At 46.0% G+C, this 71,853-nt stretch overlaps 1 protein-coding gene across 1 annotated transcript; it reads right to left on the bottom strand.

The window, feature by feature from the left end:
* Positions 1 to 30,090: 30,090 nt before the first annotated feature.
* EPAS1 (endothelial PAS domain protein 1) lies at positions 30,091 to 67,265 on the bottom strand. Its single transcript, XM_049785031.1, has 16 exons — positions 67,225 to 67,265; positions 66,950 to 67,140; positions 59,316 to 59,467; positions 58,902 to 58,986; positions 55,326 to 55,444; positions 55,039 to 55,241; positions 45,293 to 45,399; positions 37,638 to 37,785; positions 37,175 to 37,392; positions 36,060 to 36,250; positions 35,227 to 35,337; positions 33,201 to 33,688; positions 32,644 to 32,770; positions 32,448 to 32,559; positions 32,073 to 32,249; positions 30,091 to 30,982 (listed from the first exon to the last, which is right to left on the bottom strand). The coding sequence occupies exons 1-16, from the start codon at positions 67,263 to 67,265 to the stop codon at positions 30,831 to 30,833; spliced, it is 2,622 nt and encodes an 873-aa protein (XP_049640988.1). The 3' UTR covers positions 30,091 to 30,830.
* Positions 67,266 to 71,853: the final 4,588 nt, after the last annotated feature.

The following is a 71,853-nucleotide window of genomic DNA, read 5'->3' as shown; positions in this document are numbered from 1 at the left end:
TGTCACTGTTTTGAATGATAATAAAACTTGCCAGGAAATTTCAAAAACGTAATATAACTTGTCAAATTATAGATTTGGCAAGAGCAATGTTTTTTCTTGATTTTATCATTTTATAAATTAAGAACTTTAAAACAGACTTTCTAATGCCCTTTTAATGTAATTTATATTTGCCTGTTTTTCTTTCCCTTGTTTAAATTAAGGTATTATAGTGTTTAGTAGCATTATATTATTGTATATGTGATGTTACTACCCATGTTCATCACCCAGATGTCAAGATATCTCTACATTTGTCTCTAGAACCTTCTCCTCCATGTTCCCATAGGTCTTTACAGATCATGGTTCTATTGACCAACTAAGGATTTGTTTCCAATGGGGATTGTCTAATCCTTTTATTAGTTTCTTTATATAATGCAAATAAAAGAGATCATCTAACATTAAACTTTTTCTTGGTCCCTTCTGAGGAATCCTCACCTATTTGGCAGGCCAGGCAGGGCTGTGCTAGCCATCAGAGAACAAAAGACTGGAGCCTATGGGATGTGACTTACCAAACAGAAGAAGGTCAGGCTCCACACATGCTCCTCTTGCTTGCGCAGGTTCTCTGAAGCATCTGGTCTATCCACCTGTGAAGAGGCAAGTGAATGAATGAGCAGGTGAAGACTGTGAAAAGTCTGAGCCTAAAGATGAACAGGGAGGAGAGACAAGCAAACACTCTCCAGGAGAGTTAGAGATGAGGAAAGGCACACAGGCCATTGCCGCCTGAAGTGGATTTTGGGGCCAGTTCTGCTCAGAAGCATCTGTGGAAGGCAAGTGATTGGAGGTGAACTGGCACTGCCCAAGAAGGGTTGAGCCAGAGGAGCCCAGCCACTCGGCTTTGTTCCATGGCTGTGCATATATCCTAGTCAATGAACTCTGCACAACACGCAAAAAACATCACACTATAGGTGTGACAATAGGGAAACAAAGCAGGCCAACATCATGTATAGAAAATGAAGATGGCAGCTCTGGTGAGCTAAAAAGTGCTAACCACCTAGTTAGCCTCTCAGATAAGGAGTTTAGAGAAGAAATATGGAGGATGTACATAAAACTCAAAGAAAGCATAGTTAGAGCTGAACAGACCACAAATAAGAATCAAGAGGATATGAAAATAGAAATCAGAAATCTACAAACTGAAATAACAGAATTGAAAAACATGGTAAACAAAATGAAAAAACTCACTGGAAAGCCTCTCCAACAGAGATACAGCATGGGAGGAATGAATCAGTGAGCTGAAAGATGAGATGTATAACAACACTATACAACAAGAGAGAATGTAAAAGAGCCCTAAATCAAATGATCAGGCAATGAAAAATATCCTCAAAGAATGTGAACAGATGAAAATATATGTCTTTGATAAACTCAACAGAAATAATATAAGAGTAATTGGAGTCCCAGAGACCCAGGAAGAAACAACAGTCAAGGACATCATTGTAGAGAAACTCCCAGGGCTAAAAAGTGCATGCAACCGAATTCTGCATGTCTAAAGAGTACCAGCTAGAAGAGACCCCAAAACAAAAACAAAAACAAACAAACAAAAAAACAAAACAAAAAACCTCAAGACACATCCTAGCCACAATGACGAATCCCACAGAGGGATAGAATACTAAAGCTGAAGATTAAAAAGGAAAATTACATTCAAAGAAGCATCCTTAAGATTTTCAGCAGACCTGTCACAAGAAAGCCTCAACGCAAGAAGGCAGTAGTGGGATATAGTGACAAACTCAATGAAATGAATGCTTTGCCTAGAATACTGCACCCAGTCAGACTTACAGGTTTGAAGGAAGTATACATAGCTTCATGGATAAACAACAGATCAGAAACTTTAGAGACTCAAAACCATTCTTTAAAAAAAAAAACACCTGAAAAATAAAGAAAAAAAGGAAGAAAAACTAAAAGGTCTACTTTAAGACAAGACACAGCAACAGACACACCATACTTCTAGACAAAGATGACACTAAATCCATGATAATTATCTCTCTCAATGTCAATGGACTAAATGCACCTGTTAAAAGACACAGAATGGCAAAATGGGTCAAAAAATTGAATCCAACATTTGGTGCCTACAAGAAACACATCTGAATAGTCAGAACAAACAGACTAAAGTCAAAGGCTGAAGGAAAATAATCCAAGCAAAAAAATCCCTTTAAAAGCTGGAGGAGCCATATTAATATCAGATGACACAGACTTTAGACTTCTAAAAGTTATAGGGGATAAAGATGAACGTTTTGTACTAATCAAAGGATATGTACAACAGGAAAAAAATCTCACTCCTAAACATATATGCATCCAATGAGAGACCAGCAAAATAGTTAATAAAATTGTTTACAAATCTGAAAGAAGGTATCAATAGCAACACAATAATAGTGGGAGACCTCAACACCACCCTGTCATCCCTTGATAGGTCAACCAGGTTGAAACCCAACAAGAATATACTAGCTCTGAAAAGAGAAATAGAAGAAAGTGGACTAGTAGATATATAAAGGGCATTTCATCCTCAGGAAACTGGATACACATTCTTCTCCAATGCACATGGGTCATTCTCCAGGATAGACCACATGCTGTCCCATAACACATACATCCATAAAATCAAGAAGATAGAAATTGTACAGACTACCTTCTCAGATCACAATGCACTGAAATTAAAAGTGAAATACATAGGGATACAGAAGAAAAACTTTAAAATCTGGAAATCAAACAACTAAACAACCAGTGGGTCAGAGATGAAATAAAAAAGGATATCAAAATATTCCTGGAAACAAATGCAAATGAAGACACAAATTATCAGAATTTGTAGGACACAGCAATAGCAGTACTAAGAGGAAAATTTATAGCTTTGGAAGCACACATCAGGAAGAAAGAAGGGGTCCACATAAATAGCGTAATGAGCTTAATGACACAGCTTATAAAATTAGAAAATAATCAACAAAATGAACAAAAATAGGTAGGCAGAAAGAAATAACAAAGTTTAAAGCAGAAATCAATGAAGTGGAAATTAAAAAAAAACAATTCAAAACATCAATGAAAGCAAAAGTTGGTTCTTCAAAAAAAAATAAGCAAGATTGATAAACCACTAGCACAACTCACTTATCGATAAGATTTATAAAAAATAAAAGACATTATTGTAATAGTACTCAGAGACAATAAAGATGAGGGCTGGAAGGGCCACTCCACAGTATAAAGCTTACTACAAAAAGTGTTGAGTTAAGTTAGAGAAATAACTACACTGACAATGGTAGTGAGTGGAAGAAATAGAATGCCTGTCTCAAATAGAGGCAGGGGGTCTGGGAGGAGGGTGATGGGGAGCATTGGTGGTGGGAATGTTACACTGTTGAAGGAGGTATTCTTTTTTTTTTTTAAGAAGGAGGTATTTTTTTTATAATTGAAACCCAACTACAAACATGTTTATAATCATGGTGCTAAATAAAGATATTAATTTTAAAAAGAAATAACTATCAATAAAACAAATTATATAGAAAAAACCATTTTCTTTCTGACTTATTCATTTAGCCCAACTTCCCTAATTCCATCTAAATTGCAGAAAATTGCAGAACTTCATCTTTTCTCATAGTTGAGTCATATTCCATTGTGAATACATACCACAACTACAATACTCATCTATTGTTGGGTAGTTTGGGTTGTTTCCAGATCAGCTATTGATTAACTATTGAACATAATACAGAGATATGTATATATTCTTTTAAATTAATATTTGTGTGTTCTTGGGGGTAAATACGGGAGTGAAATCTTATGTCATGTAGAATCTCTATTCTTAATTTTTGGACAAATTTCCAAAGTATTTTTCAAAAAAGTCTGAGTCATACAACACAGTTTCCTCCTTAGTTAAGCACTAAGATTACAAGCATGTTTATAGTTGGGTTTCAGTCATAAACAGAATAACCCCTTTCACCAGTGGAACATTCCCACCACCAATGCCCCGTGCCCTGTACCCCTGCCTGTATTTGTGACAGGCATTCTACTTATCTCTTTCTTTAACATTGTCATGCTAGTTGTTAGTGTAGTTATTTCCCTAACAGCATTCACCTCTCTTTGTGGTTTCAAATAGTGAGCCAGTTCTTCCGGCCCTTTCAGTCCTTAACTCTATTGTCTCTGGGCCTTATTACAGTAATGTCTTTCATTTTTTTCTTAAAACCCATAGATGAATGAGACTATTTTGTCTCTCTTTCTCTCCCTCTGATTTATTTCACTCAACATAATAGATTCAATATACATCCATGTATAGGAAAATTTCATGACTTCATCTCTCCTGATGGCTGCATAGTATTCCATTGTGTATATGTACCACAGTTTCTTTAGCCATTCATCTGTTGAAAGGCATCTTGGTTGTTTCCAGAGTCTGGCTATTGTAAATAGTGCTGCAATGAAAATAGATGTGAGGAAGGTTTTTTTAGTATTGTATTTTTGTGTTCCTAGGGTATATACGTAGGAGTGGAATAGCTGGATCATATGGTAGTTCAATTTCCAGTTTTTTGAAGAATCTCCATATTGTTTTTCATAAAGGCTGAACTAGACGGCATTCCCACTAGCAGTGAATAAGAGTTCCTTTCTCTTCACATCCCCGCCAGCACTGATTGTTCTTGTTCTTTGTGATGTGGTGTAAGATAGTACCTCATTGTAGTTTTGATTTGCATCTTCCTTTCAGGACTTTTTTGATATGAAGCATTATCACTGGTATGAGGTGATATCTCAAAACCTTTGATTTACATTTCTCTGATAATCAGTGAAACTCTGTTTCACATGCTTGCTGACCATTTTTATGTTTTCTTTGAGGAAATGTCTTTTTGTATTCTCACCCAATCTTTTTAAGCTTTGAGAGTAACTTATGTGTCTTAGATGTTAGTAATTTGATGTTTGATGTGCAAATATTTTCTCCCAATCAGTAGAGCATCTTTTTAATTTTTGACATCACATATTTTACAGAAGATACACTTTTTAGTTTGATGTAATTTCTTTTGCTTGCTTCTGGTTTTGTCTCCATGCAAGTGATGTCATATCATTGAAAATTGAGGTCAATGATACAGAGAGTTCTGTCTGTTTTTCTCAAGAAAATAGAAACCATAGCAAGTATCGTCTTAGATCACAATGCTTTGAGGATGTAGATAAGCCTAAAATAGAAATCTGGGAAAAAGCCAAACATTTGGAAGCTTAACAGCATAGTACTAAGTAACAACTGGGTCAAAGAGAATATCAAAGCATACATGAGAATGAAGATAAAAGGTACCAAAACCTATGGGACAAAATAAAGATAGCATTAAGAAAGAAGTTCAAAGCACTGCAGGCATTCATTCATCAGGAAAAAGAACAGGTGCCAATAAATCATCCAATCTCATATCTCAAGAAACTAGAAGAAAAAAATGAAACCCAAAGTAAAGTAGAAGGGAAATAATAAAAATCTAACGAAAAAATACTGATATGAAAATTTAAAAACAACACAAAGATCAATGAGGCCAAGAGCTATTTTTTTGGTAAGAATTAACAAGAGTAGAAAAAAAAAGTCCATCACTAAACTCACAAAGAAAAAAAATAGAACACTTAGACAAATTGAGTCAGAAATGAAAGAATAGAAGTTACAATAATACTTTGTAAATGCAAAAGTACATATGCAATTATTATGAATAATTGTACCACTAAATTGAAGAATCTTGAAAAATGAATAAATATCTAGAGTATTACAACCTTCTGAGACTGAGTCAGGAAAAAGTAGAAAATCTGAGTAAACTTATTAATATCAAGGGAGTCAAACTGTAATTAAAATACACCAAAATGTGTGGTTATTGAAGCTGTTGTCTCCATTTATATTCATTTATTTATTTTCTTCCTTTCTTTTCTCTCTTTATGTGCTCTGCCATGTTTTTTATCTCAAGATCATGGCTTTTATGTGGTGCTTACCTTTACTGTTGGAGTGCTCACTGGATATTTTATTTGACACTTCTTTTTGTACTGTTCGGGTGATTCACCTTTTCCCCCTTCGTGTCTCAAACCGAAGATGAGAGCCTCTAGAAGGACTCCGCCTATTTTCGGGGTATTTGATTTTTACCTCAGTTTATTACTTTTCTCTTCTTCAAACAAAACCATGTAACTTGACCTATCTAGTCCCACCTCCCAGTTACAGGAGGAAATAAGGGAGGTACCAAGACCAAACAGGTGTAAGACCACTAAGTAGCATGCTAGGCACAGAGGAGACCACGTATTCTTGCAGCCCTGGGGATGAGGAAGAAAGATATGGGAGGTAGGATGGGAACGGAGGAGTGGGGAGAACAATTTGGTGATGGGAATCCCCCTGATATTAAGTTAACATGTGCCTAAAATATTATTGTCAACAATATGTAAGCCACTATGGTCAAAATAAAAATTATATTATTTAAAACAAAACCAAAAAAATACACCAAAATGGAAATACAAGTCTCAATGGCTCAACTGGAAAGTTCTTTCAAAGAAGATCTACTACTCATCCTTTGAGAACTATTCAGAAAGTGGAAGAAATAGGAGTATCTCAAGTAGTTTCTATGAGACTAACATTATCTTAATAACAAAAACTGACAGATCTCTTTCTCGACATATTGTCTACATTTGTGTACATTCTCTACATTTGTCTACATTTCCACTTTTTCTTTATGAATATATATAAATATAAAGAGAAAAATAGAACATTTTGACAATGAAAATTTGAAACTAATATTTTTTATGTTCTTGGATGCAAAGATCCTCCAAAAAATCCTACTTCATTGATACAAATACATTAAAAGCATCTTATACCATGATCAAGTGAGATTTATCTCAGGAATGCAAAGATGAGTTAATATTTATTAACAAACCAGTTAATGTGATTCACTACATAAATAAAAGGAGACAAAAATCATATGATCACCTTTAAAAATGCAGATGAACAATCAACAATATTAAACACTAATCACAGTGAAAGTCATCAATAAAATTGGTATTGAAGGAAATGTTTTGCTATTTTTAAAGGCCATATCAGACCAGAGCTAACATCAGGCTTAGTGGAGGAAAATAGAAAGACTTTTTCTAACTTAGGCACAATACAAGGATTTTCACTTTCAGGCTGCTATTATTTCACTGCTTCATTGTCTTGAAAGTCTTTGTGGGCCCGGAGAGATAGCACAGCGGCGTTTGCCTTGCAAGCAGCCGATCCAGGACCAAAGATAGTTGGTTCGAATCCCGGTGTCCCATATGGTCCCCCGTGCCTGCCAGGAGCTATTTCTGAGCAGACAGCCAGGAGTAACCCCTGAGCACCACCGGGTGTGGCCCAAAAACCAAAAAAAAAAAAAAATACACAATATAGTAGAAGGCTACAAACCCAATGTAAAGGAATCTGTTGCATTCTTATATATCAACAATGGTGCAGAAAAGAAATAAAATTGAAAAAATACCATTATGATCATGTCTGAAAAACTCGAGTACCAGGAATAAATTTAACAAATGAGGCAAAAGACGTACTGAGTGAAATGACAAATCACTTCTGAAAGAAATCGAGAAAACACAAGAGAATAAAAATATATTCCTTGTTCATGGATTGGAAAAATCAACATCGTTAAAGTATCCATTTTACTGTCAATAATGTACTGAGGCAATGCAATCCATCTCAAAATTCTCAAGGCATTCTGAAGACACAGAACAAATACTCCTTAAAATGTGTATGGAATCATAAACATCTGTTGATAAGATTATATTTTTCTATTATAATGTATGGGAAATAATGAATTACATTGATTTTCAAATCTTAAACTAAATTTGTATTCTTGGGAGAAACACCACTTTGTCATTATGTATTATCTTTATATTATATCATCATATTCTATTTAAATTTATAAATATAAATTTATATTTAATATATAAACATATATAATAATATATATTTATATATCAATGCATATATATTTATATATAATTAGATTTAATTTAAAAGATTTTACTCCACTCATTTTTATCTGCTATACTATTCATTCATTGAACTCACATTAGTTTACCATATACTGACTACCCCAAAATGTTAATAGCCTTCCAAAACATTCTGTGAGATTCTTTGCTTCAGCTCTGGGAGGTGTGATCTCAGTTCTGTATTCAGGCAAGTGAGTCTTCCCAATCCCAGGCAGTTATAATGGTCTCCACATACTCCTGAACTCTCCCTGGTCCTCCTCCTCCCATGCTCTCTCCAGCAGGGAACCCAACAGGAAGAAGAAGGGTTTGCTTCTGTTGGCTTTTCCTCTCCCAGGAATCCTGCCTCTGTCAAAAAGCAGTGTCTGAGACCTGCTGCATCTTAGTTTTTCCCCCCTTGTTTGTTGTTGTTGTTGATATTATTGATGATGGAACTAGAAAAGTAAATCTAGTTCCTATTACTCCACCTTGACCAGAAATAGGCTAAACTAGATTGTTTTGGGGTTTGGGGTGGGGGAGGCTGGAAGGGTGGTGCTTCCAAGGTTGGAAGTGTGGTGCTTCCCCTCCTAGCAATTCTCACCCAAGACCTGGGCCTGGGGTTCAGTGAAGCCAAAGCTGTGGTGCTGCTTTGACACTGTGTGCAGGACTCCAGGGCTGGTTGCATCCTGGTCTTCTTGGGGGTTGTATGTGGAGGTAAGAACAGAACCAGGGTAGGAACAGAACCTACAAACGTGTCTTAAGCCCCCTACTATCTTTCCAGGCCCATAGACTTTTAAGCCTCAAAAACATAAATACTCTATTTGAACTCAGTGGTTTTGCTTTTCTATTTCCTGCAATCACTTGAATTGTAGGAAATAGAACTTAGTTTCCTTAACTAATTCTACATTCTAAATACTATAACAGTAACCTGAACTCAAACCTACCTTGGTGGGACCGGAGAGATAGCATGGAGGTAAGGCATTTGCCTTTCATGCAGAAGGTCAGTGGTTCGAATCCCAGCATCCCATATGGTCCCCCGAGCCTGACAGGAGCGATTTCTGAGTGTGGAGCCAAGAGTAATCCCTGAGCACTGCCAGTTGTGACCCAAAAACAAAAAATAAAAAACCCTACCTTGCATTGTCCTTTCCTTTTAAATTGTTGAAATAATATGTTTATATTATATTTCCTAAATATAGCATTAAATTTATAAAATGTTGATTAATTTTCCCATTCTGTGCAATACCCTAATTTAGATATTGAGAATATAGGTAGTAAACAAGTCAGACAAGAATTCTTACCCTTCTAGAGCTTTTTTCACATGGTGGTGAAAAATTGATAGATTTGTGCATTTACAAGTATCATGAATTATACATATATATTATTCACCCATAAAAATACCCTTTGTGTGTATATTATTATCATGAAAGCCTTATAAGTAAAAGAGAGTTAAACTATATGCCCAGAGCGACACAGATTCAAATTCCAGAGTTTAACCTGACCACATTATATGACTCTAACTCAGATATTTTTAGGAGTCAGCTTATCCCAGACATGATGCCTTAGCTCTAATCCCCATTAATACTCAGCTCCACACATTAAGGTCAACAGCCTCAGTGCAGTCTGATGCAGCAACAGCAGCCTGATGCAGTCCTCAGGCTGTTTTGTGATTGACTCCAATTTTCTTGCAGATAAATACAGTGTCACCTAGCCAAAAGGTCTTGTCCCCAGCTCATAAAGTGCTGCTTAGAAAGTTAGGATCTGAATTCTTTTTACTTTCATTTTCTCTACTGGGAGTTGTATTCGGTGCTAATTTTCTGCTTTTTTGGATACAGTAAGTCTATACTCTCTTATTTTCCCCAAGCGAGTCAACCCAGTATTGCTTCTGAAATGAGTTGGATGCCATTGAGTCCCAAGTTTCAGGAAAGCTGTGCAGAGGCCTTCCCACAGCTTTTCCACTTTAACCAGCAACTGCTACCCCTTTGGGGAAACAGGTGAGGAATATGAAACATAAAAATATTTGTGTCAAGACAGGGCTCACTCACAATTTTGGGATGCGCGGTCTGTCCATGATTGAGACAAGCTACTTTATAACTTAATTATTTAATGGACAGCTTTAAAGCTGCAGCTCCTGTGAGGCATTATACCATTTTTCTTGGTCTATCTGGATAAATGACAAACTTTTTTGAGAGCTGAAGTCAATAACTACTCAATTAAGAAAAAAAAAACCTGAGACATGACCTTATACATTCTCCAGAATACTACATTATTTTGATAGGCACATTCCTGTGTGGTTGTACTGCATGTGTAGAAATTCTAAACATAAAGATACATTAATAATTATGTCATTAATTACAAGTTGTAAATAATTTGGATATTAAAAAAATAAGTACTAAAGTAAGTAAAGCTATTTGGGATACTATTGTCAACATAACATGATGAGCTGTTGCCTGAGGATTAGTTTTTGACTTGTTAAAATGAAAGTGACTTTTTCCCGCTTAGGAGGTTGCCCTAAATATTTAACATTTACTTGAAAATCGGAACTTTAATGGCTGCATATGACTTCAAATAGCTTCTGGCCAATAACTACAACTTTCTCTTTACCTGTTAATATTAGTCCCAAACTTAAAGAAAATAGAAATATTTGCATGTGGATGAGAGGTTGGTTTATTTGTTGTTTGCACAGTGGCACATTTCTTTTATTTTTGTGTGGTGTTTTGTGTGTGTGCGTGTGTGTGTGTGTGTGTGTGTGTGTGTGTGTGTGTGTGTGTGTGTGTGTTGCCAGGAACCCAACCAGGTGTCATGTGTGTGAGGCCTGGACTTTACCACCAAGCCACATCCTCTGCCCCTAGTTTTATATTTTCAACAAGGAGCCTAAAAATGTTTGTATTTATTTCTCCTTTCCCTATTTGGGCTGTTGAGCTCTAAAAAGAAAATAACTGAAAGGAACTCACTGGTCAAATGTGTCATTTCTTGGTTGGGCACAAAACAGATGTTCTGAGGACAGTCCTGGTTGCTTAGGGTATCTGGAGGGGAAGGGAAGGGGCCGCCATGTCTAGACATCATGGCAGCCTTGTTCCCCTATGTCTGACTAACCCCGAACAGTCTGGGTCTGTACCCAATTTTCCAGCTCTCTGTGCAGCCACTGGCTGTGGGTGTATCTGGACAGACAAGGGCCATGCTTAGAGAAGAGTAATGGGTCTGCTGAGCTCTGGGGTGCTCGGGGTGACAGGCAAGAGATGGAGGTGAGGCTCCTAGCCTCTCGGCCTCAACAGGCCTCCTTGTTTAGAGTCTCGGGTATAGAGACAAGAGCCCTAGTGGAGGTAGGAGGCTCAAATTTTGCTTCACCATTACCCATCTTTGAGTGACAGGGTGGGTCAGTGAGTAGTACAGAAAGTCTCTTTGAAGGATCCACACTTCATGTTCTATAATCCCACTTTTCTGGGGTTTCCTTACACTTTTCTTTTGTCTTTGGAAGACAGACATGAAGTGAAAGCAGAGTAGGAAGGTAATGAGGGAAGAATATTTCTTCTCTTTTCTTCTCTTTTGGCTTTTGTCTTCTGGAGGGAGTAGCTCACCAGCTATACTCAGAATGCTGGGATCAAACCCAGACAAGAACCTTAACCACTGTCCTCTCTCCAGTCTTCCCTTTCTTCCTTCCACTCTCCATTTCCTCACAGGGATGGTGCCCTTGAAACCTCAGGGTCTGAACTCGCCCCCCACAGCTGTGTCGGAAGTTCCTGTGAGCTGTTGAACAAGAAAAGGCCCATCTTGACTGAGCTGCTAGATAATCAGTTGTGGTAGAAGAGAAATGTCAAGCACCTCAGATTGGAAGTGGGGAGACTCAGGCAGCTGAAACATGTGGAGGATGTGAGGAAGGTGTGTGTGTTTGTGTGCTCTCACCTGAACACCCAAAGGGTGGTTTTTGCACTGGGCCAGCAAACCTCATTTCCACTGAGTGAACACTTTGACCTGCTCTTGTCCTTAGAACTTAATTCTAGAGGCCTGTGGGTGGCAAGATCTTACTGGGCCTCCCACCCCCAGCAGGCTTGGCCGCTTCCACACCCAGCACTCTGAGTTGTCTCTAGAAGCTGAGCTTAATCTCTTCAGCAGTGCCTACCCAGGCCTGAGGGGAGAAAGGTAATGCGACCCTTGCCTCACAGGGCTGGGCCAAGTTGTGCAAGAGCTCCAGGCCTGGAAGTAGGCCTGGATGTTCTCTGTGGGCAGGAGGCAGTGCCTCAAACTGAACTCCTTGAGGCAAGGAATCTGTCAGTATTCTGGGAGCTTCCTGGCCTCTGGCTCTCTCCTCCCAGACTTGGGCACTTGGAAGTCTTTCTCCCCAGTGCTTCCCCCCCCCTCCCCAGCCTTAACAGACCATTACAGACCCCTCCTCCTGCAGACCTCAGGTCCCTCAGAACCGAGCTCCCTTTGACTCCAGCTTCCTCAAGCCCCAGCTCCCAGCCTCCCTTTCCAGACAGCTTGGGGCTGAGGCTCCGAACACCATATGCTGACTCAGACAAGTTTTCTAGGTCCTGGACAGGTTTCCTCAACAGTCCATGGAGCAATAGGACCCACTGTTGCCAAGGGCCCCTGAGGGGTGTAAAGAGAAGGATCTGGAAGCTCCTAGAGCTCCCATGAGTGTCTTATCTCTCACTTCTACTCTTTTCCACCTCATCACAGATCAGCCTAATTGGGTGCCGGGTCTCCCCACACCCCAGGCCCAGCCATTCTACTGAGGGAGTTCTGGATCTTTCTGTGTTTAGCTGTTCCTCAGCTCTCTTTTCTCTGGCCCAGCTGGCTTGAGAAACGATCACACAACTGGGCCATCAGTAAGGCCCATGGGGAGAGTTCTGGCAGCCAGGAGCAGGCCCTGGAAACCTAAGGTCTTTGTCAATGGACCCTTCAATGCATCTTCTTCCCTGCTGGAGCAGCCAGACCAAACACAGACAAGGCTGCCACCTCCCTGCCCCTGTGCCTGAGGTTTCTGCCTCCTGGACCATCTTCCCTGCACCCATTTCCCCACTTTCTTTTCTAGACAACATTAGTCTCATATCCGAAGAGAGGACTGAATTGTGGGGCCTGTTTTCATTGTGCTTTTGTAAGTAAAGCGATTTGGTTTTTCCTAATACCATTACAAAGGTGGCATCAGGTTCAGAATGAGCAAACTATACAATGGAACAGTATCCAGGGGATCAGACTTAAAACCAGAGGCAATGGCTGGGTTTGAGGACAAATCCATGTAGCTGGAATCCCACTTTGGAGATAACTCCCTTGAAAGACCTTCCTTCTTCCCCGGGCCACACGCCTGGGCAAGCCGGTGAGTTGGGTCCCTTGGTGGAGCTTGAAGGTACCCTAGGCCTTCCCCCACTATCCATGCGGCTCCTTAGGGAGGGTCTGGGTGGGGCTCTGAACTTCTGTTCTCCCAGCTTCTTGAAGGATCTCTCCTTCCTGGGAGCCGGGAGTCTAGCAGGAGGAGGTTCGGTAGGCCCACGCCATGCCGGAGGCTTGCTTGGCCAGGCCTAGGGGGGGTGCGGGATTTGGGTAACCCCAGCACCCCTCGGCCACCTTGCTCCAGATCTCCAGGGCTTCCCTGGGCCACACGCCTGGGCAAGCCGGTGAGTTGGGTCCCTTGGTGGAGCTTGAAGGTACCCTAGGCCTTCCCCCACTATCCATGCGGCTCCTTAGGGAGGGTCTGGGTGGGGCTCTGAACTTCTGTTCTCCCAGCTTCTTGAAGGATCTCTCCTTCCTGGGAGCCAGGAGTCTAGCAGGAGGAGGTTTGGCTGGCACTGGTAATCTCTGTCCAGTCTACATTTTCAAAATCGCGCGGGGGCTATCGCCCCTCCGCGCACAAGAAACATTAATAGTGCTCTCACAAGAAACATTAATAGTACTCACTATCATTGAATTATGTTTTTATGTATGCAGAATGTCCATTTTGTACTCTGCCCTTTTGCATACCCCTTCATAAGTTCATACTTCTCTTTAACTTCTTTAACTCCTATCATCATTACTCCTTTTTTTTTTTTTTTTTTTTTTTTTTTTTGGTTTTTGGGCCACACCCGGTAACGCTCAGGGGTTACTCCTGGCTATGTGCTCAGAAGTTGCTCCTGGCTTGGGGGACCATATGGGACACCGGGGGATCGAACCGCGGTCCGTCCAAGGCTAGCGCAGGCAAGGCAGGCACCTTACCTGTAGCGCCACCGCCCGGCCCCCATTACTCCTTTTTTACCCTTTCTAACTTAAGTACTGTTGAGTCCTAAGTCACAGACCAAAGTGGTGCCCTAGAGTTAACACCCACCCAACTATTTTAAAAGGCATAAAAAGGACACATATCTTTTCAACATTTTATGGGTGTTTTCTTTGACGGCTATAACTTTTGCTAAATACTTTCTTATACAGTGATGATCCCCCCCCCATGTTTTTTATCTTCTCTTTGTGAACTGCTCAATATGGAATTTGGTGTGAAAGAATCCCTCAGTTTAATACTTATGTTTGATCCAAGTCATGGGTCTTGTTGGAAATGTTCTTATGCCCCCATATATCTGATAGCACCACGTGGCTTTATATCTTGTTTGCGTAGGCACACTAACATGGGAAAATACTATACATACCAATAAGTTCTTATCTAATAGAAATGGGAACACACAAATCTTGTAGTGCAATGAGACCTTACACCCTGAACATTGACATAAAGACCTGGCACAGGCCTCAGAAGAATGGGCATTCTCCATTTACCCCTTGATCTACAGAAGACATTTACAAAACATCCAAGGTTGTATATAACATCACCCGGAGGCATTCCTGTACCAGGGACGATCCTACAGCTGCTCTGACATCGATCTACTCAAAAGAGACATCCCTTAACACTGAGAAGACAACAAGAACAATGACCTGCTTACTGGACAGGGCTTGCTGTATTGCCCCTTTATGGTGAGGTTTGTCTATAACATCACCTGGAAGCAATCCTCTACCACGGATGACCCTACCACTGCTCAGACATCGTCCTGCTCAAAAGAGACTTCCCTTAACACTGAGAAGACTTAACAACAACAACCTGCTTACAGGACAGGGCTTCCTGCATTCCCCTTTCATGGTGAGGTGAAATGAGAAGGCACTCCACATCATGACTTCAATGTAGGACATGCAGATTCCAGAATCTTTAATACAGAAACATGAGACCAACAACAGAGACTGTGTGATAAGTGTGTTGGCGCTACGGACAATGTCTTGGAGCGAACGATAACTTTCCTGAGGCCTAGAGCTGGTCTTATGCCAGGAAACTTCAGGGGTAGGATCTCTTTGTATTTAGGCCAAGGCTATTCCTTTCCATGCCTCTCATATTTTGGTGGGCCTATGCAAACAACAATTGCCACTCTAACACCGTTTTTACTGTGCTCCTTTGACTCTAATCCTTAAAACACACCCACTTAAAATTTGAGGTTAACTTAAGCTAATATGCATGTACATGGAAATGTAAAAAATACTATGCCTCTAATGTTTAAGGAGTTACGTAAGTTTGATGGCTTTAGATTGCCTTGTGTGCTGTTAAGAAATAGTATAATGTGCTACAATCTGGGGACTTGAGGGAACAAGTAATTGCACATGGATTCTGTTTTATTTAACTTAACTTTCTTTGGTGAAAGTTCAAAGTTAAGATATCAGCAAGGGGACTTCTTCAGATAATTATGTTATGGGTGATTGTCCTTCCACTGTAACTTTACCTTATCCTCTTTCTTTGCATCTTTTGTTGTCATAATTCATAATAAAAAAAAGAAAAAAAATGTACTAGTTAATTAAACTGAAAGGAAAGTTTTTGTTAAAATTCGATATCCCTGAAGAATATGATCTGTCATTTTCCTATCTTGAAAAAATATTTTGAATATAGTTTCTGTTTCCCTTGTCAACAATTTCTGCCTTTAATTAATTAAAATTATTTTATCAAGTAAAAAAAAAAAGACTGTGAGCAATAAATTTTTGTTGTTTCTAGGCTAAAAAAAAAAAAAAAAAAAAAAAAAAGAAAGACCTTCCTTACTCTAACCCCCAATTTAGTTTGGTGAGGGCAACACCTACCCCTCTTCCCAAGGCATTACTCCTGCCTTTTCCAGGGGCCCTTCTACCCTAACTCTCTGTTGTTGCTTGACACTGTGCATGTGGTCAGGTCTGGATGAAGCAAAGTCATGTCCACTAGTGTGGACAGTTGGGTTGAATCTTAACCCATTAATTTGGGGACAGCCCACAAAAAAGAGTGTCCCCTCAAAGAGAAAGGAGACCAACCAGCCATGGATATTTTCCTTCATCTCTTCATCTTTCATTATCTCTTCCTTGACTCAAATGTCTGAAGGAGAACAAGAAATCACAGTGCAGAACAAGGGTAAAAATCAGGGGCTATCGCCCTGCCCCCACTGTAATCAAGGAATTCACACAGAAGGAAGGAAATGTCTTTCTCACACGCAATTCATTCAGAAACAGAAACTGAGAATTGGGATGGGGGAAATCAGGCAGAGTATTTTAAAGCCAAGCCCCAAAATTCACAGCACAGAGTAGAGCTTGGCTTCTAGATCCTGTGTTTTGGGGCTGACAGCTGGAGGCATGTCCCCTCTGCTGCCCAAGCATCTCCTTTGTGCCAGATACCAGGTTGGGTACCCAACACATGAGCCCTACAAGGTCCTCAGTAGACTCAGGGAGTTGGGGTCACTGTCAGAAGAGGGAATTAGGATGGGGATAGATCTGCTACCCACAGGCATCCTGTCTTCGAGGTAATGAGCCAGCAAACTCATCACTCTGGGTCTTAGTGCACCCCTTCCCTCTGTTTTTCATGTTCTAATACATGGGATGATACATTTGGCCTCTGTCCTTCCAGTGAAAACCAGGTCCTGCCACTCTTGACAAGGTGGGCTCTTTCTCTTTTTGTTTTGTTTATATTTGTGACCACACCTAGAGGTGCTCAGGGCTAACTTCTGGCTCTATGTTCAGGGATTCAACCTGTCAGGAGATCATATAGGGTGCATGGGATCAAATCTGGGTCAGCTGCGTACAAGACAATCACCTTACCTATTATTATTTCCCCAATCTTCCTCCCCTTTTAGATATTTTGCTTCCAGGTGCTTGCTGCAGTCTTGCTCTTACCTTCCTATGGAAAGTGACTCAAGAGAAGACTATGGACATTCCCTTTGGGGGATGTGTTAAAATGGCTCCATACAACTGCAATATCTATGATTACTCTTTGCCTTCTGAAGTTCCTCTGTACAGTATCCCCAAACCTCTCAGTCATGTCATTCCAAATCCCAAATCCACTTCTCACTTCTCCCAGTGGATGGAGTTGGAGAAGGAAAATAATCAAAGTTGCTCATTTATTTTGTAAAAATTTACAAAGCATTTCCCAAAATGTTGGTTATGTGTGCATGTTGTAGTGATGTTAATGGCATTGCTACGTTCCTAGTACATACCTTTCTGGAGTGTGGACATGGGGAGAGATTCCTGCAGAGGGGTAGGCCTCCTTGGCAACAGCCTCAGATAGGTCCAGGTCACAGAATGACTAGAAGGCCACTGCATGGACATCCACTGACCATGAGCAGGCTGCTGAGAGTCACACTTTAGCTACTCCTGCCGATGACTATGCAGTTTAGAGTGAGAGCTTAGGGTGCTTTGAGCCCTGATCCACTGAGCCCAAACTTGACCACTGGGTGACCTCGGGTCAGCTCCTGACTTGTGCTGAGGCCATGTTCTCATTCACAAAAGGGGGTGATTGTTTATTTTGAGGGTTTCATGCCACTGCATTTCCCCCCTGTTTACCATCTCTCTCCAGAATCTTTTGCCCTATTTCCACAGCACTCTCATTTCTGGTACATTTGGGTATACCTCACTTCTGCTATGACAGGGCTGACCTAAAAGAAAAGCAAAGAGAAGTCATAGCAGACTTCCTTGTTTCCAAAAAGACTTTGTCTAGAGGAGAGGCTGCATAGGGACAGGGATGGAAGGTGGGAGGATCATAAAGGGCACAGAGAAGCTTCTGGAAAGGTGATGGGAATATTTTCAGTCTAGATTGCAGCTGCCTTTATAGGGATATATCAAACCAATCAATTTGTATATTTAAAGCATGTGCAGTTACTGTATTTCACTATTTGGGGTGGGCAATTAGACATTTTAAGTGAGCACAATAAATGAAAATATGTTTTCATGCAACTTCTCATTTTATTAAACCTCAACAAAACATTTTTTTAAAAGCTTGATCAGTAATTGGTGCCAGAGTGGTGGTGCAGTGATAGGGCATTTGCCTTGCATGTGGCTGACCTAGGACAGACCACGGTTCGATTCCCTGGTGTCCCATATGACTCCCCAAGTCAGGAGCAATTTCTGAGCACATAGCCAGGAGTAACCCCTGAGCGTCACCAGGTGTGGCAAAAAAAAAAAAATCTTGGTCAGTAATCATTTCAATAGTGGGGTCAATATATATGGCCCCATTAGTCTGTGATTGGGGACTATGTGTGGCAGCACACAAGGCCTGCAGAAATCTTATTTATGCTTGTATACCTCATTCATAGCCCATCACTTAGTGCCTATGGACACAAAGAAAGATGCAAATGATGGATGAATAGATAGATGGGTGGATGGATTATTGGCTGAATGAAAGAATGGAAGGATGAATGATGGAAGAAAAGAAGGAAGGAAGAATGGATGGATGGAAGGCTGGCTGGCTGGATGGAAAGAAGGATGGATAGATGGTTGGATGGATAGAAGGATAGTTGGATGGATGAATGGGAGGATGAATGGGTGAATGGATGGAAGGATGGTTGGGTGAATGGATAGATAGGCACAAGCATGGCTGGTTCCATGAATGGATGATAGACATGGATGGATGGACAGAGGGGTTGATAGGTAGGTGGAGAAATAGGAAAATGAATGAATATAGAGTCCTTTTCCAATTTTTGTATACATATATATAGCTCTTCTTTATTGAGCCTACTTAGGAGAAGAAAAACATTGCCAATAATTCCCTTCTGTTTTCCCTATATCCAGTCTTTCAATGCCATGTAGGCTCCCTACTGATTGCTCCCTCCACCCCCCCACCACAAACCTGCAATACCTACTCCATTCCCCCAAAGCCAGCTATTTCTGTGCACCTTCCCTGGCACCTTGTCTATTATTAGAACACTTCCCCTGCACTCAGGGGAAAGGTACTGTTTCCCTCACAGCTCCTGTTTTTTTCTGTTTTGGAAGCATGTAGGCCCTAAGTACATCCATCTCCACCTTCACCTATGAATGGGAGGGTGAATCCATCTATTCATTTCAGAGGCAGAGATGGCTTCTGAAATACTGCCCTTCCCTGGAATCCTGATGGTCCAGTCATGATGGCCACTGGGAGGCCAGCACTGAGTTGAGCTTTTGCTCAGATATGAATGAGTTGACATTGTGACAGGGAACCAAGCTACATAGAAGGTAATTTTCCTTTGACCCCATCTGTGCCCAGTCACAGGGAAGAAATCATAGCTTTTTCCTCAGTGCTTTTCCAAGGAGGTTCAATTATGTAGACACCTAGAGTGATACTAAAGCCATGAAGCTGAGTGGATTAGTAGCCCCTTAGCCCTGAAAACAAGCTATTATTTAGAGATTTCATAAGTGATCAAAACAGCCCTCAGTTATTGTCATTAAGGATGGAAAATAATGCTGCTGCAAATATTCTTGTGTGGGTATCTCTGTATGTGTGTGCTGAAGTATTGTTGTAAAAAATTCTAGAAGTAGATTTGCTTGTTCAGAAGATCTATCTGGCATTTCACTTTGGATAGTTGGGCTCAAACTACCAGTGATATTTACAATTTAGACTTCTGTCCACAACATAAATGCCCACTTTCTCAGGCTGTACTACTAAACAATGAATATGAAAGGCTCTTTCTTTCTTTCTTTCTTTCTTTCTTTCTTTCTTTCTTTCTTTCTTTCTTTCTTTCTTTCTTTCTTTCTTTCTTTCTTTCTTTCTTTCTTTCTTTCTTTCTTTCTTTCTTTCTTTCTTTCTTTCTTTCTTTCTTTCTTTCTTTCTTTCTTTCTTTTTTCTTTCTTTCTTTCTTCTTTCTTTCTTTCTTTCTTTCTTTTCTTTCTTTCTTTCTTCTCTTTCTTTCTTCTCTGTCACACTCGGTGCAAGCTGCTCAGGGGTTACTCCTGGCTCTACACTCAGAAAGTTACTCTCTGGCAGGCTCAGGGGGACCATCTTGGGACGCGCCGAATTCGAACCACATGACCCTTCTGCATGAGAGGCAAACGCCTTACCTCCATGCTATATCTTCGGCCCCCGAAAGGTTCTTTCAATCAACAAAAATTTTTAGGGATGCATAAGTTTAGTGGAGAAAGCACAAATCACAAATGCATAGTAGATTAATTTTCCAAAGTCAAACATTTCTGTAGAAGGCAGACCAGGAATAGAACATTTACTATTCTCAGAAGCCCTAGTGTGCTTTGATTTTTTTTTGTTTGTTTTTGGGGGCCCCCACACCTGTTGATGCTCAGAAAATGGTCCTGAACTTGGTGGGACCATATAAGACACTGGGGGACTCGAACTGAGGTCCATCCTAGGGCTTGTGCTTGCAAGGCAGATGCCTTACCCTCTAGCGCCACTGCTCCAGCCCCAGATTTTTGATCGCCAAAATCACTATGCTTCCACATTTCTATTTCTTTTTCTTTTCTTTTTTTTCTTTTTCATTTTCTTTTTTTCTTTTTCTTTTTCTTTTTCTTTTTCTTTCCTTTTTGGCTGTTGAGTCACACCTGGCAGCGCTCCAGGGTTACTTCTGGCTCTATGCTCAGAAATCGCTCCTGGCAGGCTCAGGGGACCATTTGAAATGCCAGGATTCGAACCACCATCCTTCTGCATGTAAGGCAAATGCCCTACCTCCATGCTGTCTCTCTAGCCCTAAATTCAATTTTTCTAACTTGATGTTTATGACAGAAATTAACCCTTCTTTAAGTTTTTCTTTTCTTGTTAAAACATTTTGTTGCAATTATTGTCCAAGATAAATTTACTTCAAAGGAAGTACAGAGTTCCTGCTTTTCTATTATCTGAGTGTATTTACAAACAATTTTCCTCAAAATATTAGAAAAAGTTATGGATAATTAAAAAAATTCTGAGTTTTTTAGGTTATTTAGGGATTTAATTTTTTAAGTAAACATGGAGTTATTCATATATTTTACTATTGTTTAATTAATTGTAAATTTGATTTCTGTGTTCTATCAAGAAAAGGCCCAAGTTGTTTCTCATATTATTTTATACTTTATCTTAAAGTCTTGTACTGGTAATTATCATTATTATTTATTAATAATTTATATCTACTTTCTCATGATAAATTTTTAGGGTGTTTATCAATTGTAAATTGTTCAGATATGCAACTCTAACTTTGTTGAAATTTTTCTATTTTATTTGGCTTCTTTTTTTGGGGGGGGCACACCCGTTTGATGCTCAGGGGTTACTCCTGGCTAAGTGCTCAGAAATTGCCCCTGGCTTGGGGGGACCATATGGGACACCAGGGGATCGAACCGAGGTCCTTCCTTGGCTAGCTCTTGCAAGGCAGACACCTTACCTCTAGTGCCACCTCACTGGCCCCTTATTTTTTTTTTCACATTAAACTAAATTAGCTCTTTTTTTGATATAAATTCTTATATTACTGGTTTCATTCTTTCTTCTTTTCTAATATGCACCTAAAGGTCATCACTTTCCCTCTAAGCATGACTGAATTGCTGAAACTGATGCATTGCTTTCAGTAAGAGAAAAACTATGTTCTAATTCCCATTGTGGTCTTTTTGCCTCATGGTCAATTTAAAAGTATATTGCTTAAATTGAGTGGTAGTTCAGAAATTTCTAATTTTACTATGGCAGGGAATAAACTCAGAGTCATTTCAAATCTTTAAAATATATGTGATTTGTTTAATGTGAAAACTCTGGCTTCACATGAGGCTGATTTTAGTCAGTTCCCCATGTACATTTTTTACTCATTATCAGTCACCGAGAGAAAATGTTAAAATGTCCTAATATGTTTATAGATTTTATGTTTTTCTTTTTGGTAGTTATCACTTTCTGAGTTTTATCAATACATGTTATTACATAATTATAGTGCCTTCATATTGTATTGAGATTTTTTTAAAAAAAAAACTACATCTATTTGTAATTAAACATACTTAAATTTTACCTCCAAATTTTTTTTAAGCTTTGTAGTTTCAAGCAATCAGTTTAATTTGAAAGGGGTGACATTACAGAACAGACAATGCTTCAGTAGAGACAAGGTTTCCTTTCAGAATATTCCATCACAATTTAAAATTTTTATTTTAAGATGTATTGAGATTTTTATCATTATTTAGTGACACTTCTTCCTTACAGTTAACCTGATAGATGTATGCTATATCCGCTTTTTTGTTTAGTATTTATGTATCTTTTTTTTTTTTTTTTTGGTTTTTGGGTCACACCCAGCAGTGCCCAGGGGTTACTCCTGGCTCCAGGCTCAGAAATCGCTCCTGGCAGGCTCAGGGGACCATATGGGATGCCGGGATTTGAACCACTGACCTTCTGCATGCAAAACAAATGCCTTACTTCCATGCTATCTCTCTGGCCCCTTTACGTATCACTTTTGTGTTCTTTTACTTTCTCCTGTACTCCTATTTAGAAGGCATTTGTCCTGATAACAACTTTTCTTAAGTTTTTAACAATTAACAGCCTGAACATTTTCATTTAATTGAATTATTTAACCCATTTGTACTTTATATCTAATATAAATTTAAATATGACATCTTATTCATTGTTTTCTATTTTTCCTACTTACTCTATATTTTAATTCATCTGTTTTGCCTTCTTTTATAGTAATTGTTCATGAAAGTTCTGTTTATGAATGCTCTGTGAGCCTATTAGTTCTACATTATTATATAATTCTGATGATCATTTTCATGATTATAATCATTTCTGAAGCTTGATTCAGTAAAGTCTAATATAAGTTGGTACATTTATCAACTAAAGACAAAAAGTTAGCCCCCTGATTCCATTTATACACTCAGAGTTCTGCTGTTGTTTTCATGAATATTACCCAGATTTATTTAAAGCCACATATTATTGTTGTCGTTATTATTATTATAAAGGGGAAATATATATTTAGATTTCTTTTGTCTACTTTCTCTTTGCTCCCTATGTCTCATCCCACACTGCATTTTTTTTATTTGGCATAATTTTCTATTATACAAAGTGAATATTTTTAGACTTAAAATTTTAACAGTAGTACAGAAATTTACCATTTATGCTTTTCTAGCTCCTCCTTTATTTATTATTATTTATTTATTATTATGTTTTATTACTATATTATATATCTTAAATTAGTGGGCCAATCCTAACCATTATTATTAACAAAAGTATCTATTATTAGCAGGTCCTCTACATTGACCAAACACTTGTTTTTTTCATCTTGTGAACTGTCTCCTTTGGGAAGCTCAGGAATTCTCTGTCACTTCTGGTCAGACAATCTCTCAAGGACACAGGACAAGTAGATTTGTCTCATGTCCTTGGGAATTCTGATTAACTCTGGAAATGTAGAGAGATTTTTATTTGGAATTTTTATTTGGAATTTCCCCTGTAAGATTAGACTTGGGACCTGGAGAGATAGCACAGCTGTAAGGCGTTTGCCTGGCATGCAGAAGGATGGTGGTTTGAATTCCGGCATTCCATATGGTCCCCCGAGCCTGTGGGGTGGTGGTGGTGGGGAGATTTCTGAGTGTAGAGCCAAGAGTAGCCCCTGAGCACTGCCAGGTGTGACTCCACCCCTCAAAGAAAAGATTAAACTTGTAGGGAGGCAGAATTCTCTCTCTCCACCCATGAAGTGTCAACTTCATCATACTATGCCAAGGTACAGAGACTGAATAAAATTCTTTAAACTCTGGATCTACTCTTGATACTTGGGTGACTCTCTTGGTCATCAGTGCCAACCCCTGAGAATGGGAGGAAAAGAGAAGGTGCTGCTTCTAGCTCTCTGTGGAGCTGGGAGGGGTCTTCTCTTAACAATTGCTCCCAAATCTACTGCTCATCCAAAGACATCATAATTGTCCATGTACTGGAGAAGAATTGGGGTGGGGGTTGGTTTCCCTTAGAAAAGGTTCATGCCATCCCCAAGAATCCTTAAGGGGGAGTTTGACCAAGTTGGTTAGCTTCACTCAGTCTGGAGATAGGACTTACAATGGTAAGACAGAAACTTGCAGGAACCAGGTGATAGAACCTCAAAGTAAGAAGAAATACAAAGAAATAATAATGGGGAGAGCATTTGCTTGTATCATTTGACCTGGTTTTGATCCACTGCAACTCTACCTCTAGGACTGATTCCTAAGTGGAAAGCCAGGAGTGATCTTTGAGCACTTCTGGGTGTGGCACAACCCCTTCCACAAAAACTCTCCATAAAACTCATACATTTAAAGTATCTTGGGGCCAGAGTGGTGGCACAGTGGTAGGGAGTTTGGCTTGCACGTGGCTGACCTAGGAAAAACGGCGGTTCAATCCCCTGGTGTCCCATATGGTCCCCCAAGCCAGGAGTGATTTCTGAGCACATAGCCAGTAGTAACCCCTGAGCATCACTGGGTGTGGCCCCCAAACAAAAAAAAATTAAATTGGCAATAGTCCCCAAAACATTGTACAGATTTAATGCAATTCACCTAAAGATACCCAGGACATTCTTCAAAGAAGTGAATCAAACATTCCTAAAATTCATTTGGAACAATAAACACCTGTGAATAGCTAGAGCAACCTTGGGAAAAGGAATATGGGAGGCACCACTTTCCCCAACTTTAAATTGTACTACAAAGCAATAGACATTAAAACAGCATGAAATTGGAATAAAAACAGCTCCTCAGTCAGTGGACTAGACTTAAGTAGTCAGAGAATGTTTCCCAGATATACAATGAACTAATCTTTGATAAAGGGGCAAGAAATGCAAAATGGAGCAAGGAAAGCCTCTTCAACAAGTGGTGTTGGCACAACTTGTTAGCCACTTGCAAAAAAGTGAACTCAGACCTCCATCTAAAAACATGCAAAAAAATCAAATCCAAATGGATTGCCCCAAACCATAAGGTATATAGAACAATACGTGGGTAAAACACTCTATGACACTGAGTCTAAGGTATCTTCAATGAGGAAACAGCACTCTCTAAACAAGTGGAAGCAGAGATAAACAGATGGAACTATATTAAGCTGAGAAACTCCTGCACCTCAAAGGAAACAGTGCCTAAGATACAAAAATCACCCACAGAATGGGAGAAACTATTCACCCAATACCCATCAGACAAGGGGCTAATATCCAAAATATACAAGGTACTGACAGAACTTAAGAAGAAAAAAACATATAGCCCCATCAAAAAAATGAGGAGAAGAAATGAACAAACACTTCCTCAAAGAAGAAATACAAATGGCCAAAAGGCACATGAAAAAAATGTTCCACATCACTAATCATCAGGGAGATGCAAATCAAAACAACAGTGAGGTACCATCTCACACCACAGAGACTGGCACACATCACAAAGAACAAGAACAATCAGTGCTGGTGAGGATGTGGAGAGAAAGGAACTCTCATTCACTTCTGGTGGGAATGCTGTCTAGTCCAGCCTTTATGGAAAGCGATATGGAGAATCCGCAAAAAAAAAGGGGGGTGGGGGAAGGGCAGGCGAGGTGGTGCTAGAGGTAAGGTGTCTGTCTTGCAAGCGCTAGCCAAGGAAGGACCGCAGTTCGATCCCCCAGCGTCCCAAGCCAGGGGCAATTTCTGAACGCTTAGCCAGGAGTAACCCCTGAGCATCAAATGGGTGTGGCCCGAAAAAAAACCAAAAACAACAACAAAAAGGGAATTGAGCTCCCATATGATCTGGCTATACTACTCCTAGGGATATACCCTAGAAATACAAAAATACAATTCAAAAATACCTTCCTCACACCTATATTCTTTGCAGTGCTATTTACCATAGCAAGACTCTGGAAACAACCAAGATGCCTTTCAACAGATGAATGGCTATAGAAACTGTGGTGCATATGACAATGGAATATTATACAGCAGTCAGGAGAGATGAAGTCATGAAATTTTCCTAAACATGGATGTATATGGAATCTATTATGCTGAGTGAAATAAATCAGAGGAAGAGAGATAGACACAGGGTAGTTTCACTCATCTATGGGTTTTAAGAAAGATTAAAGACATTATTGTAATAAGGCCCAGAGACAATGGAGTTAAGGGCTGGAAGGGCCAGAAGGACTGGTTCACAATTTGAAGCTCACCACAAAGAGTGGTAAACACTGTTAAGGAAATAACTATACTAACAATTAGCATGACAATGTTAAAGAATGAGAGAAGTAGAATGCGTGTAGAGAATACAGGGTGGGGGGCATTGGTGGTGGGAATGTTGCACTGGTGAAAGGGGGTATTCCATTTATGACTGAAACCCAACAACAATCATGCTTGTAATCATGGTGCTTAAATAAAGATTTTATATAAAAAAAAGTATCTAAGTCTATGGGGCTGGAGTGATAAGACAGTAGGGAGGGCGCTGGCTATGCTTGTAGCAGACTCAAGTTCAATAGCAGGAACCCCATACAGACCCCATATAACAATGATATTATACTAAGGTTTAAAACATTATTGAACATATTTATTTTAATAAAATTATGAAAAGCCTAACTTGCATCTTTAAAAGGTTTTTTAAACTTTTATTAGGGGGGGATATGTTAGGCCACACCCAGCAGTGCTCAGTACACAGACAGTGCTCCTGATAGTGCTCCTGACAGTGCTCAGGGATCCCTCCTGGTGATTCTCAGAAAATCAGGGATCAACCCTGGGTCAACTGTGTGAAAGGCAAGAGCCCTTCCTGCTGTACTATCCCTCTGGCCTGTTTTTCTTTATTTCCAGTTTCTCCCATTTTTTACTGAGGTATTAGGATATCCAATTCTAATTTCCAATCCTCCTCACCCCCTTCACCCATGTCCTGAGAACTCCTCAGGTAGGCTAACTCTGCAGACCAACTCTCTCTCTCTCTCTCTCTCTCTCTCTCTCTCTCTCTCTCTCTGTCTCTCTTTCTCTCTCTCTCTTTCTCTCTGGTTCTGTTGCCTTTGGCCTTTGTCTCTTCCTTAGTTTCTTTCTTTCTTAATTTAATGGGACCCTCCACAGTTGAAGAGAACCCTGCACTTGTAGGTCCTTCTCTTTTTCCAGCTCCCATTCCCCAGGTGAAGGCTAAGTCACAGCTGAGTTAGTCTTGGGCTCCATCAAACTCTTCAAGTTCCCCATGAGGGTGTCAAGTGTCAGCCAGAGGAAGGTTCTGGAAGGCAGGTGGGGTGAAGAAGGACTCTGAGGTCAGTTTTTGAGTACTGAGTATGGGTGACCCTCCACCTGCCCCACAGTCAGTGCTGCGTACTCAGTTGCACCTGAAGAGGGCCAGGCATCTTTGTTTCCAGCCAGGCCCCCAGTGTGTTGTCTCCTTGTGAGCTGCTGTAACAGGGCTTGAACCTAAGATTGAGGGGTGGTATCTGCCCCCCAGGAAAAAGGCATAACTTTAGTCCAGGCAAGCCAGGTGGGCAGGTGCCCAGGAAACGCCCCGACAGGGCTGAGTCTGCTGTTGTGTTGTGCCTTCTGTCAGGTTGCTCCCTGGAGGCTGCAGGAAGGGGCCCCCAACTTTCAGCTCCTAGGCCAGACCCTCAAGAGGCCCTCAGGGTGCTTCTCATCTCTCCCTTAGGGCAGACACATTCATACACACACACACACACACACACTCTAACCTCAAAGCTCAATGCTAAGATGGTGTCTGTGTGTGTGTGTGTGTGTGTGTGTATGAATATGTCTGATTCTAGATGTGTGTGCTCTCAAGTGTCTATGTGTATGAGTGTGTCTGATCCCAAATGTGTGTGTCTAATCCAAGATGTTTATGTATATATATGTCTGATATAGAGGGGTTTGCATGTGTCTGATCCCAGGTGTGTGTGTGTGTGAGTGTGCCTGATTCCTGATTCCAGGGGTGTGTGTGTATTTTATTCCAGATGTGTGTGTATACAACTGTGTCTGATCCCAAGTTTGTGTGAGTATGTGTGTGTAAGATCCAGGATGTGTGTATATGAATGTCTTACCAAGGGGGGGGGGGCTTGTGTGTGTCTGATCCTGTGTGTGTGTGTGTGTGTGTGTGTGTGTGTGTGTGTATAGCCCTGGGGCACCATCCTGGCACCAGCTCCCTGAAGGAAGGATTGACATTGGTCATGGCTCTAACTTGTCTCACAGCCCTGTGTAAGTGTGTGCTTCAGGGAGCCCTGTGAACCCTCTTCTGGATCATGGGAAGACAAGGAAGGTTCTGTAGCTTGGCCTTGGCAAGAGCTGGCTTAGATCTCACTGAGGTCACTGCGAGGCTCGCAGTTCCCATTCAGGCCAACTTCAAAGCAGTATTTGGAAGAAACAAGGGTAACCCTGTGATTCCGATCATTCTGGAAGAACTTCAAGAACCCTGGGGGATGAGCTGAGAAGGGCGGAATCCAGTGAGGTGACACTGCAGCAGGGCCTCTGCGGGAAGGGGGGGGGCAGATCAGGGGCACAGGTCACCCTCTGGGTTGGAAAGGTTGCCCTTTCTGCTCACTGGGGTGACATTGTCTCCCTTTCCTGGACTGGGTTCCGTTCCTGCCCCCCCCCCCACTGACTTCAGGCCTGCAGGCAAGGCTTGGGGTTCCTCTGCATTTTGTTCCCTCAGCTCTAAGATATGGAGGCAAAGAAAATCATCCATGGATCAGGATTGGTCTGTTTGTTTCAGGCCGATGCTGCAGGGGGCTCCACACTCACAGCCGACACACACATCCCCACAGCAAATACGAGTTCCCAGCAGGGTAGAATCAGAATACTTTAATAAGATATCAGTGTCAAAATACATTTCCTTATAAAGTTAAGCTCCCATATAGTTATAATGTCAGTAGGAATTGGACAATATAATAATGTTCATAAAATCATGATGTTGACAGGTAAGGTTAATATGAAGCTCAGAATAGTTTTGAGAATTTTAGTAAAATGGTAAGGGTAAAATGCCCTGAACTGCTGAGGCCACACACACAGGAGTCAAACACCAGCATTTCCATGTCATGAACCCTTCGAGTGGTCCCCCCACCCCACTGCAAACCCCGGCTGTGTAGTGGAAGTCAGGGTGCTCTTGGATGCTGTGGTGAGAGCCAAGGTCCCAGTTCTCACATCATTTAGATTTGTTTTCACATCAACCTGTTGTTTTAGATTGGGGTCATGAATCCATCCAGGGTTTCTCAAATTCTTGGCATGCTGTGTGTTGTGTGTGTTTGTGTGTGTGTTTGTGTGTGTATTTCTAGAAACATCATTGTACTCAATATAGAAAAATGTCGTGTGATTGATAGTTAAAACCCAAAGATAGCGTCCTTCTTTGCTGGTGAGTAACAAAGTGCTCTGAGAACACTCAGTTTTCAGTGCTTCCTACCGCTACAAGTCACTTCAAGTGACAGAATTGGGAAGGGCCTATTCCCACATGCTGGCCTGGGGCTTGGCAGTGGGGTGTTGCCCCTCAGCCTTGGAATAGGATGAAGGAAGGGGCCCAAGGCCCAGGCAGACCCCTGCCAGCGCCTTCGTAGTCTAACTCCATGTGCTTCCAGGCAGGGGGGCAAAAGGCAATGTTACCCCAGCACCCCATTCCACCACCCTGACCTTCTCATGTGACATCCATCAAAACTACTGCATGGTAGTTCTGGAAACATCCCAATGGGCCACGTGACAAGACCATCAGAGAACAGCTGAGGGTACCAGGAGGGCCAACAACAAAACCCAAAGAAAAGTCCCAGCACCTGTCCCCCTTGACCCCCCTGCCCCGCCCAGACCCCAAGACATGCTATCAGACCCTCTTGGTGGCAATAATACATACATACATACATACATACATACATACATAATACATATAGAACACGAGAAGACAGCTCACCACACTCCCACTTCATGATGCCACTTCTCAGACCGTTTGCCCTGGAGTTGTGTCAGGTGAGTAAGGCCTATGGGAGGGCTGGGCCCAGCAGGCACTGGCCACGCCAAACACCAAACCAAGCTCCCAGTGATGGTGTGAGGGATTCCATTTCCATTCCTCAGTGTGAAGAGATTACAAAGTACCCATATAATATGAGAAACACTAAACCAGATAGAAATGTTCTTTTTTTTTTTTAAGTATGTTTTGAAGAAGAGTAAAAAATAAAATCCATGGGTGAAGGAGCACAGGGGTGGTGGGAAGAAGGGGGTGGGGAAGGCACCAAAAGTTTAGGAAACACCTCACAGCAGCTTACATAGAAAAATCACACACCCGCTGGGGCTCGACCTGCAACATTCCTTTTTCTAAAAGTCCCACCAGAATTGGAGCAGAGGGAGCTTGAGCAGAGGAAAAGATGTATGTTTACAGTATGGTGAATTGTTTTCTCAAAAAGGAACTGCAAAGAGTTCTAAGGACAATGTGGAAAAAACCAGCTTCAGTTTGGCTTCTCCAAGGACAAGAGAAAAGTTTTTATAAAATTGAGCCAAATCTTTTCCTATCAGGACTGATAGACACCAAATGAGTTACACATATTTTGTGTGTGTGTGTGTGGGGAGGGGGGGACTCCTTTGCATAATATAAATTAGAAGTAAGGGGCACTGGGGAGAAAGGGGTAAAATTCTTATAAACTTGAAATACATCGGTTAATGAACGAGCCAGATGTAATGGGTTAAGCCACTGTGTATTTGGAAATGTGCATGAATAAGTGAATATGTCTCCAGACAGGCCGCTCCGTGGCAGGTGGCAGGCTGGCCAGGTAAGTACGTCTGAGAAATGGGCTGGTGTTAGGAAACCTAGTTGCAAGAACAGATGCAGAGAAGCTGGTGGTGCAGCGTGCAAGGGGCCTGTGGGGGGGCCCTGGCTCAGGTGGCCTGGTCCAGGGCTCTGAGGAGGTCTCCTCCCTGCAGAAGCGTGGAGCTGCCTGGCACGGGTACGTTCACCTCACAGTCATATCTGGTCAATTCGGGCAGCAGGTAAGGCTCGACTGAGGCCGCGAGCAGCCGACTTGCCAACCCTGAAAGAACAATAGCTTGGGTTAGAACCTGTAGGGTTTGGGTTGGACAGTGCGGAGGGTGCTTGCCTTGCATGTGTTCGATCCCCAGTATCCCAGATGGTCTCCTGAGCACCACCAGGAAGGATTCTTGATCGCATAACCAGGAGCAAGCTCTGAGCACCACAGCACAGGGCCTGGGCATGGAAGGGAGACCCTGTAGGCATCAGTGAGGGTGCAGGAAGGTGGGGGTGGAGACATAGCAGGGCACCAAAAATCTGCACCCACCACAGCTCATCTGTGCCCCTGGGGCTTGGCTGATTACAGAACCACTCCCCACAGAGGCCCCCACCTGCTCGCAGCTGGGAAGGGTCCAGGGCTGGCAAGGGTCCCAGATGAACATCACCTGAGATGTTCTTTATGTGGGGCCTTGCTGCGCCCTGACATTCCTGGTGGGCACCTCTGCCTACCCCCACTCCTATTGTCCTCTACATCACACCCCTCCACCCAGGGCAGATACCTCTGAGATGTCCATATGGCACCCCTTAGACCCCCTTTCATTTGTGGGCAGACAGGTCCTGGGATGATGGGCTCAAGGCTCCCTCTGATCGGTGGTGAGCAGTGGGGCTTGGAGCAACTGCTTCCTGAACTGCACCCCAGAGAGCTCCTGCTCAGCCCCCAGCCATCATGGGGCAGAGCTGGAAGCTCGGCAGCACTGAACCCCAATGTACCCTGAGCCATTTCCAGGGAGTATACTCAGTCCCTCTCCTGCCCCAGAGATGCTATTTCTCGGGGTCCACACATTGTGTTCACATCTAAAAGGAACCTCGAGGGGGGATGATTGTTCTTGATTATTACTGTTTTCGGGGTCACATCTGACAATGTGCTTCTGTACACTGTCACACCTGACAGGCTTTGCTTCTTGTATGGTGCTCGGGGGTCACTGGTGGTGTTGTTTGGGGCCACTTGTGGGGCCTTGGATGAAACCACTTGTAAAGCAAGCAAAGCACCTCCTCTCACTGCTGGCAGACATGCCCGGTTCCAGCCCAACAGATTCGCTGGCTGGGGCCTCCTCGGGCTCAGGACCCTGAGCAGAGCCTCCCAACACACTCACCTGATGCCTTGTGTGTCCCTGGCAGGCTGTAGTCCTGGTAAGGGGGTGCATAGCACTGTGGGGAGAACCCGGTCTTGGTGCCCCCTCCAGGGCTCAGGGCTGCAGATGGAGGCTGTGGCGGGGGCAGGTGTCTGAGGGGTTGGCCAAGGCCCCTCAGGGTGTTCTGGTTGAATTCATCTGAAAGGTGGAGTTCAGGCACTGAGGGAGGTGAGGGAGGAGTACCCCAGAACAAGAGCAAGCCCTGCTCCAGCCCAGAGACCAGGGATTGGGGCTGTGTGTGCAGAGGTGCCAGGATTTGGGGGTCCCTTGATTTGGGGGTTAGGGTTGCGGTGCAGGGGGAGCCCCTGGGGTACCCCCGTGGCCCCGCTGGCTCACCAGTGGCGGTGGTGCCGACGCTCAGCGGTTTCTCAGGCACCAAAGGGCCCCCCAGGCCCCTCATTCTCTTCCACATCAAGTGAGAGGCCGCACCATGACCTGGAGGGTCCGCCTGCAGGGGAGGGGGGCAGTCACCACACCGGGTGGCTCCCGTGGCCCCTGGGAGGCCCCAATGTGACTCTCTGGAGAGGCTCACCCCGCCCAGGTCTGGGTAGATGTGCTCCTCATGGTCCAGCTGCCGCTTCCGCCTCAGCTTGTGGGTCAAGGCCAGCACGGCCGGGCTTAGCACGTCGGGGCCCTGCGGCCCGAAGCCCTTGGAGGACCTGCTGGGCCAGGACAGCAGCTGTGAGGGCCCTGGGGTCTCATCAGCAGCCACCCATCCCTGCACCCCATCCCTCCACCTCAGGGGCCTCCCTCCACGGCCTGCACTGTTCTGGGGGCTGCATGTCGCTGGGGAGGACCCAAGTGGTTGAAGAGTGGCTGACTGGAAGAGACAGAGCCAGGGAAAGCATGCATGTTTTTAATTATTGGGAGTGTCGCACCTTAGCAGAGTTCAGTTTGGGGCCCTGTCCTCAGTCTCTTGGGAGGCTATGTGTAACCCCAGCCCCTAAGCCCTGACCTAAGTCCCACTCAGCTGAGTCCCACAAGGTCCCTAGCTCTAGAGTCCACACAAGCACCTGGCACTGCTCCCACACTAATGGTGAACCCCATTCGCCGATTCAGCACAGGTAGCAGAGGGTCTCCGACACTCACCTCTTCTTGAACATGGAGAGGTGGGGTGAGGCAATGGGGGGCCCCGAGCATGCAGTCCCCAAGGACTCCACGTGCTGATCGCCAATGGCCCACTTGGTGGGCCTGAAATGTAATGGCGGGTCAGGAGGCCACTGCGTATTGGATCTGCCCCCCATGGAAGACAAGGGGGTGCTGGCCTGGCCGTAGCACGGTGGCAGGGACACTTTGCTCCCTGAGTCGAAAAAGATGGAGGACATGGGATGGTGCTCGGGCTCTGTCTTCTTGCTTTCCAGCTGCTGGTACTTGTCCAGCAGAAACTGGCTGGGGCCGGCGCCTGAGGCCAGGGGCTGGAAGATGTTTGTCATGGTGCTGAAGCAGTTCTGAGGGGTGGGCTGCGGGGTCTCCGGCAAGAGTTTGTCCTCAGGGCAAATGGGGCTGAGTTGGAAGTCCTCGCCATCCATGGGGATGTAGGGTGCCAGTGTCTCTAGGTCCAGCTCGTTGAAGTCGGTCTGCAGGGTGGAGAGCAAACAGGTGGAGGTCAGTGGACAGAGGGTGGCTTGAGGAGGGTCCTGTATCCCCTCCTTAGCTGCAGGGCCCTCATGCTCAACTACTGGCTTGCTGGGGCCTCAGAGATGCCAACACCCACTGTCCCAGCTGGTACAGATGCTCACTGCCAGCCTCGATCTGTACCACACAACCACTGCCAATGGCACTTCTTTCTACCATATTTTCACCCTCTCTCAAGGTCACCCCCTTCTGCAGCCATCTTCCTCCGTGGCCCTGTCCAGCCCCAATGTACCAGCCAGCCCCTTCTGATGTCTATTCTCATTCGCATCTGACGCCCTCTTGGACCAAGGTGCCAAGGTGGGGTTCTAAGCTGCCCACTCTCAGCAAGCAGACACAGCTGTGTGTGCACCAGTACACCCCCCAATTATCTCACTCTGTGGAAAGTTCTAGGGCAGAATCAGTGTGTGATGGTCCGGTGCCAGGTAATGCTCCCCTTGGGGTTGGAGGAGAGGAGGATTAGGAGATGGAGGGGCTTGATGGAGGCTTGAGGCTGGACTTTGATGCCTGGCTAGCAATTTACATAATTAGGAGCCAGCTGCCACTGGGATGTTGGGCCCACCCTTAGAAGAATGGGGAGAAGGGGTAGAGATGCTTTTGCTGTGAATTTTTGTATGGTGTGTACCCATCTTAGCGTGAACCCTTCTCAGTTAACACTTTTGAATCATCATGTGGCTCATGGAATAAATTTATTCCTGACAAGCTTGGCCCAAGTGGTCTTTCTATTCTTTTTTTTTTTTTTTTTTTTTTTGGTTTTGGGTCCACACCTGGTGAGGTTTAGGGGTTACTCCTGGCTATACGCTCAGAAATCGCTCCTGGCTTGGGGGACTATATGGGACACCAGGGGATTGAACCTCGGTTCTTCCTAGGTCAGCCATATGCAAGGCAAATGCCCTACTACTGTGCTATTGCTCCAGCCCCTCTGTTCTTTTTTTTTTTTTTTTAATAAAATTTTTTTCTAAGCCACACCCAGCTGTACTCAAGGGCTTATTTCTGGCTCTGTGCTCAAGAATCACTTTCCTGCTCCTAATCTGATGTTTGATCTTTTGGCCCTTGAAGTTTCAGTTCGTATGCATGTGAAATGGCTATTAAAGAACTGCCTGTGGCTATGATTCTGGACCTATGGTTTGGAACTGGTAGGTGCAGCTGGGTCCATTGGTGGCTTGGGAGATTGTATGTGGTACCAGGGGGTGAACAAGGCCAAGTGTCTTCATCCTTGCTCTATCCCTCCAGTCCTGCATATGGTTTGGACAAGTTGATTATCCTGAATATTAAGGGACTGGTTTTCAGGAGATCTGAGAAAAAAGATCCCAATGAGGAGAACATGGATGTAAAAAGTGACTGAGCTGGGTGTGACACAGGAAGAAAACTCAGCATGGGAGGACCATAGGCTCCATGCTCACGAAAAGGAGCAATGCTTTGGCCATGCATCCTGCTAGGTTTTAGAAGAAGCCACTTCCTTGCCGTCTCCACAGCCACCCACCTGTGTGCTACACGGGTCCTTGGCCTCTGTGTCCATGGCAAAGAGCTTCTCGATCACCTCAATCTTCAGGTCATTATCCAAAGCTGTGTAATAGTCTCCGGGACTGCTGGGCTGAGAACCGAGGGGGACCATGTTAAGAGTGTGGCACTGCTCTCTCCAGAAATGCAAGATGAAAGGAGAAACACATTTTTGGGGAGGACCCCGTAGATTGATCTTCATCCACCCAAACAGTCCTTTTTGTTTGTTTGTTTGTTTGTTTGTTTGGGGACCACACCCAGCAGTGCTCAGGGCTGATTCCTGGCTCTGGGCTCAGGAGTCACTCCTGGAGGTGCTCAAGGGAGCCTATGGGATGGCAAGGATCAAACCCCTTTCGGCTGCAAAGCCCTGTTTGCAAAGCAAACATGCTTCCTGTTATACTATACTATACTATACTATACTATACTATACTATACTATACTATACTATACTATACTATACTATACTATACTATACTATACTATACTATACTATACTATGGCTTGGGCCCCCCAAACAGGCTTTTTTCAGAGAGTTGGCTCTCCACAAATTAGGGGACTGAAGCTGAACCATCTGTCTTGAGCCTACAGGTGGTGAGAACTGATGTTTTTTGCAGAGCAGGGCGGAGGGCCTTGCTGCTGGTCCAGCTTCCTGCCCAGATGGAGAAAGCAGGCCACCAGAGCCTGCAGGTTAAATCCCCAATCTCAGGGCTCTCAGCAAAGAGCTCCAAGGCCATCAGCTAAAAGCCACACCCAGCCCCAAGGGATCCAGGATACCTCAGAGGGAGCAAGTCAGAAAGGGGAGCCCAACGGACTTACTGTGGAGCAGCTGCTGCTGCTGGCTGCACTCGGGGTGCTGTTGCCCTGGGCAGCGGTCTGCGGTATGGTGAAGGCAGGGAGGCTCCCAGCTTCACTCTGGGCACTGTGGGCCCTCAGCTCGGCAGTCCATGGCTGTGCTGGGGGCAGGACAGCCTTGCCATAGGCTGAGGACTCCTCAAAGTTCTGGTTTCCTGTAGGACAAGAGCCTGGTAACTACCCCAACCACTGGCCTCACCCCCAGGGTGGAGGGAGCCTCCATAGCTACAGAGAAGAACTGAGGGTCTGTGCTTGTGGCTGGGGCATGGTTCCCAGTAGTATAGGGACACAGGTGCCATTTGGGGGCCATGGAAGGCTCCCTTGAAGGGTGTGTCCATTAATAAAAGTGAATGCTTCATCTTTTGGAGCATCAAAAGGTGCTTCACCTTTTTTTTAGAAAAGGTTGAAGAGTCACTTTCCTATGAGGAGAATGGAGGATGAAGGTCATGGAGGGTGACCCACCTCAGAATGGGGAGATGAGGCTACAAGGGGCCCAGGGGGCTGGAGGCAACACCCCAGTTAGGTACCATGCCTGGAGTGGACTGGAGGGAGAGTACACCACAGGGGGTGACCCCTCAATTCAAGACACACAGCTAGGCTCACAACCCTGGGACAAGCAAATGCTTTCACCATATTGGCTTCATTGCTGCCATCTGTGCTAAGTAAATGATAGTCAAGTGTGTGCCACAGGTAGTACGCGCTGGTGCCAGTGGGCTGAAGCCGTGCACATCAGGATATAGTGTGGCCCTGCATCTTAGCTCCATCCAGCATTTCCCCAGCCTCAGTCTACACAGTTTGTCCTTCAAGACCAGGGAGCCCTACAGTTTTTGGTAAGTAGGAGCCAGCTAGGCTCTGACTTCATCTGACCTCCCATTGTGGGTACTGGAGTATTTGCTCAGGAAGTTGGTCCTTTGCAAGGACAGCTGGGCAGGGGTGACCATGTGTGTCTGCCCAAGGCCAGCCTGACCCTGACCCATGATGGGCAGGGAAGGGGCCACTGGAAAGCTATATAGCCAGGAAGGCCAGAACCGACTGGTGCCAAATGGGCTCCTTGGGCTCCAGCTCAGTTTGACACCCACCGAAATCCAGAGAGATGATGGTGTCGCCCGCCGTGGGTGCCAGCTGCGCCAGCTCCTCGGGCTCCTCCTTGAGCTTGGTGAATAGGAAGTTGCTCTTGTTCACTCCGGCCATGTCGGCGTCGCTGCTGTCGAAGATGCTGCTCATGGACACCAGGTGGGGCTTGAACAAAGACTCGGTCTGGTCCATGGAGAACACCACGTCGTTTTTCTCGATCTCACTGGGGGGTGGGGGCAGAGGGTGCTGAGACTCCCCCATGCTTGAGCCCAGACCCCTCAAATTCCCGTGGTGCAGACCCCACAGGATAGTCATGGGTTGGGCTCGCTTGTTTCTGTTCTGACCCCCAGGCACTGCACAGGCAGGGGAAGAGCCTCCTCCCGATCCTGGGGTTTAGACGACAGAGGGGTGCTGGGGATGGTGGCTCCAAAGGGGAGTGCTGCCCAGACACACACTGTCCCACCTCACCTCAGCACATAGTTGACACACATGACGCACTGCGGCTGCAGGTTGCGTGGGTTATAGATGACTGTGCCCTGCGTCTCTAACCACACGTAGCCCCCGTGCTTCGCCAGCATGCGGTACTGGCCGCTCACCACCTGGCCCTTGGTGCACACTGGAGGGCAAAGCAAAGTGGGTATCAGTGAGGAGATGGGGAAGCGAGGTGCCCACATTTGGCTGGGAGGGGCTGCAGGGACCGACCTCCAAATGTGTGCATAGAGTGAGCCGAAACAGGGCAACTCAGCCCAAGCCCAGGCTCAGGTGTGAGCAGTGCCAGGAGCAGAGTAGGCGGCTGCTCTCCACCATCCTGAGTGGTCCATGAAGGAAGCCCACCTGGATCTTTCACAAACCCAGCTGTGGAAGGGGCAACCCCTTCTCTTTCCAGCACCCCAAGGGAGGCAAGGTGGAGAGAAAGCTAGTGCATGGGGTGGGGCTCAGAAGCAGACACATTAGGAAGATTCACTCGGCTTGTGAAGGAAGACCTTACCATTTTATTTTTGAGTGGGGGTGGCACTAGGCCACTCTTGGCTCCGTGCCCAATGGAACTCAGCGGATCCAAAGTGGCACTGAGATTCCAACCAGGGTAGCAGCTTCAGTTCTGTAATATTTCACCAGCAACTCCCTCCCCACCATTTATTTCACCTTTCCCAGGTCAGATATATGCTTTTGGGGGCCAGAGAATGTTTGGAGTCCATGAAAAGGCAGGGACACAACCCTATCTAGCCACAACTCTAATAATTACTGACAGCCCTGGAAATATTTTTTCTTCTTTCTTTTCCTTTTTCTTTTAGGGCCACCCTAGAAAGTATTCAGGGCTTACTCCTGGCTCTGGGCTCAGGGGACCGTATGTGGTACTGGGGAAGGAACCTGATGAACAATAAAGTGCCCTTCCTGCTGTGCTATCGCTCCCGCCCAGATCTAAGCTCTTGAAAGGCCTCAACTCAGCCATTCAGAGCAGCCACAGACCAGAGGAGCCACATCTCCTTCCGTTTTCCAGACTGTTCTAAATGTTCTACATCACATTTTCTGGATAAAAGCATTTGAGAAGGGGCTGCAGACTCCCGCCTATCCTCACCCCTTCATATACAGGGTGCTCCAGTTGTTCCCAAACATGGTGTCCTTTAAGTGAAAAGCTATTGATGTTGACATTTCTGCTAGTTCCCTGAGCTTTTACTGTCCTTTCTTAGGGAATCTGTTCAGCTCAGAAAGCCCAGAAGTGAAGAGTAACAAGAAGATACATGTTGGAGAGAAGAGTTTGGGATGGCTTTGCTTTTCAGCTTGATGAGACAGGGAATTGAGAATATCAGTGGCAAGACCAGCCCAGCCACCAAAACTGTTTATGCCGAGGACCAAAGCTGCCCGCAGGGTTTATCAGCAACAAAAATGCTGACTAAATGTCATGTGCCACTGACAAATGCTGTAGAGCAAAAGCCACCACTTTCCTCATAGTTGCTACTATGGCATAGATTCAGGCCACAGCACATGTCCAAAGGGTGGGGTCCTGCAAGCCCAGAGTCTTGGATTCTCCTGTGGCTGGACAGAATGATGAGCTTGTAGTCTTTAACACTTTCTGTCTTAGTACATATTTCCCAAAAAGCAATGAGCACCTCAAAGGCACAGAAAATCCTGCATTTCACATGAGTACTTTGCCTCACAGTGTTCCTAAAGCCATGCCGTGACCTGGATCCGTTTCTGCCAAGGAGTTACGACAGTGCCTGGCGCATCAGTGATCAATCAAGATGAGCAGCGTCGACTCCCCATCAAATGGCACAGAAGATTTTATTTGATTTTACTTGTTGGTTTGTGGACCACACCTGGCAATGCTTAAGGTTGACTCCTTGCTTTATGCACAGAAATTAGTCCTAGTAGGGCTCAAGGAATCATCTGGGGTGCCAGGAATAAAACCTGGATCAGCCAAGTGCCAGGTGAGCACCCTTCCCACTGTACTATCTCTCTGGCCTTAAGAAGAGCTATCATTATTACAATACTAGTTTAATATCCAGAAACATTGAGGCTTAGAGCTATTAAATAATTTGCTGAAAAAGCTATTTGAGCAGAAACAGTTGACAGGATCAGTCCTAATGGAATCAACTTTGATTTAATTAGATTAAATCTACCTTTTAATGGAAACTTTTTAGGTTTGGTTTTCATTTCTTCAAGAAAAATCAACTTTGGGGCTGTGGAGACACTCAAAGGACTGGAGTCCATGCAGACCATATGCAAGGCCTGGATTGGATCTCTCCCCCACTTCCTGGCTGACTCCAATGACTGGGACAGAGGACATGGGTCCCCCATCAGTGCTGGGAATGACCCCTGAGCATCAAGCCAAAAGTGACTCTGAAGCACCCCCAGGAGTGGCCAACACTACCCATCCCAAAACACACTTTGTCTGAGGTTCCATTTCCCTTCAGTGAAAAGATCCCCAGGTTGCTGAGCTTGGGAAATAAATGTGTCCATGGAACATATGTGTTCCCCACTCTCAACAGCTTGGTGATACATGCACTTCTTCACCCAGCTCCCTAAAGTCCTTCTGTAGTGACTCCCCACGGCCAGTCCTAGACCCAGGCATCCACGACAGTTTCTGCTACTGTCCATGACAACGACTATTTCTGCTCCTCCTCATGAGTGTGTAGAAGCTCTGAATTCTGAAATGTGTGTGTGTGGATTGAGCTGGAGAGAGGCTCAGTCCCTTGGTGGAGATTCTCGCTTCTTGGCTGGCTCTTATGATTTCCCCCAGATGGGGGACATGGCGAGTTTATCCCTTTATACCCATAAGCACTGCTCATGCCACTTTCAGCCCAGGGCTCTCAGAAAAGTGTCCCAAATTCTGGTGTGTGTCTCTGCAGATCTGCCTTGGTAGGGGACATGCTGAGAGCACACTGCCCAATAATAACAGTTCTAGCTCACTTTGAGCTCTGTTTCATCCAGTTTTGCTTTCTGCCATTAGTTTCCCAGGATGCTGGATAGTACTCAGAGATCACTCCTGGTGGTGTCTGGGGCGAGGTGGGGAAGGGGGTGAAACCAAACAGTGTTGGCAGTTAAATCAAGGTAGGTCATGTGCAAAACAAAGTATTTTATCCACTGCTCTATCTATCCAGCCCCTGGTCTCACTGTTAAAACAAACCCAGTACCACAGAGAAGACAGAGACCATCCTCTCTTAAGACAAAGAAAACTGGGCTTCGAGAGGAACTGGGATTTGCAATGGTGCATCTGAAGTTGTCTTCCATGGGCTCCCTCAAGCTGTTCTTGAGCCACAAGTCAGCAGGAAGACTAACCTGGCTTCACCACACCCTTAGCCTGGGGGCTCCTCACCAGCTGACTCTTTTCTCTCACCCCACCTTCTTCAGACTGACTGCCCAGGTGCCATTGCAGCAGTCGAATGATTCTTGCACAATTTTAAGTGCCAGAGTTAATATATTTAGATAGTCCTTGATGCAGACAGAATTCAAAGCTCGGCTTTAAGTACACCTCCAGGGCCTGCAGACCTGAGCCAGCTCTGTCAGGAGGACATAATAACACCTGTTTTCTGATCAATGCTGTTTTCTGCTTGCTAATGCCAACCTGGGTCAGGGCCTGCTCTCTTATAAGGGGCAGACAGGCATTTGGTGGCCTTTAATCTTGTTTTCTTAAGAGCATATAATGTCCTTACACAACAAAAAGAAGCCAACCACACCACCACTTCCAGCCTGAGTTCTTGGAGAGTAACTATAAATCACTGATCCACTTGCCATCTCGCAGAATCAGGCTTGAGAACAGTTTCCTCCAGCTACCCCCAGGGTAGATGTTTACAGACAAGCATATAAAAAGGTGGTGTGATTTGAGCGGCTGCTCTTGTGTGTGTGTGTGTGTGTGTGTGTGTGTGTGTGTGTGTGTGTGTGTGTGTGGTGTTCCGAGAGAAAGAGACCCCATGTATAGGAATAAAAATGTGAAAGGAAGATCTGGGAGAGTGACATTGACATAGAGACACAGAAAGACCTCTCTCTCTCTCTCTCTCTCTCTCTCTCTCTCTCTCTCTCTCTCTCTCTCTTCTTTCGGCCATACTCAGTGATGCTTATGGATCTCTCTTGACTTTTGCACTCAGGAATTACTCTTGGCAGGACCATATGGAATGCCAGAAACTAACTTGGCTTGCTAGGGTTGGCCACACACAAGGCAGGTACCTTATCCACTAGGCTATGGCTCTGGCCCCCAAAGATGCTTTATTTCTTTACATGGCTTTAATCCAGACTCTAAATTAGCATCTTTCTCTTTGTTGGCTATAGGCTTGCTGGCTGAAGACAAAAGTGTCACGTTTTCAGAGACTCTACAGAAGCAGGGACAGAGTCTAGGTTGGGATTTTTCTCTATGTGTATCTAATGCTTGAATTCATTTATTCAAGTAGTTTAAAAAAAGGCACAATATTTTCTCTAAAGCCAACAGAAAACTATTAGAACACACACATATATTTGCTTTTGAGCTATATCTAGGGGGGCTCAGTGGTTAGTCCAGGCTCTTTGCTTAGGAATCACTCCCAGCAGTATTTGGGGGACCATATGGGGTGCCAGGGATCAAACCCAGGTCAGCTATGTACAAGGAAAGCACTTTGCCTGCTGTACTATCTCTCTGGCCCCAGTAGAACAGATCTTTATCTCAAGTTTTTGTTTTGTTTTGCTTTGGGTGCCATGCCAAGCAGTGCTCAGAAATCACTCCTGGCAGGTTCAAGGGACCCTAGGAGGTGATGGGGATTGAACTCAGATGAGATATGTGCAAGCCGAACACTCTCCCCACTGTGCTCTCACTTCAGCCTCTTGGCTTTTTTTTTTTTAATGCAGGAGAGGCTGTCTAAGAAGGGGAAATGTCCTTTTTCTTAAGCCTCTTGAGAAGTCATTGTATTTGTTCCTCCACTTTCCCAGCCCAGAAGACAATGTACAATACTGTCCTCCAAGAACTTCTAGAACTTTTTCCTATTGTTTCTTGTTTTTGACTCACACTTGTGTGAGAAAGGAGCACAGGACATTTTTCCAATTTGATAGGCACCAGAGCCAGGGACTTCAACAGTAGCTGGGCCAGAGCCCAGGTTCCTGAGTGCCAAGAGTCAAGTTAACTTTGAGTGCAGGAACCCCACATGTACCAGAAAAGTAGAAAATCCCAGCATGGAGATTCAAGCCACAAAGCTGGATCCTGTCCAAGGGCACAGGGTGCTTCCCTCTCTTGCCTTCACTGGAGTCCCTCAACAGGGATAAATCTAAGTTGTTTGCCGATGAGGTTTTGTTTTTTTGTTTTTTTTTTATAGTAAACACTGTTGTAGGGGGAGTTTTCTCAGGGATATCATTAAGGGTCTAGCTGCACTATTAGATCAAGCAGAAAAGAATGGGGAAGAAGCAGAGAAAACACATAAAAAAGAAGATCTTACACTCGAATAGAATAGAAGCTATGTTCATAGGTAGCTTTAGATGTTGCAAATCTATTAGCCCCTTTGCACTTTAGCTGTCCTAATCTTGAGATGGACTGTGGATGAATGAATGGTGGACAGATGAATTGAAAGATGGATGGATGGAAGGATGGATGGATGGTAGATGGATGGATAGAAGAATAAATTAGTGGCCAATTGATGGAAGGATGGATGGGTAGGTGGAAGTATGGATCATGGGTGGATGGTGGATGGGTGTATAAATGAGTGGGTGTATGTATAAAAGGATGGATGAAAGGATAGGTAAATGGAAGGATGGATAAATCTATGGATGGATCATGAATGGATGGCTGGTGGATAGAAGATGGATTTAGAATATATGAATGGTAGCTGGATGGATAGAAGGATGGATGGTAGAATGATGGATACAAAGATGGATGGTGGAAGAATATATGGAAGAAGGATAGATGTATATAAGGATGGATGGTGAATGGTGGTTGGATGGAAGGATGGATGGATGGAAGAGTGGAACGATAGAGGATAGATGGATGGTAGATAGATGGATAGGTGAATGGGTGAATAAATGAAAGGATAAATAAAAAATAGATAAATAGAAGGATGGATGGATGGATAGATGGTGGATGGGTGCATAGATGCTATTTAGGAACAAGAGAAAATAGCTACACGCCTTTTACTTCATTGCCATGCCAATTTGTCTAACCCTGGGCATCTAAATCCAGCAGGGTTGCTCACTAAGAAACTTCTACCTTTCCTACTTTTCATCTTTCCATAATACTCTCAACCCTGCTACATCAATGTGGGCAGTTACTTTGAAGCATTTTTTTCCAATTATAATTTTTGCTCTCCAGTTTCTTATTCATGCAGTGTATACACTATACCAAACACAGTGCTAACCATATGAGCTAATCTGCTGTCACAGAACCCATGGCCCTCCTCTGTCAGGAATGAGACTGAGGGACGGATCAACCCTATGATTTCCTAAGTTCTCTCAGAAAGACCAATTACAAAGGCCTTTGAAAAACAAAAGACCAATTACAGAATTACAGAAAGACCAATTACAAAAGCCTTTGTATATTTGTATATATAATTGGTATATACAGACTCAAAATTAACTTGCAACTCCAGCAAATGGGGAACCTTTACCTGCCCAAGAGAATATAATGCCCAAGAAAATTCCCTTTTCTACACTTATAGTGCTACTTGTTCAGTGTGGCTATTGAAATAGATCTAAAATAAAATTTGTCTTGTTTTGTTTTTGTTTTTGGGCCACAGCCAGTGATAGTCAGGAGTTACTCCTGGCTATGCGCTCAGAAATCATTCCTGGCTTGAGGGACCATATGGGACTCTGAGGATCAAACCGTGGTCCATCCTAGGTTAGCGTGTGCAAGGCAGAAGATGCCCTACCAGTTGCGCCATGGCTCTGGCCCCCTAAAATGAAATTTTAAAGCATTCAACTCTTCAGTTGCATTGCCATCATCCAGGTACTACATGGTTTTGTATTAAACACCATGAGAAAGTTTTGCTTGGCAGCCTGACTTTAAATCCATTGGAACCAACATTTTCATTGAAACCGACATTTTCTTCCAAAGCCCAAAGCAAAGATTCCCTGTGCCATTTCTCAAGTGACTGATAGACTCTTCCAGCTTAGTTCTCTCTTGGAGAATATGACCAACTTATCACTATCAAGATATAATTTGATATAATATAATTTTATATATGTAATTTAATATAATTTGGAAGATGGCACCTTCTTCTGTTTATTGTTCAATGCTCCCCCTCTTTCAACTCTAGTGCCCTATCCTCTCCTTCCTGACCCCCCTAACTTTCCTTTCTTCCTGCTAGACAAGCTTTTGTCTATTGCAAATATATATACACATGCTGAACTAATGCAGTCTTGCAATCCTCTGCAGGATCATGTGGCCTGTGGACTACATGAGAGTGGTACTGAGATTGAGACCCAGCCTGCTCGCCTCCTTCATCTGTTGCCTTGTGAGTGAAGCCTCCAGAGGAAAGGACCCTTCCCCTAGTTTACATCAAGGTGTCACAGGCTGGTGGCTGCCTTGGTCCATTCACCGTCCTGAGGGCCCAACTCTTGCCTCTCACATATATGGGTCCTATGGAGGAAGCTATGGGATCCCTTCCTCCTGTTACCCCAGCCATAACCCAGACCCCATTGACATAAGAAGCCACAGAGCCACTATGAGCACTTACAATTCTGATGGCTCTTGGTCATGTTCTCTGAGTCCAGAGCGTGGTAAAATTCATAGGCTGAGCGCCCAAGAAGCTCCTCAGGGTGGTAACCAACCAGCTCCGTGATTCTAAATTTCAAAGACAAAAGAAAAGGGGTGTCCTGCTGGGAAGATTACCATGTACCACTCAAACTCAGGTGGTCAAGCAAACACACTTCTCAGTACATGGCGACCTTCCTGGTGGCCCCACATCCACACCATGCAAGCAAAACAGCAAGGTGGTCTCCCTGCAATGGGGCCCTGACCAGTTGCCCCCCTCTGCCTTTGGTGAGTCATGTTGAGGGAGAAAAGGTCTTATTTGGGAGATCCCACTTCTCCCCCACACACACACACACCCCACACAGCCACCACAAGTCTCTCACCCCGATCCAAATTCCAAGTTATTTTCAGGCAAGGGAGGATATCTATGAAAGATTTTGCTTGATGCCACAAGTGCGCAGAGAAAGAGAACTGGGGCCACCTGATGCCTTATCAAGCCTGTTCCCCAGAGAGTGAGGTACCAGGAAAGTGGAAGCTTGCTGTCCCCAAGGCAGGGGAGGAAGAAGAGGAAGCTCAGACAGTAGGGACCCCATGGGTATGAATCTTGGGGACTGTGTGGGTGTGAATCTTGGAAAACCCGTGGCTATGAATCTTGGGGATCCTGTGGGTGTGAATTGTGGGGACCTCATGCGAGTGAATCTTGAAAACCCTGTGGGTATAAGGCCTGGATTTCTCTGGGTGCTTCTTTCTAGGTCCTGCCAGAGGTCCTTAGGCTCCTTGAGGAATCATAGTTACCCTCAGGAGAGACCCTCTATTGTGAAGCAAGGGAGAGCAGTCCACTCTGGTTAGGCTATGCCTGGAAAGGACAGGCCTGGCTATTCTCATGCCTATTTCCTCCTACGGAATGGTGTTTGGGGAGTGAGGGAGGAGTGGGTACTCGGGGACACCTGGACCCTGTGCATTTCTCCCCACTTGCAGGCCGGCAACCCTGGGCTGGGTAGCTTAGCCTGCTGCCTCCCTTGCAGCGAAAGCTTGCAAGCTCCTAGGCTGCCTGATGGTCCTACTGTGCTTGGGCTGAAGGGGCAATCAGAGCCCGGCTAGACTCGCCCTCAGGGGGTTCCCAGGGCTCAGGGTCACCTCTTCCTGCTAGATGACAATGAAGGACCTTAGTGCCCACTTTTGTGGACACTTATACATCTCAGACAGCATAGTCAAACCACACAACACACACACATATGCCAACCACACACAGACACACCACATGTACTGCCTGCAGACACACAGCACATACTCCGACACAATCTCTCTTTTTTCTCTCTTCTCCCAGGAAACTGATGTTCTTGGTCCTCCTTTCTATGTTCTCTCAGCTGTGCTCAGAGTCCAGATAGGCAGAGAGGCGGAAAGGCCTTATGGAGGGGAAACTTGGGTTTCATAAAGCCTTTGGCAAACAAGGGGTCATACCACAAGGCTGAGAAGCGTGGGCCCCAGAGGGCTCAGTGCTGAGGAGGAAACTTGTGTTCCAGAAAATTGCTAGCAGCCCACTGGTGCCAGTAGTCTCAGACTGCTGGGTTTTGTCCCTCTGAATCCTAAGCAAAACTCTTCCTGAGCTCACCAGCACCATATGTGCTCCTTAGTTGTGACCCCAGGCCAGGGCACAAGGGCACCTCAGCTGAGGAAGAGACTGGGGAAGAAGACACATAGAGGGGGGTCACTCCTGGCAGTCTTATCTTCCCTAATCAACGAGATTTGTCTGCCAGGGCCACTGCCTTCCAGGAATCAGATTCTCACTAAAGGGTACCAGCCAGCTTTATTGATTTTCCAATAAACTGCTCTTGTTCGTAGGTGGGTCTAGAATGTTCTACAGGACAAGGGTGTGTGTGTGTGTGTGTGTGTGTGTGTGTGTGTGTGTGTGTGTGTGTGTGTGTGTGTGTGTGTGTGTGAGTTTCAGGAATGATCTATTCCTTAAAGAAACTTATCTTTAAGATGCCCAGAGTAAATATTTGTGATTGTCTGCCTTGCTGTGAAATACTTTCTTTTCTAATTAGCGTACTGTCCATTCAAAGGCCTGTTCTGGAAGCGAACAAACCAACCTCGAGTTACAGAATTGTTAAAGCTCTCTTCCTTTATCTTGTCCAACTAAAATAAATATTTCAGGTCCCCTCTCATTCCTTTTAAACAGACCACTGTAAAAAAAAAAACTGGGGGACTGACTACATGCACAATGGAAGAGTGTCCATGTTGTCAGACTTCAGAGAGCAGGAAGCCCCCACTTGCAGCCCGTGGTCATTCGCCCCACGAGCAGGCGTGGAGGCGCCAGTCCAGAGGTGAACAAACCCGCGTGTTTACATGGTGTTTCCCAGAGCCTTCCCACTGTGCTCAGGGTCACGGGTGCTGGTTCTGGGTTCTGGGGGTTCTCTCTAGCAAGGGTGCTGAGAGATGTATTCCTTTCTTTCTCATTAACGGTTCTGGATGATTTGAGGGAAAGTAAACAATAAAAATCAGTTTGGAGTGACCTGTACATTGAAAATGTCAACTCCGAGAGACTAGAGTGATAGCACTGCTGGTAGGGCATTTGCCTTGCACGTGACCGACCCAGGTTCAATCCCTGACATTGCATTTAGTTCCCTGAGCTTGCCAGGAGTAAGCCCTGAGTGCTACTGGATGTGGCTCAAAAATAAAAACAAACAAACAAGCCAACTCTATAGGGATATTCTGCTTTGGGAGAAGAGGAGGAGGAGGAGGAATAAGGGGGCTTACCACAACTGGTCTCAGAAAATAAGAGGTCGCACCTTCAGAAAATAGTAGAAAAATAGATACTGTGGACAGTCAGGAGCTGGGGGAGGCAAAGAAGAAGGAAAGGACAAGCCAGGAGTGAGGGAGATGAGGGGTACAAGAAAAGATGAAGGTAAGACCTAGCTGGGTCTCCTGCCTGCCTTCATGGTGTCTTTGTCTTTTCCATGCTGCTCCATCCATTGCTCCCGATCCTTCACAGTGTTGATTGGGGCTGCCTGGTGGCCCAGGACAGGGAGGAAAGAAATGGTGCTCTGAGTCACAGAAGCAGCTGAAGGGACTGGGCCAGAGCTGCCATGTTCCTGTCTGCCTTTTTTTTTGTCAAACAAGCACTGACCCTGCATAGCTCTCCTCATTAGGCCATTCTGTTCTGCCCTCACAAAGCCCCTTACTTCATCGTCCTCACTTGTCCCAACTTCATCAAAGATTGGCTCCAGCACTGTGAACTTAAATGGCCAATGAGGTGCTAAGTCCTAATGGCATTATACAACCCTGTGCTTCCTTTCTTCAGTGACATGCAATTAAGAGTGTGTGGTTCTAAAATTCTTACTGTGGTTCGGGTAACATAAACCCTTCTATCCCTGGGATTCTGCTCCTATCCCCACAATCTTCTTTTACAATTGGTCCTAAAACAGAGAAAGACATCATCCCCCAAGTATGGTATCTGAGACCAGCCTCTGCCTGGCCTTCCTTCCCTCCTGGGCTCCTTCCGCATGTTTCTGCCTCTAGATGGCAATCCAACATGAATGTTGGACCTGCTCCATTGTCAAAACTTGCAAACAACTTCAGTCTTTCTCAGCGACCAAAGCATTCTGCTCTATGTTGTTCCCGGGTTCCACTTAGTGGACCTGTCTCAAACACTAAACTCAAACACCAGAAACCATTTCTGATGCCTTTTTGATAAAAATGTATCTGACAGATGGTTTCAGGGTAGTGTTGGCCAAGGCCCATGTGGCCTGCTGGCTTGCACGGTGACCAACAGGGCTGCTATTGGCCTACTCCAAGGCCCAGTGTCCCCTATCCTTAGGTCCCTCTGCTATTCCTATCTCCCCACCCTGCCCGTCCCAGAGCCTCTTTCTCCTCAGGCCTCCTGCATCAGGAGACCTCAGCATCCCTCTCTCCCATGGAGATGGCCTGGGTAGCATTTTAGCATGCTGAGCCGGTATATGTCACCAATGGATCATATGTAAGCATGGCTGAATTAATTCAAATTGTCATGCCATCATAAACGTGTTAAGAAAAGGAGCACAATATTTTACTTACACAAATACCAAAACTCAGGGCAATTTTGTTAACCTTACTACTTTATGTATAAATAGGATTGTAGTTCAACTTGCTATAGAAATCACTGTTACAGATATCATCTCTGCTTCAGATCACTAATAGAGGACAAAGTTGTTCTCTGACTTTTGTGTTTTGCACTTTTTAAAAACTGAGGCTACTTGTAGGACAATGTTACACATTTCATGTGTAGCACTGGAAGTCAACATGTTAAATTACATGCCAAATCACAGTTACGTGTACCATTGCAAGTGCTCTATTAGCCCTCACCACACATCTGTCCCATTTGTTCCCATCACAAACATCCCTTCCTTTCTGGTCTTCACTAGCTGCCTCTGGCCCTTTATAGTCACTGTGGAGGCGAGACCAGGCACCCAATTTCCCAGTGAGGGCTCCGGTGCTAAGCTCACAGGCATTTTGGTTTTCTGAATTTTTAAAACAAATGTTTATTTTGGGTTTGGAGGTCACACCTAGCATTGTTCAGGGTTACTACTGGCTCTGCATGCAGGAATCACTCCTGGAAGTGATTGGAGAACAATATGGGATGCTGGAGAACGAACTTGGGTCAGCCAAGTGCAAAGCAAGCACCTTTCCTGCTGTGTTATCTCTCTAGTCCCTGGACAGAAGCATTTGGAGATGCCTGGTTCCTCTAGTAACAGGTTTCAGAGGTTTGATTAGATCTTTAAATTTCCATTAATTTTGAGAGTCTGAAAGTTAGATAGCATAGCAGTAGGGCATTTGCCTTGCCAGGGGCTGACCTAGACCAATGTTGGTTCGAATCCCAGCATCCCAGATGGTCTCCCATATCTGCCAGGAGCGATTTCTAAGTACAGAGCCAGGAGTAATCCCTGAGTGCTGCCGAGTGTGCCCCCCCAAAAAAGAGACAAATCTTTCTTTCCTTCCTTCCTTTCTTCCCTACATCATTTCTTCCTTTCCTTTCCTTCCTTCCTTCCTTCCTTCCTTCCTTCCTTCCTTCCTTCCTTCCTTCCTTCCTTCCTTCCTTCCTTCCTTCCTTCCTTCCTTCCTTCCTTCCTTCCTTCCTTCCTTCCTTCCTTCCTTCCTTCTTTCATTCCTTCCTAGCATCCATCCTTTCTTCTTTTCTTCCCTTTCCTCCTTTCTTCCTTTTTCTTTTTTCTTTCTCTTCCTTCCCTTCCTTTTCCATTCCCATCTCCTTTCTTTCCCTTCCCCCTACTTCTCCCCCCTTCCTACCCCTTCCACCTCCAATCTCTGTGTTTCTGATTAGGTATAGTCTCAATATACCCAATTGCTTATGTACAGGGCCCTATGCAGACAGAATGTGTGTACACATTCTTATATGCAGACAGAACAGAGGTTAAGGCACTTGCCTCAAATGCAGTGACCCGGATTTGATTGCAGACTCAGGTCAGCTGGCTGGAACTCCTGAGAACTGCTAGGCCAAGTGTCATCCAGCACCTCTCCCTCCAAACAAGGACTTTGTGAATTCTCATTCCCTTAACTTTTCACCAATTCTTTCTAATGTTCTTTATGGACTAAAAAAAAAAATCTCTCTTGGGGGAAACCTTAGCGCTTAGTTCTAAGTTGGATGTCATTAAATCCCAAGAATACCTGACTAAAATGGAAAGAAGTGCTCCATTAGATCTCATATATATGTGTTATTTTCTAAAGGTATCTTAGAAGGTTATTAATAGGAGAAAGAGAGGGGGGAAGGAGATGGGGAGAGAAAGAGTCATACAGAAAGACAACCTAATACAGAAGGAGACGAGGGGCCAGAGAGATAGTACAGATCGAAGGCATTTGCCTTGCCTATGATGGAGCCTGGTTTGATCTTTGGAACTCCCAAGCATCTCTAGGTGCAGCCTTGGAGATCCCTAAGTACAACCTGGGTGGCCTAAGTAACCTCTAGCACTGCAGTCCCCTTGTAACACCCCAGCCTCAGGCCTCCCATTGCATCCCTGTCCTGTGAGGGTTCTGGGTCTCGTTAGAATGGCCCCTGTCCCAAATATAAATAGCAAAAATGAAAATAAAACAAGACTCAATGCCATTGCCAGACCTCACCAAACTAGGGGAAAAATAACACTCAGGGGTTCTGGGTTGAAGCTGCCACTTTATCAGCACCTAGACCCATCTGTGCCCTTGTCAGCTAACCAGGACTTGTGTGAGGCACAATCCAAAGCCTCCACGTTCATCTCCTCCCAGACTTTACACCATGTTATTAGGATCCTTGTGTCTGCTGGAGAGACACACGTCCAGGGGCTCCGGGCTCCCATCGCTTTCTACTCTCACATCACCAAGTCCCAAATCAGAGGGTCCAACAGCCAACACACACTGTGCCATGGGGTAGGACCAGCACCCAGCAGTCAGTCAAGGCTCATGGCTACATGCAGGCTCAGTCCTTTTCTCTCCATCCAAAGACTGCTGAGTTACTTTCAGAAAATGGAGTGGAGTTTGCTTAAAACACTCTGAAAGAATGAAGCCAAATGCCAAAGGACCCTTTCCAGTAGGAGTTTATCAGCTCCACCCTTTCACTTTAACAAGAATCAAAATCTTAAGCTCAAGAAAACAATAGCATGCCTCTTCCAGAACACATGGTCAAGTTCTCAGCATTGCTGATTATCAGGGGAATCAGATGAGAATCAAATAAGAACAAGGCACTAGCTCACACCAGTGAGAATAGCTGGAAATACTTCCTCATTGGTGGGGTGTGGTGGGAAAGGCTCCCTTCTCCATTGCTGTCTGGTACCCCCCTTTTATTGTTTTGTTTTGAGGCCACACCCAGTGATACTCAGGGATTACTACTGGCTCTACACTCAGGATTCACTCCTGGAGATGCTCAGGGAACCATATAGGATGTCAGGGAACCGAACCCATGTCGGCTGTGTACAACAAAGCCAACACCTCCCTACTGTCCTATCTCTCTAGCCACTGGGACAGCCCTTTCAGGGAACAATATGGAAAATTAAAAGCCCAGAATAGCACGTCCAGCTGACCCCATGATTCCACCGCATGGCCTCTTCCCCAAGAACACAAAAACATGAATCAGGAGAGATAGGTATATACTCATATTTACTGCAATTGAGAGTGCCAGTCTGGACATGGGGACAGTCCACCTGTCCAATGATGAGACAACGGAAGGGGAAGCTCTGACCTATACACAGCAGAACCCTACACAGCTCTGATGGAATCTTGCAGGTGCTTTGATTCGAATGCAATTAAGGGTCATCATGTTAAGTCCAGTAAGCACAAATGCCAGATGGTCTCACTTACCTATAATATACAAGGAGACAGACACTATCAACAGAAGACAAAGCCTAGGTCTTAGGTTAGAAAACTGAGATGACCAAACCTGGGGAGGGAGAAAGCTGGACTAGAAGCAACAGAGGGCAGTGGTGGGGTGCCATGGGCTTTTGGGTGAAGGTGAGTGACCTTCCACAGTATCACAAAGGTCAACACACTGTAAAGATGTCACCTTAGCAACAACAATTCACTAAATAAAATAATCATCATTTATACTAATAACTAAAAATGTTTTCACAAAAAGATAAGTAAAGGGCCAGAATGGTAGTCTAGCAGGTATGGGGCATATTTTGCATGTTGCTAACCCAACTTCTATTCCTGGCATCCCATATGGTCCCTTGAGCACTGCCAAGGGTGATTCCTGAGTGTAGAGCCAGGAGTAAACCCTGAGCACCACCAAGTGTGGCCCCTAAACAAACACAAACAAAGGACAGATGATGGGCCAAAGTGGCAGTACAGGGGGTGGGCTGCTAGCCTTGCCTGCAATCCCAGAACCACATGGTCTGAGTAGCACCAGTTATGGCCTTGGAGAAGGGAGAGAAACAAGAGTGGCATAGTGCCAGTGTACCTCTGGACACTGCTAAAGGTTGAGGTGTGAACGGGACACCTGATAGGCACCACCAGAACTGCTCCAGCCAGTGCCACAGTGTTTTCCAGAGCTAGACATTTCCTGGGCCCATAAGGCCCTTGTTGGGCCCTCCACGTCTTCCCTGGGCCCATAGGTTTTCCCTGGGCCTGTCCCTTCAGACTTTGCTGCTCTCCTGGATAGTGCCCATATTGTGTGTGTGTGTGTGTGTGTGTGTGTGTGTGTGTGTGTGTGTGTGTGTGTATCAGAGGATACCTGACCCATTCCTTATGAAGTCAAACACATGCTTCTCATCAGAGGCCCAGTTGCCTGAGCTACGTTCCCTATGAATGACTTTCTTTTTTTTTTTTTTTTTCTTCTATGAATGACTTTCTACTCCTCGAGACATCCCTAGACTGCCGAAGGTTCCTCGCCCTTGGCTCTTTGTATCTCTCCTCTCCTGCTCCCTTCTCAGTTTCAGGCACAGAGTGAAAGCCAGAGAAGAGAACTTTGGGGTGTCTCCACACCTCCTCCATGCTGACCCACTATGACACCCTCCCCTTGAGCTCAAGCCAGCAACAGCACTATGGACTTTCTGCGACTGTATCACTCATGGAGAGAAAGAACCTACACTAGACACTCTAAGTGGGCTTTAAGTCTAGACCCTCAGACCTCAAAATTATCTCGGGGGCCAAAGAGATAGCACAGTGGTAGGGTGTTTGCCCTGCATATGGCCGACCCAGGATGAACAGTGTGGTTCAATTCCTGGCATCCCATATGTTTCCTCTGAGAGTGCCAGGAGCAATTTCTGAGTGCAGAGCCAGGAGTAACCCCTGAGTGCTGCCATGTGTAAACCTCCCCGCCAAAAAAGAATCAATTAAGTCAATTATCTCAACCACTAAGTCTCCTGAGAGGGTTCCAGGCAGGTCAGAGTCTGATTCAGCCTTCTCTCTCATCACCCCAAAGTCTTCAGAACTCCTGTAGGGAGTAGCTGAGATGGGGCTGGCCCTAGAAGGGAAAGTGGGTGGCACTGAGAGAAAGAAGCCAAGGAGGGGGCAGTTTTTAGGCTAGATCCTGAACTAAAAGCACTGGGGGAGGGGGAGCTTATACCTGGACCCCTTCAGGGAAGATTGGCCCCAGTTCTTTCAGGAGACTGTCAGACAAAGAAAGGAGAATGACAGGTCAGCAACGGACTATGACAGAGCAGCACACATGAAGATAGCTCTTGGGGTCCTCACTGCTTGAGCCCAGGGATACCTGGGAGGCACTGGATGTCCCCAGCTGCACCGATGATGGGGAGAAAAGACGGGCTCATAGACAGGAGAGCAGTACACCAGGCACCAGGACCTGCCCATGTCCAGCCACGAGTGCACACACAACCAACATGCAAACAATCACATGGACACATTCTTCCAAACACACAGACTCACTTATCCAAACAGATGCACTCATCCACGGACTCATCCAAATAGACTTACACTCATCCCAACACAATGCATTCACGTAGACCCGCACACTCATAGACACTTACAACCACACATATACACATTGCCTCCATACCCATAGACTCCCTCTCACACATACATAGATACACACAAGTAACACATGCTTACACACACTAATGCACATATACGCATGAACACACATGCTTATGCACACGCAATCACACTCCTATACAAACACATAAAGACAGACACTCACACGTGCTTATAGGTCACTCACACAGATGCACATAACTCACATGCTTACATATGACTCACAACCACATACACACTTTCTCATGCTCACACGCCCCTCCAGGCACACTGAGGCCCCACCTGTCATCGCAGTAGGTGAACTTCATGTCCATGCTGTGGCGGCTGAGGAAGGTCTTGCTGTCCAGCGGGATGTCCATGTGGGATGGGTGCTGGATGGGCTCGCACATGACAATGAGGCAGGACAGAGGCTCCTTGTACCCGCACAGGCCGCTGTGCGGGGCGCAGCTGCTGTACACCTTGACCTGGCCCGTGCAGTGCAGTACCTGCCAAGCGTGGAGTTCAGGCGTGGGCCCCAGGGGTGCTTCGAGGAGGGGTCTCTCGGGACACCACCCACTTTGCTGTCCTACCTTCCAGGTAGCTGACTTGAGGTTGACCGTGCGGCCCCTGTTGGTGACCGTGCACTTCATCCTCATGAAGAAGTCCCGCTCCGGGGACATGTCTTTGATCTTCTTCCCGAAGCTGGAACCTGGATGGACAAGGATGGCGGAGGCCCCAGGGTTCAGTTTTTGGACAGTGGGGGTGGGGGGGCACCCTCTTCGGTCTCTTTGGCAGTCAGTGGGGGTCTTACTCCCCAAGATCTGACTCCAGCCCCCTGCCTACCTCTCTGTCCCTAACACAAGGCCTGTGCACACTTCAGGGCACCCAGGCAATGAGGGGTGGGTTCGTAGGGCACCCCTTAGACTGCTCTTGAAAAGAATCTCAGGAACAGGCTAAGGGAAATGCTCCATAGACACCACCACCTTTACCTGTCTACCTCTACCTCATCCTGATGCCTGCCTCACACCAATGTCGACCTCCTCTTTGCCATTCACAACAGCTACATTCACTGCATGATATCATATGAGTGCACAAGAGTGTTCTAGGCCACAGCCCTGGGTGAACATGCCTGCTGTGAAGATGGGTGCAGCAGGGAGGAAGGTGCCCTGCTCAGGGAGGGTGGGATCAGGGGCCTTGCTCCTTCTCAGAATCCCCATTGTTTCCCACTTATAGCAAACAATAGTAGCAGTGGTAGTAGTAGTGGGTCCAGTGAGTGCCAGCGGTGACCCCTTGCAGAAGTCTCAGGTATGTCCATGCTGTCCTCTCTGTCCTAGGTCTCCCTGTCATGCCCAGAATCAGCATGACCCACCATGCGGAACCTGCTTCTAAAGGCTCCTGTGCCTCCCTCCAAATAGACCCTGTGGGTCTGTGAGAAACCTTTAGAGGGGAAAGAATCTCCCAACAGGTCTGTCCCTGAAGAGCTGTGAGTCGTGACAACTTAGAATTCACCTAACATGGCTTGGGGAGGCAGCATCAGAAACAAAGTGTGAATCTTTCTTCTGGGCTGACTCCTGGCTCTGCACTTAGGCTTCAATCCTGGTGCACTCCAGGGACTGTATAGGATGCTGGGGACCGAACCAGGGTCAGCCACATACAGGGTAGCCCCCCAACCCCTCACTGTACTATGGCTCAGATCACAAATGGAGAATTTTTCAAGAGATTCTTCCTCTTCCCTATTTAGTTGTTTCTCACTATTTTCACTTTCAGAGCTGAGGTTTGCATGTCATCAGATTTCCCCACATTTGGCCTTTAAATTCACCACCAGAAGCTGTCAGGAATGAGCAATCCGAGGTAGCTGTGGGTTTGGGTTACTAGACTAGCTTCTAAACTGTTAACTGAATTCTCGCCATTCTGCCATTCGCCTCATCTTTCTAAGTCTAATTCCCATTAGATTACCCAACTTCTGCTCAAAATCCCTTCAGTTTTCCTCAGTCTGCAGGATTAAATCTCGAGGCTCTCCAGCCGGCCTTCAAAGTCACCCCAATCTGCCTCCTGCTTATCTCCTTCCAGGAGTTCACCGAATCTTTGCTTTCAGATTGAGAGTCCACAGTCTAATACCTGGACGAAGATTTGCTGACTCGCTGAGTCTGCCCGAGCCCTTGTCTCCAAATCATGGACCAGGAGAGCTAAAGTTCTATCCAGATAGGCAGAGTTCCTGGGGCTGTGAATCATGGTGCTTGAGAGCTGGCCGGCGGAAGACTGCCTGTTCCAGTACTTTCTTCTTGCTTTGTTTTGTTTCATTTGGCCACACCCAGTGGTGTTCTGACCTTATTACTCAGGGATCATACCCAATGGGCTCAGGGACCATATGGGGTGCTAGAGCTCAAACCTGGACTGACCTCAAACAAATGAAATGTCCTCTCCACTGTCCTATCACTTCGGTTCCCTGGCCCCTTACCTTCTATTTGAAAAGACAGATTCTGAAGAGCAAATAAAAGCAGTACTTGGCTCAGGTCAAACGTTCAGATTGAGACAACAGTCCATGGCCAGACAAACTAAGTCTGAGCTGCTCGGGGTCAAAGAGTTTGTGGAACAGAGGAAAAACAAGCGATGTTGGTTTTCTCCAACCACAGAACCCACTTTAGAAAGGGGCTGTGAAGTCCCACAGAGCTAAGCAGAGCTTTCCCCAAAGCACAACCAAAAACACTGATATCTAGGGAGGGTCTATCGACTGTGTCTTCTAGGGCAGGTGGGAGAGGGCTGGATGCAAGGTAAGTGAGTGGAACTGAGATGAGATGAGAGATGGAACTGTGAGCAGAGGAAGTTCCAGGCTCTGAAAAACTGCACTGCAGGGGGGTTCTGGAATTTGGGGCAATGAGCATTATTTTGGCTGCATATGTGGAAGCAGAAGCCAAACTGCTTGTCATTCAGGTTGTACAAACACCCCCAGCCCCACAAGGCAAGGTCGTGGGAAAGATATTTAGGAGATGTCAGTCCTGGCATGGGCTGGATCTCAGGCTCATCAGATACCCTAAACATCACCAAACTTTGAACTTCACTTCACTCCTGCCCACAGCGCTTGAAATCAGTGTTCCTATCTATGCCTTTGCTTGAATGTCCCAGGCTCAGGCGACAAGGAGTGATCCCCAGGGTTATTACAAAGTGCCTTCTGTTTGCATTGGCCCAACTACCCACTGGCATCCTAGTGAACCCCCTGAATGTCTCTTGCCCACACACCCTGGTCACACACAGTGCACAAATCCTTTTCCATCTGTTTTTCACTAACACCTATCTAAGGCTCCTCATCAGGAGGACCACACTCATTTCTAGGATCTCAGGGTGGCTAGTTAGTGATGCTGGGCCTGTTTCAGGAGGAAGCTTCTAGAGGGCCTGGGAGCTTATGCTTTATACTTCAGGGTTCCCTAAGCATCTATGTGAGAGGTCTGGCTTCCCTGGAGACACTGCAGGGAGAGGAGGAGGTGCAGAGTTACCCACACATGAGAGTGAGAGAAAAGGAGAGAACAAGAGAAAGAGAATGAGAGAGACCGAGGAAGAGAGAGAAGGTAGAGAGAAAGAGAAAGAGAGGGAGAGGGAGAGGGAGAGAGCTAGTGATCCCAGAACACAGTTGAGCTGCAGCCCCAAGCCATTGGCCACAAAGTCCCAGAAATGTTTGGTGAGTCACTTGACCACCCCACAAAGTACTGTTCCCTAACATCAAGCAGCCGAGCTAAAATCTCGGGGCATACACCAGCTGCCCATAGAACCATGGTAGGCATTATAGTGGACATAGGGCATACCACTTGGGATGGGTTGTTTGTTATGCAGCAATATCCAGCTGCTACTGTGGCCTTATGGCACAGGAAGGAGCCATTGGTACAGGCATAGGTTTGGACACCTCACCTGGCTTTTAGGGCACAAGTTTTCTGGACTGTGTCCTTGCCCAAAGGGAGCCTGAATGGGCAACTATCAGACACCTGGAAGGCCCGACAGACCCTTCCTCCAAATCTCCCGGGCTCTGTGGGGATAGCAGAGAATTGCCAGGTTCCTTTCCCTGGCTTCTGACTGCTATGCCTGTCTCTCCCCTACACGTCCTCAGAGCAAGCCCAGATTCTGACCCAGCTAGGGCAGAAAGGTAGACCACACCAGCCACAAAAAGGGAACATTACCATGTTTGAGACTCAGGTTCTCCCGGATCTCCTCATGGTCACAGGGGTGAGTGAAGTCGAAGATGCTGTGGCCTGTGAGCTCCACCTGTTTCAAGGTCAAGGCCAGGCTCTGACTCGCATGCACTAGTGGGAGGTCTCCAGAGACAGCAGGGCCAGCTGCCACATTTGGACAGAGGGGGCGGGGCCTTTTCTCACCCCCAGCTCAGAGAAAGGTCCACAAGCACAGGAATGGGAGACAAACTCAGAAGGGTCCACTGAGTGCAGGGCCCAGGAAGCCTGAGGTCAGAGCATGCAGAGTGGGGACTGGCAGGGGAGTGGTCAGGAGGGATGGTCCCCACCCCCACTAGTCTCTATTACTCCCAAATGGAGACATTTTGCCTTGTGTGGAAAGAGCCTGAGGGACGGGGGGTGCACCTGTGTGAGCCCCATGAACTTGCTGATGTTTTCTGACAGGAAGATCATGTCTCCATCCTGGGTCACCACGGCCAGGAAGCCCTCTAAGGCCTTTAGGTACAGGTTGTCCATCTGTTGGTCAGCCTCGGCTTCAGATTCGTTTTCAGAGCAAACTGCAAAGAGAGGGGTAAGGTAGGGGAATTGTATCACTAGACCAACACAGCAAGTGCCCATCGGGGCTGGCTCCTAGGCTTCAGGCAGACTTTTCTGGAAGTGCACACTGCCTGTCCTCTAAGAGCCCACCATCTACCCGCACACTAACATTCAGTGAGGATGGCTCAGTGTGGATTCTGCAGGCAGGAGGCAGCGCTGATGGTGACAGCATAAAGAGGCACAGTGGGGACAGGAACAGGAGAGGGAGAAAGAAGATTCCCAAGGGCCCGTGGAAAGGACCAATGGCCGGGTCTCAGGCATGGTTCCATTGCCCATCACATTGTGTATGAGGGGGTGAGCCTCTGTCTCATCTGCAAGCTGGGGGCCAGAGCTGAAGCACAGTGGGGAGGGTTTTTGCCTTGCATAAAGCCAATCCGGGCTTGATCCCTGGCATCCCATATGGCCCCTTGCTCCTGCCAGGAGTAATTTCTGAGCGCAGAACCAGGAGGAACCCCTGAGCCCACCAGCTGTGGCCCCCAAACAAAACAAAAAATTCATCATCTGCAAGGTGGAGCTTAATGGGACGAAACCATTTCCAGACATTTATGAAGGTCGGCGCGAGCAAAAGCGGGTTGGACTGAGAGGCACTGGCAGCTTGTCATCACAAATAGAGAGCCTGCCTCCTAGAGTCTCCTCTTATCAGGCTAGGACTGAGTGGAAGCCTATCAGTGTCTCTATCAGCTTCGTGGGGAAACCGTCATTCCCATTGCTCTGAGTCTTCAGAATCAACTAAGTCCGCAAAATGCCTAATGTAGTACCAACCACGAAGAGAGAAGAGAAAGAAGAGAGTCCTTTCTCTCTTCTGCTTCCTCTAGGATGAATTCCTGCCCAGATGAAGGGGGTCAGGGAGCCAGGGTGGGGATTAGGGCACAAGTCCTGCATGCACCCCAAATTCAATCCCAGGTGTCCCATGGTTGTCTGAGCATAGCAGTGCCCTGGGGGTCCCTAAACACAGCTGGGGTGGTCCTGAGGGTCCCTGGCTTCTCAGGGTCCAAGTAATACCACATCTTTGGATCCTGGCACTGACTGTTGGTTTGGTTGGCAGGGAATTAACAAGTTGCACCTTATAGTGAAAAGACAAGCAAGAGTCACAAGGCCCACAGTGTTGAGAGACAGAGGAAGGAAACAGGGACTTAGGGGAAGAGGGAGGGTTACCCAGAGGTGGTCAGAGATGATGCTTTCAAGGGGCCTCAGGAAGAGTAGAGATTTCATTCCAGAGAACAGAAGCCCCTAGGAAGCACACAGTGGGTAAGCTCCTAATTGAGTTAAATACACAAACCCCCTAGCCCAAGAAGTGAGGGAGGGTCAGTGGGCTGCGAGGAGGTTCTGTCCACCAGGGTCAGCCAGTGAGCCAGACCCTGGAGGAGCCTCTCAATGCATTTCTTAGGTGAGGGTGGCCTGGGGTGGCCATGCAGGCAATAGTATAGTTGTTAGGGGCCCTTGGAGAAAACCCCTTCTCTCCAGTCCACCCAAGTTAAGGAACCCTGAATGATGGAGCATCTCTCTCCAGAACGAGCAGATCCTACCACAGGCAAGTGGAGAGTCGAGTACCAGGCCTGGACTATCACTTTCTGGCCACATATTTAATTCCAGCCTCCTTTTCATACAAACTCTTAGAAAAATCCCTTTTGTGCCAACAAATCACGTATGCTTTAATGACATGACCAGGAGAGGAAGAAACAGTTTGTCACTTACAAAAATGAATATTCTCTTACACTGAGACCAGTCCAAGACAAGTAGATTCAGAGTAGTCCTTGGAAGGGATGTGTAGATGATGTGAAATGTGGATGAAGGATCTTTCTGCCAAGGTGCAAGATCTAATTGGTTCTAAGATTTCCTCTAAGAGGAACAGTTATATGCCAGTGTTACTTCATAAGCGCTGAGCCAAGTAAGGAGTTAGTCCCCCCAAAGGGCTTGAGCCAAATGAGGTGGGTGTAGAAGATAGAGGCAGAGATACCCCCAAACAGCAGTAGATGCCACTATTTCTGTGAAGGGGCTGAACAGGCCCAGGCAGGGCAGTGATCAGAGCCAAGAACGTAGTTTGGTTAGTTTTGTTGTTCAAAGATGGGAGAACAGGAAGCAGGAAGCAGCTAGTCAGAGGGACTGAGATCACAGAAAATCGCCTTTTGCCACTCTGGATTCCACCTAAGGCCTCTGCCAGTTGTGGGCAGGCTGCTTGTTCCCAGGTTCTGAGCCACTGTGAGAACTTGAGTTCAAACCTGCATATCACTGGAGATTTAGAAGAGATGAGGACTTAACTCAATACTTTTGAGCACATACCAGAATGACTTGAATTCCTAAGTCTAGGGCGGTTCTCTAGACCTAGAATTCGATGCAGAGTGGCAACCCTTACTGAGAAAGTTGGCCCCAGGATGGTTGTAATTAGGGATCCCACCTGGTCCTCAATCTCAAAGCTACTGTATCAAGGTCCAGCCCAGGGGCTGGACCCACAGGGCCTGGGGAGCTGACAATATGCTTCTCTCACAGTAGCTTGGGACCAAGTGACTCTGGGGGCTACAAGGTTGGGAAAGCCCACAGCTGGTACTAGGTTGGGTAGGCAGTGAGTTATTTGGGGGACACTCCAGGAGATCATCCAGCACCTCCCATCACCAGGTGATGTTTCGTCCAGGTAGCAGAGCCCCACTTATCCATAACTGTGGCCTAGTGCAGTGTCTTTTTCCCTCCTGATCTCATCACCACTCTAACTCTGGAGTGGTCCCTAGGCAGCCAAGTATTGGGTTAACCAGGCCCTGAGGAAATAGTTCTGCTCAAGATTTCCTGTTTTGAACAGTTCTGACAGGGCCAAACTGGTTTCCTTCCATGCCAGATCCTGCTTCCAAGAGGCAGAGAGGTTGAGAGCAGTCTCTGGGCTTGAGTTGGTGTGTGTGTGTGTGTGTGTGTGTGTGTGTGTGTGTGTGTGTGTGTAGGGACAGGGGGCTGGAGATAGGGGAAAGCGCTTGCTGGGGCTCAGCAGAAACAACATCATAGCTGAAGTCACAGTGTCACAGTGTCAGGGGCCTGGGACAGCCCGGCCTCTTTCCCGGCCCATTCTCTGCACCTGCTCTTCCTCTGGGCATTGTGGCAAAAGCCTGACCAGCTGTGGTCCACTTAAGCTGAGGGTCCCTTGTGCATGGGTCTGGGGTCCACTGTGTTTTCAGGGTCTCCCTGCCTCATCAGCAATGCTCCTATGGTGAACTAGTGTGTGTCTTGGGGAGCACTGGGGGTTTTAGGAACTGTGGGGGCCCCTTTCCCCCCAGGACCTCACAAGCTGGTGGAGAGCTCCCTGAGAGGTCCATCTGCCCTCCCTGGGCATCCCCAAAAGTGAGGCATGAGCAATAAATGCACTCTATGCCACCTCCCAGTCTAGGGTCTTTCTGCGCTTTTGTTTCTCAGAGTCCTCACGAGCCCACCCCAAAGACCAGATGCAAGCCCTTGGTGAGTCCATGGTGAATTTATCTCTCATGCTAAAAATAGCTGTAAACAAGCTTTGATGACCCTCCTCAGTCAGGATGTGCGCAGGCTGAGGTTTTGGAGCACTTTTTCCGGAGTCTGTGAGTTTTCTCTAGCACCACCCTCAAGGGGTGAGGGAGTGCAATGGGTAGCAGGGAGATGGTGGGGTGAGCTGGTGGGGGGCTGGTGTGCTCCCCACCAGGCCAAATCCATTCCTCTTGCTTCCTGAGTGAAGGGCCTGGAACAGGGCGGCTAAAGCAAAAGGGGCAATTGAGGGGAGAAAGCCTGGGAAAGGGACTTCTGAAACAGCCTGCCTCTACAATTCTACCTTTTGATTCCGTTTTAGTTTTTTTTTTTTTTTTTGTTATTGTTCTGCATGAAAGGATGTGGTGACAAACTTGAAGATGCCCAATCTTGACCTTTTATGTCCCTCCCTTAGTAGTTCAGTGACCAGGAAATCCTAACCTCTTAGGAACGAAGACTGATGTCTTCCCTGAGCGAATGAATGCCAGGGAACCAGTAAAAACAGTGGCATTTAGTCTGAGATCTCTTATGGCCCCTTGAGCTCAGACTGATTTGCTTGCTTGTTTGATTTTTAGTAAGAAAGGTATGGCAAAATGATGTACCAGGTGCCAAGCTTGCCAGCTTTGCTGCAGTTTCATGCCATCTCAGGACAGGGCGACCCTACTCTCTGGTCATGGCTGGCGGGGCTCGTCTTAAAAGGGGATTTAAGACAATCGAGCGCCATTTCCACTGCTATTCCCGTCAGAGTGTTCTGTTCTCAGCCCAGCATGGACGGAGTCTAAAGCTATTGTTCCAGCTTGCTTCCTGTGATCCCAATCTCCCTGGGCGGCCCAGACTCGCAACCTGGCCTTCCCCCTCACAGAGGCTTCCTCTCTGGCGTTCCCACACACCGCAGCCTACTGTGAAAATCAAAGGAAGCGTGTTACTAAGTAAAGAAGAAACTGCTTGAAAGCAAAGGCCTGCTTCTTTTTTGGGGGCGTTTGAACTCTGAGGTATGCAACCAGCTATTTCCGATGACAGAGGCAGCCAGCACGAAGGCTCACCGCTGTCAGGAGCTCTGCTGAGGTGGAAGTAGAAGCCCAGGTACAGCCTAAGCAGAGTTTCACTGATGCCAGTCAGCGAGCTTGGCAATGCTGCCTCTAAATGCAGTGCAAGTCCCTGCACTTCAGCATCCAGCCCTTTTCTCACATAGTTCTGGTTAAGGGGTCTCTAAGGTATGAGCATCTCAGCTCTGCACCCGCACTTCCGGCCAGGCAAACCCTTTTCTCCCACCCACCTTCCTTGTATAAATGAGGAGGGAGAAGCTCAAAGTCAGAGAAGTGGTTCCCAAGCTTGCAGAGGAGGGCAGGAGTCAAGGCAAGTTCTGGTGCCATCCCGAGATCCTGGACTCCTTGGGTCATGGCTCCTGGTGCTGAAAAACCAGGAAAGAAGTGGCGGGGGTGTGTGCAGGGCCGAGGGGAAGGAAAGCCAGACTCTGATGGGGAGAAAAGGGGCAGGTGCATGGGAAGGATGGTAGACAGGGTAGCGGGGCACGAAGAGCATTATGGGGAAAGCCCTTCTTCAAGGATGCCAATGCTGATACCCAGTGTAGACAGATGACCTTGAAGACAGTGGTGAGGCAGGGGTGGGGGGTCAGCAGGGCTCTGAGGCTGTGCTCAGCCCAAGAGACATTTCTGTGTCTATGTCACTGCAAGAGTAACTCAGCTGGGCCGTGGGGGTGGGTCTCCCTGTGGCCTCTTGGATCTGTTTTGTGATCTGCCTCTAAGGACCACCCGGCCATGCGATCTTAGAAATACCTCAAAGCAGGGCCATACCTGGAGCACAGGGGAACATGAGAAGGAAGGCCCTGTACTGAGGGTGAGAATAAAGTCCTTTGCTAAAGCAGGGGTGCAGGGCCACCTCCCCACATGCTTCAGTTTTCCTTCCCTGTCCTGCTTTCTGCCCCCACCTCCATGCCCACCCAGTCTACATACATCTCTGTGATCTGTCTCTGAGATCTAGATGAGAAGGATAAATCCAAGTACGAGCTGCCTCCCTTTCTTCCCCGTACCCCTCCACCCACCTCACATCCCACAGCAATGAGGCACCCCTTCAATCAGACCTAGGTCTTATGGCTAAGAGTAGACTTTGGGGAGTTGGGGAGGTGGGAGTTGTGGGGACTGCATGGCAGCTTGTGGTGCTCAGAGCAGATTCCAGGCTCTGTGCTCAGGGACTACTTTCAGCAGGGCTCAGGGCAAAGTCCTTAAGCCTTGTTCTACCTCTCTGGTCCTAAGAGCAGAATTTTTAAATATTATAACCAGGAAGTCTAGGTGCTTCTGGGTGTGAGAAGGCTTCTCTCTAGCCATTAACTCCTCTGTTACCTACTGGTTCTATGTACAAGGGATTATCATGGTGCTGGGTACTATCCAAGGAAGGGAGAAAGAGAGAGGCGGCTCTATGAGACAGCCCCAGAATACAGGTTCTGTCTGCACGTCCTGGGAAATAAGTTCAAGCCCCGTAACCATAGGGCTTCCTGAGTACTGACACAATGGCCCAGGAGAATGTTGGCACTGCAGGATCGGAACTTTGAAGGTTCTGACCTGCTTGGCTGAGTATCATCAGGAGAGGCTCAAGACCCCTGATCTAGGAGACCCCCTCTGCCTAAAACAAAGCCGAGGGAGGTCAAACGGAGGCTGATCTATGTGTTGCTGTGGCTGGGTCTTTCTCTGGCTCTCTCTGTCCACTGTCTCCTCTGATCAGGATGCCTGGCTCTGCACTGTCTCTTTCAAGAGTTTCCAGCTCAGTCATCCCCGAGGGCCTCCCCCTGAAGCTCACCCACACTTAAGACCTCCAGACATGTGGCGGGGCTAGCCCTCCAGCCCTAGGCCCCAGTCTTCTGCAGACTGTCCCCAATATCCTTCCTGTGCACTGGGAACCAGAATAGCACTCGAAGGCCTGGCGGCCAAGCCCCGTGCTAGACTCCCTCGGCTTGATGCTGCTTTCCCAGAATAGCTGCTTCATAACAGGATGGCAGGCCAGGCCCTGAACACGACACCATCAGGGAAGTGGATGGCGGTGCTTCTTGGCCCGCCTCCTGCACACTGGCTACCTCAGCCGGGTTTCCTGACACAACCTGAGAGACGCCTCAGCACTGTCAGTCCCACTGGGCCATCCTCAGGCCACCTCACTCTGCTTAGGACTCATTCACAGGAAATGGCTCCTGGCAAATTCAGAGGGAAACATTTGGTGAGCTCGACATGGGTAGAGAGTGCGCCGAGCTAGTTAGGGATGGTGGGCAGTCAGGGAATGTGTGTGGCCAGGGCTCTTGGCCCATTCTGAAGTGCCCTTGTGCAGTAGGGCTTTTTTGCTTTCTTTTTTTGGTTTTTGGGTCACACCCAGCCGCTCTCAGGGGTTACTCCTGGCTCTATGCTCAGAAATCACTCCTGGCAGGCTCAGGGGACCATATGGGATGCTGGTATTTGAACCATTGACCTTCTGCATGCAAGGCAAATGCCTTATCTCCATGCTATCTCTCCAGCCCTGCAGTAAGGATTTTTTAAGGAGGAAACCACTGAGCAGAGACCTGACACAATCTTTCTGGCCTGTGTTTCCCGAGAGAAGAGGCGTGTGGGGGTCTCTGAGGCCCTGGAGGAAGGGACTGGGAGTCAACAGGCATGAAAATGCTTCTGGAAGATTCAGCCCAGGAAGGGGAGAGGCTCTGAGCATCCAAGGACTGGCAGAGCTGCCTAGGAACCAGCAAACGAGCCCTCTCTGTCCTCCTTCTCTTCTCTGTGCCTTGTCTAACCAGGTCTTCGCATAGCTCATCATTTCAAGGAAACTTCCCACAAGGCAGAAAGCACTCCTGGAAGAGTTTCTGTGGGGAGCTGTTTGGTGGAGAAGGTTATTGCTGGGGTGGGGGAGGAAGATCTCAGGGGGAGCCCCCTAATTCTGCTGTGGGGGCCTGGGCAAGTTCAAGTGCACCGACCTACCTGAGGACAAGAGCTTGTGTGTCCTCAGGAAGCTGATGGCCAGGCGCATGATGGAGGCCTTGTCCAGGTGTGAGCTCACGCTGTGGGGCAGTGGCAGTTCATGTGCCAGTTCGTAGAAGACTTCCGTCTCCTTGCTGCGGCGGCACCTCGCAGCATCCCGGGACTTCTCCTTCCTCCGTTCTGAGCTGCTCCTGACAGAGAGACAGAAGGGAAAAGTCAGGCTAGCACACAGGCTCCCCAGGGTCCGTCCCGCAGGTGGCCAGCTCAGCTCTCACACCCATCCAGTTCGGGAGAGCACCAGGCCCTTGAGCCACATAGCCAGCTTTTTGCCATCATGTGTGTTTGCACACATACATGTACAGCATGTATACATGTGTACATCTGTGTCTGTTTTCCCAGCTGCCACCTCTTCTTACACACCCCCTATGTCCAGAACCAGGCTTCATTCACCTAGTGGATTTTGAACCAAGCTTCTCTGAGTGGCTTAACCTGCCATCCCTTGACCCTGACTGACTGGGCACTGGGGCAACACCCAGAATGCACAGGGGAAGTGGGAGGAAGTTGCGGCCAGCACCTTGGGTGGATTGAAGATTCTGGTAACAAGTAAAAATGCTATTTAGATTAAGAAGATGAAGCCCTGTGCTGGGCTCAGATTCCATTTCATAGTCAAGACAAGAGCGATTCCTACAAGCCCAAGTTCTAAGTGCTGTTACAGCTCAAGAAGGAAAGTCAGCCACACACCTGCCAGCCTCAGGTTCCGGCACATACTACCAGATGGTTTGCTACCGTGCAGTGAGTGTAAATGAGCTTCTCTCAGAGTCTGCTGGCGCAGGTCACCAGCCTGCCCCTGAAGGACAGAGGGAAGACCAAAACCTTCGCCTCTTGCAGGCAGAATCCTGAGACTTTCCACTATGTAGCAAAAAATGAGCATCTTTCAAAGCCAGACTTCCCAGATGGAAATCCTAACTTCTCTACTGGCTAGCTCTGTGCACGCAGATTACTGAAACTGCTCATCTTCATTTGGTCTGTAAAATGTCACATTTGGAAGCTCAGTAATTGTGAGGACTGAATATGGTGGTTTATGGCAATTCTTAGCAGCAGGGCTGTGCTACCACAAGTGATCCATGCTAGCTGAAGATGAAAAACTCTTATTTGTTTGTTTGTCTTAGAATCACATCTGGCAATGCGCAGGAATTACTCCAGGCTCTGCACTCTGAAATCACTCCTAGCAGGCTCAGAAGACTATATGGGATGCTAGGGATTGAACTCAAGTTGCCCACATGCAAGGCAAACATTCTACTTGTCTGGCTGATGAATGACAAATCTGTCATAAAGAGATGACCAGGATGGAAGAAAGGTTAAAAAGCTGAAATATATCACTGAAATGATATAATACATATACTACTTCCCAGACACTATACAAGAAAATTGAGAAGTATAAGATGATGATAGCCCTAGATATATTCTAGCTATTCCATGTTCCAAGGTGATGTCTTGAACACTGACTACGATCTTGAATCCTCGTAGCTACCTTGGGAACAAGTATTATTATTAATCATCATTAGGAGGAGAAGTACACACGATTGACAGCTTAAGGAAGCTAGTCCAGAGTGAGTCACTCACTTTTTCTCAGCCATTAAATTTGGAGTTTGCATGAGACCAGTGGACCCAGAATCTAGTCTCTGAGCCCTCAATAACTGTCCTCTCTCTATATGCAGAAAAAGTAGCAATTTCAGCCAGTAAATTTGAAGAAGATGCAAGCATTCTTTCTAAATAGCCTAATTTCTTTGTGCATCAACAAGTGTCTCTTATTCCTTACAGGTGAAGCCATGCCCAGTGAGCTCTGCTCTTCCTGCTTCTTTCCATCCATTTGTAGCCTCCACCCCCTCCTGCCTTCTCTCTCCTCTCTCCTTCCCAACCTGGACCAGATTGCTTCTTCCCTCAGCCTTTGCACCCCATTATCTAGACAGAAAATCAGCATCTGGGGATTTGGGAATGTGGACAATGCTGCTGAAACTCTACCAGACTCAGGCCAAAGGTGCTCCCTGATGGCTCTGACATGGGCAACAACTGAGCCAGCTCCTGGAATGTTTCGGTGCCTGTTCAGAGTGAATTGTCCAGCATGACAGAGAATCAGAGCAGACCAGGAGAGGAACTTCTCTCATCCGGTTCCCTTCCCTGTTTTCATTTTCTGGCCTGCTTCTTCTTTTGGGGGAAGGCACACCTGGAAATGCTCAGGGGTTATTTCTGACTCTGCACTTAGCAATCATTCTTGGAAGGGCTTGAGGGACCATCTGGGATGTTGGGAATCAAACTCAGGTTGGCCACTTGCAAGGAAAACACCTTCCATACTGTGCTGTTGCTCCAGTCCCCCTCTAAATTTCTATTTTTGTTATGTTTTCAGGTCATATCCTGCAATGTCAAGAGGTTTATTTCTGGCTCTGTACTCAGGGTTTACTCCTAGTGCTGCTCAGGGATGCTGAAGATAGAACCCAGGTTGACCATGTGAAAGGCAAGTGTCCCTTCTGCTGTCCTATGGCTCCGGCTCCTGGTTCTGCTGTTACTGGTCCCATTCCAGCAATCCCATCCTCTTAACAGACCGCCGAAGCCACCTCCTGCACAGGAAGTGGGTGGAGTAGACCAGGACCTGCAGTCCTACAGCCAACGCCCATGACAACTGCAGGTTTAGGGACAAAGGAGGAGAAGAGGAAGGTTCCTTCTCTCAACTCTGGCCTCTCTGATGCACACAGCAGGGCAAGGCAAAGACCCCAGCAGACACACCACATAGAAATGATCCTGAGGAGTGCCTACATCTGTGACCCAACTGCCATGGGGCCTGTCACTCAATCGTGGCCTTTCTCCTCAGAGGAACAGCCAGGCTCAGATGGGCCTTTTGGAGCCAGTGTTGTTTCAGTGACCACTGGGATTAGGGTCCCTCACCCCAGCACTCTCTCATTCCCTCAAATGATACCTCCATTGGAGCCTGGCAGAGAACCTGGCCTAGGTCCCTCAAGCCAGGGACTCAATTGACAACACAACTGGGCTGGTCCTAAAAGCAGTTGACGTGTGTGGAAACTGAGGTACGGAAGGCACGGAACTGGGGCCTGGCTGAGTGTAAAGTCATAAAAAAGAGACTTAGAGATAGATAGATAGATAGATAGATAGATAGATAGATAGATAAGTAGAGAGAGAGAAGGAGGGAGGGGTGAAAGAAGGGAGGTGTGGTTCTCCACCATTTTTGAATGCTGCCTCCCCATTTCACAGATGCAAAAATTGATCCCCAGGTAAAGTCATTAACAAGGGCAACCCGACTTAGGACCCCAGCTCTTTGATCGACATATTTTATTCAGGACTTAACTGCAGAATGAAAAGTCACCTTTGAGGAAATTCTCCAAACAGTCAAGTCTTCATTGCCACAAGAGAAAGCATGGGGATTTTGGTTTCAAAGTTAAGAGAACCATTGTAATGACCGACTTTGGGAAGAGCCACACTCTGAGATCAGCAAGACTTTCATTAAATTATCCTGGTGGTCTTGACAGAGCCCAGAGATTTTTGCCTAATGTTGGCTCTTGAAAGAACAGACAAAACTCTAACACTGCCATAATTTAATTAGGAGCTCAGAAGAACAAGGGTAATTAGCAGTAAGTGTGTGTGGGGTGGTGGTGGTAAGTCTCCTCTGCTCCCTTAGGCATATGCCCACCACCTCCTGGTCTGATCTTAGCACTGGAACACTGGAGTGAGGAAGACTGGTGCATACTCTGCTGGCCACACTAGATGACCAAGAAACAGAGGATCTGCATGGTACTTTTACCTATAAAAGGGCAGAAATAAGACCATTTTCCAACTCCAAAGAGAAGCGTGTAGAAGAAGTAGCAGTACTGAAAACCTCTCCCAAGTGAAAGCAACATAAGAGATGATAATAACCCCATTATCTGCTAATTGCACATTAGTCACATTCAGACTTTGGCCCTTCCAACTGTTCTTTGTCACCGACACAGACTTGGGATTTGTGGGCCAGGTTGAGCTTAGCCAGTTCTTCAGGGTCATGCAATCAAGGAGAACTTTGTTCCCCCAAGCACTTGTGTTTTCTTCCTAAGGCAGATCTTATCGTTAATGCCCTCATGTCAGGTTTTCACTGAAACACTGAAATGACAAGTTGAGAAGCACAGTTTAGAATTTTTTGGTTTCACAGAAAGAAAAAGAACAAAAACTGGGCTTTGCCCTAAATTTTTCCAAGCCATAAAGGAAAAGATTTGGACCCGTTTCTCTAAATTGTTCTTCCATAAATTTCCACCCACCTCTATCTATCTTGGACTGGGCCCCAGTCCAGCGGTGGGTAGGCACACTGCAAACCTGTGGATCTAGTGGGATTATGTTCACCCCAGAGGTTCTTACCAGACTCCACTGGCAGGGTAGGTAGGACTTGCCAACATCTAAAGCATGTTGCAAGAGGCTGAAGCGATAGCATAATGAGAGGGCTCTTGCCTTGCATGTGGTTGACTTGGATTTGATCCCTGGCATCCCATATGTCCCCCGAGCCTACCAGGATTGATTCCTAAATGCAGAGCTGGGAGTAACCCCTGAATACTGCTGGGTGTGGTCCAAAAATAAAATAAAATATAAAAGACGTTGCAGGGCCATTAGGGAAATAACTTGAAACATGAACTGCAGAACATGAAAAGGGCCCCACTTCAAAGGGTTTGACTTAGAACTTGTCAACTTTACCACGTGGTATAAAAAGCATCACATATTCAGGAGAAATTGCATTTTCAGTTTTGGACTGGGGTCACACCTGGCAACACTCAGGACTACTCTAGCTAATGGTTGTAATCAACCGTATGCCATATGCAAACAACTTAGAGAACACGATATTCAGTGCTCACTGGCCCTTGGGGGATGTCCTA

Source organism: Suncus etruscus, chromosome 12 (genome assembly GCF_024139225.1).
Source record: "Suncus etruscus isolate mSunEtr1 chromosome 12, mSunEtr1.pri.cur, whole genome shotgun sequence".
Taxonomy (NCBI): domain Eukaryota; kingdom Metazoa; phylum Chordata; class Mammalia; order Eulipotyphla; family Soricidae; genus Suncus; species Suncus etruscus.
This window is presented reverse-complemented; position numbering and strand designations above follow the sequence as displayed.

Excerpts from the sequence above, each read along its gene's own strand:
- EPAS1 (XM_049785031.1), bottom strand. The coding sequence starts at position 67,265 with ATGTGGCTCAAGGGCCTGGTGCTCTCCCGAACTGGATGGGT. Across the intron at positions 36,251-37,174 it reads CATCATCTCTCTGGATTTCG|GAAACCAGAACTTTGAGGAG; the intron begins GTGGGTGTCAAA and ends CTTGTCCTACAG. Across the intron at positions 30,983-32,072 it reads AGGGACACACAAGGCATCAG|GGTTGGCAAGTCGGCTGCTC; the intron begins GTGAGTGTGTTG and ends TTGTTCTTTCAG.